This window comes from Nelumbo lutea, chromosome 2 (genome assembly GCF_056320005.1).
Source record: "Nelumbo lutea isolate HS-2025 chromosome 2, American lotus-T2T, whole genome shotgun sequence".
NCBI lineage: Eukaryota > Viridiplantae > Streptophyta > Magnoliopsida > Proteales > Nelumbonaceae > Nelumbo > Nelumbo lutea.
Genome location: NC_142685.1, coordinates 68,205,536 through 68,277,624, shown reverse-complemented (window position 1 = coordinate 68,277,624; position 72,089 = coordinate 68,205,536). Strand labels below are relative to the sequence as shown.

At 39.2% G+C, this 72,089-nt stretch overlaps 2 protein-coding genes across 3 annotated transcripts; one reads left to right on the top strand and one right to left on the bottom strand.

Moving 5' to 3' along the window:
• The first annotated feature begins 29,116 nt into the window (after positions 1 to 29,116).
• LOC148871365 (uncharacterized) lies at positions 29,117 to 60,748 on the top strand. Its single transcript, XM_088969050.1, has 11 exons — positions 29,117 to 29,406; positions 37,247 to 37,362; positions 37,484 to 37,554; positions 37,641 to 37,690; positions 58,869 to 58,942; positions 59,043 to 59,105; positions 59,470 to 59,557; positions 59,899 to 59,961; positions 60,034 to 60,113; positions 60,191 to 60,262; positions 60,363 to 60,748. Exons 2-11 carry the CDS (start codon positions 37,331 to 37,333, stop codon positions 60,442 to 60,444), a joined length of 675 nt encoding a protein of 224 aa, XP_088825176.1. The 5' UTR covers positions 29,117 to 29,406; positions 37,247 to 37,330; the 3' UTR covers positions 60,445 to 60,748.
• Positions 60,749 to 66,245: 5,497 nt separating this feature from the next.
• On the bottom strand, positions 66,246 to 69,044 carry LOC148871364 (uncharacterized). 2 transcript variants are annotated; one of them, XM_088969048.1, is made up of 6 exons: positions 68,921 to 69,044; positions 68,770 to 68,796; positions 68,579 to 68,641; positions 66,703 to 66,781; positions 66,569 to 66,614; positions 66,246 to 66,464 (listed from the first exon to the last, which is right to left on the bottom strand). In XM_088969048.1, exons 1-6 carry the CDS (start codon positions 68,960 to 68,962, stop codon positions 66,455 to 66,457), a joined length of 267 nt encoding a protein of 88 aa, XP_088825174.1. In that variant the 5' UTR covers positions 68,963 to 69,044; the 3' UTR covers positions 66,246 to 66,454. The 2 variants fall into 2 exon arrangements, with proteins under 2 accessions (XP_088825174.1, XP_088825175.1); XM_088969049.1 differs by lacking the exon at positions 66,246 to 66,464 and having other exon boundaries at positions 66,565 to 66,614.
• Between the last annotated feature and the right edge of the window lie 3,045 nt (positions 69,045 to 72,089).

Here is a 72,089-nt window from a genome sequence, read left to right as displayed (position 1 = left end):
CTTCAAGAAAGACCACATCTCTATTTCTAATTATTTTCTTTCCCACTGGATCCCATAGCCTGTAGCCAAACTTTTCATCTGCATATCCTAAAAAAACACACTGCTTGGTTTTGTCATCAAGCTTAGACCTCTCATTCTTGGGTATATGCACAAAGTCCCTACAACCAAATACCTTGAGATGATCATAGGAAATATCTTTCCCTATCCATACCCTTTTAGATACATCCATTTAAAGGAACTGCAGGAGACAAATTAATCAAATACACAGTTGTACGCATTGCTTCTCCCCAATAACATCTTGGCAACTTTGCTTGGGGCAGCATGCATCTAACTCTCTCTAGAATGGTGCAATTCATTCTCTCAGCTACACCATTTAGTTGTGGGGTCTTAGGGATTGATTGCTCATGTTGAATGCCATGGTTTTTACAATAATTTTGAAATGGACCTTCATACTCACCACCATTGTCAGTACGAATACACTTGAGATGTCTACTTGTCTCTCTTTCAACCATAGCATGAAAACTTTAAAGACATCTAGTACTTGATCTTTAGATTTCAAAGCGTAAGTCCATACTTTTCTATTAGTATCACCTACGTAAATATCACTCATCCCCACAATTTTGGAAATTCCACTATTTCTCATTCTCACAACACTAAAATCACATGTACTGTAAGATATGAAATATTCCTTATGAGGAATAGTAGCATGATAGGAAGCATCCATATCAACAATTCAATCTGTGTCATGGCATGCTAAATTAATGCATGACTCTTCACAGCCTGTGAGAACAATGATATCTCCTCTTGTGACTGCAGTCGTGTCATTTTTCTCATTTCTATCACTTTCTTTCCTATCTTTCTTGTTGTCCCTTTTCAGTTTTTGACACTCACTCTTGTAATGACCTTGTTTCTTGCAATGAAAGTATGTAATATCCTTCTTTGACTTGAACTTACCTCTAGACTTGTCATGCTTATGTGGACCTCTGCTTTGGCTTCTACCCTAGCTTTCTATAAGAAAAGCATCCGGTTTTGCATTCATTGATTTTCTCCTAATTTCTTCATTTAGCAAACTATTTCTTACTATGCTTGTTGTCACTATTCCATCGGGTGCAGAGTTGCTGAGAGATACTACAAGTGTTTCCCAACTTTTCGGCAATGAACTAAGTAATAATAGAGCTTGAAGCTCATCATCCAACACCATTTTCATTGAAGTTAATTGATTTACAATGTCTTGCATTTGATTCAAGTGTTCGGTGATGGACGTACCTTCCTTATACTTCAAATTTACAAGCTTTCTAATTAGGAAAGCCTTATTGTTGGTTGTTTTCCTCTCATACAATTCTTCTAACTTGTTCTAAAGTGGAACAATTGAGGTTTCATTTGCTACAAGGTGATAGACACTATCATCCAACCATTGTCTAATAAAAGCAACTACTTTCAAGTCTAGGAGTTTCCAATCCTCATTGGACATGTCCTTCGGCTTGGCATTTTCACCTCTCATAGGTGCATACAAATCTCCAGAAAGCAACAAATCCTTCATTTTTGGTTTCCGAAGAGACCAATTTCTTCCATATAGTAAAATCATTCTAACTGAACTTCCTTTCATAATTTACACAAGAACCAAATGCACTCTAATACCAGTTTGTTGGGAATAATCCCAATAATTTTTTCTTGTAAAAAATTAAAAAGATTTTCTGTCTCAAATATCAAGCATGCAACAATAATAATACAAATAACAAAAACATAGCAAGCAACAGTAGGCACCAAATTTTTATGTGAAAAACCCCTCAATGCAAGAGTAAAGACCACGGGACAGAAGTCCAAAACATCCACTATCAACAATAATAATGGGGGACAATGTTTTCATGTCTAGTTATAACTGGATGATGAACCTCAAGAAAACTCTTGGATACTAATAATAGAAATCATCATTAAACTAGACAGCAGACAAGAAATTTCTCACCAAAGGTGGAAACACAACAACGGAAGCAAGAGGAGATGCTGAAAACGGATTTCTTTTCTTCGTTTCAGCCCTTGTAACTCTTCTTCTTCTTCCAAAAAACCTTATTCTCTAAACCCATGTTCTGTTCTCTGATATTTCCTAAAGAGCTATTTTTGGAGTTGAGAGAGTAGAGAGAGTAAAGAGAGCTTTTTCCAACAACGGAAGGACGTATTGGCTTGTCTTGCAAGCCAATGCCAAAAAGTCTCTTGACTTTTCATTCCTTTTTTTTTTCTCTTCCTTTCTTTTTTTTTATAATTATTAGTGGGTCCCAACTCATAAGTAGGGAACCTCAACAATGAGTCGACCAAAAAGCCCATATATACATGTTGTTTACTTTGATTTATATAAGAATCATGAAGGGCTACAGGGGCTTAAAGAAAAAAGAAAGAAAATGAATCATGATGGCCTTTGGATCATGAAGGGCTAGAGTTTCTTGTTTTCTTTTTTATTTGAAATCTCTGAAGTGCCTATTAAAAAATGTTATTTGTTTATCAAAAGTTTCCATGAACCGAAATTTTAATTACTTGATTCAAATGATAAAAGTATAACCCGGTTTACAAGAAAAGTTGTCCAAAACATAACAGAGTTCAATTGAGCAGTTACTAGAAGAACGTTGTATCATGGTCTAGATGATAATTAAGTAGTTGGTAATTGTGATGGTCTCCCGTTTCCAACACTTTATGTATATGTAATGGTGTTTAACTCAAAAGGGAAATATTGAACAGTGGTGGCCTTCATCCAATGTTGTAAGTGAAATACAAAGTAACCAGAATGAGGGAAAAACTTGAGTGATTGTATTTTGAGTCCTCTATATTTATATTTGTATATTGGTGTATGTACACTTTGCTAATAACTATTTGTACAACACAAAGGATAAGAAAATAGAAAGATTACAGAAAGATAAATACAAGATTATGATAAGGAGATGATGGAGATGAAGTTGATCACAAATCTAAGTCTCCAAGTGCAATGGAATTCAAATCCTATCAGACTTATCTCTGTTATATATGAACGTTATCAATGCCCTGCAAGTTGATAGGGGTTACCACTGTCGACTTGGATTTCAGAGTAGAGAACCACAGGCCTATGCTATGAGAGAATTGGTAAAATTGCCAACCACTTGATCAACTGAGGAGATAAATTTGACAATAATGTTCTTTTGTGAGACTTGTTCTCATACGAAATGAAAGTCAAATTCAATGTTTAAATATAACGGCACTACAAAACAAAAAAAATGCACATTTCGCGATGTTCATTTTACAACGTTGTTGCAGAAAATCACATGAAAAATAACTGTTGCTAAAGGATGTTTTACGACGTTTACCACAAACGTCATTAAAGTCTTTCACGCAGTACATTTTCAAATTTCGATGACGTTTATAATAACGTCACAAAAAGCGTAACTTTTAATGACATTTAGTTTACATCTGTTGACATTTATGTTAAACGTCACCAAATGTCTACCATCTCTAAAATTATTATTGTTATTATATTACTTTATTATTATTATTATTTAACTTTAAAACTTTTATCAGTTATTTATAAGGTTAAGCTTTTGCTAATTTGAAAATAATTATACTTTATAAAATATTTATACTAATGAATATTTTAAATGATTACATATTTAAATTGTTTTTATGAACTCAAACTTTTAATTATTATTAGTTAACTAATTAATTAATCTTGAAGGACTACTATTGTAGCTAGGATGCCATTATAGGCCTAGTTCAGTGTGGGTTTTGCCTCAAGATTTATCCAACTATTTCCAATGTTTCCATGTAACCTGACTCAAGTCAACTCAATAACATGCATTTTTTAACCTTACCCAATTCAACATGGCTCAACCTAATTTTGACCTAATCCAATTCATAACCTTTTAATTTTATTTTTCTAACATATTTTGAAAACCTAAAAACCATTAATTTAGTCCAAACCCTAAATGTTCAAAATGAGTCATGGTGAGTGTTGAGTTGGGTTGAAGTTTGAGATAGAGTTAGAGTTAAAATTGAAAAGTATTAACATAACATAAGTTGAGGTTGGTTTAGGGCTAACATGGGAATTGGGTTCCCATTCTAGAATTTTTCTAAAAGAGTAAGGGTAAATTACAAAGACCCCTTGTATTATGGGGTCTATGACAAAGACCCCCTATACTTTGTTTTGCAACAAAGACTCCCCCTGTATTATGATCATGAGATAAAGACCCCTTTTCGTTAGCTTTCCGTTAAAATCCATCGTTGCAATATTTTTTAATCCCCATACTACCCTTGTAATAACTATTCGGACAATTGGGAGAAAAACATTGTTCATGTTCCCCAACCTCATAATACATGAACAGCAACACGGTAATCCCTTCTACCTTAGATTCCTTCACATTTCTCTCTCTGTCCCCCTTTGGGTAGAAGGCATGACCCACTAAACAACTCGTCTGGTGGGTTAATTGAAGAATTCCATCGTTTTGGACCTGAGCAACTCCGTTCAAGCTTATGTTGGTGCCAACTCCATTGAATCCACCATAGGATCTCATCGAGCTGGGAGAAAACTAGGTCCCATAAGAAGAAAATAAAAAAAAACTAGAGGCATCCAAGATGCATCGCCATTTAAATTAGAAAAACCTTAGAAGTTGAGATTTGGGGGTATCGGTGTGGCAGAGTGAAGAAGATGTGGGTTATGCACATAGAAAGAACTTTAGAGAAAGAGAAACAGATCATGACTGAAGAAAGAATGATTTCATTGGTTGAAATATCAAGGCAAAAGACAAAAACAGAAGCAAACATCTCATGGGACTAAGGGAGGGTGGTGTGATTCAGGCACATGTTCTTGTAGGTTTGGGCCATTTGGCTTGGAAACTTGGATGATGACTGATGAGATCGCAAGTTCGCAACTAATCCAATTCCAATTATCATCAAATTGATCATACTCACTAGAAAAACATGGCTGAAACTGGAAATAAAGGATGAATATGTATCCAGGCCGGATAATATTACATTTGTTGTTGATGCTACGTTCGCTGCCTCCACCACCTCTAGTTATAATGAGCACTAGAACTCTCGACTTGGAGTCACAGAATATGTCAAACCATGTTGGGAAAAGGCAATCCGTTGTAACTAATCTTGCCCACATGGCAAGCAAATTGACAAGTGGTCACACCACCGGCCTAATGTGTGTGTGTGTGTGTGTGTGTGTATATATATATATATATATATATATATATATATATATATATATATATATGTATGTATGTATATGAATTAGAAATCAGAAAAAGACACTTTCACTTTTTCATTCAAATCAGCGAGTTTACATCATTTTGTCATGGTATCAGAGTGGCGCGATCCTCACATCATCGCACTTCCGTGCCAAACGCGAGATGCTCACCTCATCGCACTTCCGCGTTGATTGATCCCTCATCGCACATCGTCTTGTCATTTTTTCTAGGAACTCATCACACGCTTCTTTCTTCAACAACTCATCATGCGTTTGATTTTCGTCTTGTCATTTTTTTCCAAGAACTTGTCGCGTGCTTCTTTCTTCAACAACTCATCACACACATGGTTTTCACTCCTCTATTTCATATTCTTGCTTGCTTTAATCTTGATCAAGATTGATCATCAAGATCCAAGTTCACCTTACTATTTGCATCCTTTAGACAACCCTGGGGCAATTTTGGTGTCCTGTCCATTAACGGGAGATAACTATTCTATATGGCAACGGGCCATGAGAAATGCCTTGAAGGCAAAGAACAAATACGGCTTCGTGGATGGATCACTCCAAAGACTTGTACCTGTCTCAGTTAAAGATCAATCATGGTCAAAATGCAATTCGATGGTTGTTTCTTGGATCTTTGACTCTCTTACTTGCAAATTACATCAGTGTGGCTTATACTAAACTAGCGAGAGAGATTTGACCCGACCTTCAAGAAAGATTCGCTCAGAACAATGCTCTGCGAATCTATGAGTTGAAAAGGAATCTTTCATTTCTCCACCAAGGAGAGGATTCAGTGGCATCTTACTTTACAAAGTTGAAGGGGCTTTGGGATGAGCTCACGACTCTAGCATCAATTCCCGATTGTACCTGTGATACTGCTAAGGAAATAATTGCAGACTGTGAAAGAGATAAGTTGAATCAATTCTTGATGGGTCTTAGTGACAATTTTAATAATGTTCGATTTGATATTCTTGCTTGTGATCCTTTGCCAAGCATAAATAGTGCATATGCCTTGGTGATTCAAGAAGAAAAACACCAAGCATTGCTCTCACAGAAGGGATCCATGATTCCCAATGTTGCTACCTTCCATACCTCATTGCAATGACCAAATACTCAAAGCAATTCCAAATCAGAATACAAATGTGACTACTACAAGAAACAGGGTCATACCAAAGAACATTGCTACGAGTTAATTGGCTATCCGGAAGGGTGGAATAAAGGCAAAGCGCCCAAGAACCAGTCTGCTGCAAATTGTGTGCAATCTAACCTTGTCACATGCACTGTGTCTACTTCAATAGTAGACCTCCTTCAGGAATAGTATGCTCAACTTTTAAGAATTCTCAATGGCTAATATGGCTTGTAAGAATTCGTCCCTCAATACGTGGATCTTGGATAATGGAGCATCCGATCGCATGACCTCCAAACAAGGATCTGCTATTAAATCCTAAACCACTAAATATGCAACCTTTAATACATTTACCTGATGGATCAATCTTGAATGCTACTCACAAAGGTTCTCTGCTCCTTCAACCTGGATTGACCATCATGGATGTTCTTTATGTGCCAAAATTCAAACACAATTTGTTATCTGTCAACAAATTAGCTTCTTAATTACATTGCACAATATCATTCTCTTCTAAATGTTGTGTGATACAAGACCTAGTCTCCCACAATGTAATGAGTAAGGGGAAACTGCACAATGGCATCTATTGCTTACAGATACCTCATCACAACTTTCCTACTACTGCCTTTTCTTCTTGTACTAGTGGAGACTATCAAACATGGCACAACCGCCTTGGGCATGCGTCAACTCAACAACTGAGCCATGTTCTTGACAAACACTCACCTGCAATAAGCAATGCTTGTGAGCAAGCCAAGCACGTATGTGTTTCATTTCCAATAAGCTCCTCCTGAGCATCTACACCATTCGATCTCATACACTATGACATATGGGGAGCATACAGCACACCATTCTTGTCTGGTGCTAGGTTCTTTCTCACCTTTGTTGATGATTTCAGTCGCTATACTTGGGTATTTCTCATGAAAAATAAATCTGAGACGTACCAAATACTTGTATCATTTTACAACATGGTGTCTACACAGTTCGACTACAAGATTAAGAAGGTTATATCAGACAATGGTAAAGAATTTTTCTCTGGTCCACTTCTCCAATTATTTTCTGCACATGGCATTATTCAAAATCATTCCTGTGTTGATTCTCCCTAATAAAATGGAATTGTAGAGAGAAAGCATTGCCATCTTTCAGAGGTGGCCCGGGATCTACATTTCCATGCTTCCCTACCCATTTCGTTTTGGGGTGAATGTGTGTTGACAGCCGCATACATCATTAATTAGCTACCATCCACACCATTGCATGGCAAAACTCCATTACTCTTTGGCAAGAAACCAACATATGATCATTTTTCAACATTTGGAAGCCTATGTTATGCCCAAGAACAACCTCTTTCTAGCGACAAATTTGCATCAAGAGCAATTAGGTGTCTCTTTGTTGTTTATCCACATGGTCAAAAGGGCTACCATGTATACAATTTGACCACAGGATGGGTATTTACCTTACGAGATGTCACTTTTTATGAGACTACATTCCCGTTTGCATCTTCTGATCTACCAAGATCAAACCAACCGGATGATTCAAATGACTTGGTCATACCCCTCCCACAAAATGATGATGGTATTGATGACATACATATTCAACAAGTTGCAATTGAACCTACTATTATAGTTGAAACAACCACAGACAAACTTAATATTAACTCTGCACATGATGACTCTAATACCATTGCTGCTCATGAGTCAAATGAATCTAGTTCGCCAACTCAGACTAGGCCAGCTTGAACTCAAAGGACACCATGCTATCTTCGAAATTACATCTGTCACGGCCCTACACAACAGTCTAATGGCACACAACTTTCTTCCATCACATAACCCACATCATACACCCAGACTTGTAAGGACCCAAATTGGTGTCAAGCCATGCAAGAAGAGATCGATGCTCTAGAACGTAATCAGACATGGTCTATTATTGACCTCCCTCCAGGTAAACACCCAATTGGCTCCAAATGGGTTTACAAGCTCAAAAACAAAGTTGATGGTAGCATTGAGTGCTACAAGGCATGCCTAGTTGCCAAAGGATATACTTAAATTGAAGGTTATGATTACCATGATACATATGCAACTGTAGTGAAGTCGATTACTCTCAGGTGCCTTCTAGCCATTTCAGCCACCAAAGGGTGGGAACTGCATCAACTTGATGTCAATAATGCCTTCTTACACGGTGACTTATCTGAAAAAATCTACATGAGCATTCCACCAGGGTTCCCCAAGCATGGTAAAAATAAAGTTTGCAAGCTCCATAAGTCATTATATGGGTTGAAACAGGCTTCTCGTTGCTGGTTTGAGAAATTTGCCTCCACCCTCAAAGGAATTGGTTTCACACAATCCATTTCGGACTTTTCCCTCTTTACATCAAACGAAGGGGGTTCCTTTGTAGCCATACTTGTGTATGTTGGTGATCTAGTCATCACCGGCAATGACACTTCTCAGATTCAAGCTATCAAATCCTATTTGCATGGATGCTTCCGCATCAAAGACATTGGATTCCTCCACTATTTCCTAGGCATGGAAATCATAAGGAATTCCTCGGGCATTTCAGTTTGCCAACACAAATATGCTATTGACATAATGACTGAAATGGTATGATCGACTGTAAACCCATCTCACATCCCATGGAACAACAACGATGATTCACTGATGAATCTAGTCCATTGCTTGAAGATCCAACTCAATACAGAAGATTGGCGGGGCCAACTAGTCTATCTAACCATTACTCGGCCAGAATTAAGCTACCCAATCCATGTCTTCACTCAACACCTCAGTGCTCCCCGGGAAGAACATATGCAAGCTGCCAAGTGTGTCATTCGATACATCAAGAATGCACCACATCAAGGAATATTTTTCCCCGCCTCAAATGATCTCTCACTCCAAGCCTTATGTGACTCAGACTGGATGTCTTGCCCCATCACTAGATGCTCAACCACAGGTTACATCACCATGTTAGGGCATTCACTTATCTCATGAAAAATAAAGAAGCAAGTCATAGTAACTCGATCTTCTGTAGAGGCCGAGTCTCGTGCCATGGCCCTCGCTACAAGCAAAGTCGTTTGGTTTATTTGTATCCTTTGAGATCTTGGAATTCAACATCCACAACCAGTTCAGCTATTCTGTGACAATCAAGCAACTATCCACATTGCCACTAATCCCGTATTCCATGAATGAACCAAACACATCAGCATCGACTGTCACTTAGTCCGGGAACATGTCCTCCACAAGACCCTTACTCTTTGCCACATCTCCACTGCTTCACAACCTGGTGACTTGTTAACAAAGGCATTAGTAGCAGATCAATTTCGATCTCTTTTAGGCAAGTTGGGCATCACCCATGCACCAACTTGAAGGGGGGTGTTAGGAAAAGGCAATCTGTAACTAAACTTGCCCACGTGGCAAGTAAATTGGCAAGAGGTTGCACCACCGACCTAATGTATATATATATATATATACATACATATATATATGAATTAGAAATTAGAAAAAGACACTTTTACTTTTTCATTCAAATCAGTGAGTTTACATCATTTTGTCAAACCAAGAAGTGTGATCAAAAGTACCACCAACAAAACCCCACCCGGAGAGAAGCCCCGAAGGATCCGGAACAGAGCTCTTGAACTGAAGAAGAACCGATTTATACAAATCAACGACAGCACCGTAAGCAAACGAGAAAACCTCTCTTTCTCTCTCCAAACAGAGAGAAATTCAAGTTGTAGAGCAGCGGAACAAATTTTAATTTTCTGAAACCTAACCGTAATCAGTGGTCTATGAGCACAGAAAATTTAAAAAATAAAGATTTAAAATTCCTCTGAGAAAACGCGTTTTCATCTTCAGTCCACTACTGCTTGTTTCCTCTGACAAAATGTGTTTTTATCTTCAGAAACACGGCAAGTCATTGCATATTGAGGGGCAGCTTAAAGTTGACAAAGATTAAAGGCCCGTCCTGCTGCTGCAGCAATGAATCATCGCATCTTCTTGCATGAAAGGGCTGTACTTGTCTCTTAATCGTCTGGGTGGGAAGAAGAAAGGGGAGAAGAGAAAGGGAAAGGGGAAGAAGAGAGATCAAGGGAGAGAGAGAGAGAAAAATGTGAAGGAATATGAGATAGAAGGGTAAACCATGCTGTTGTTCGTGTACGTGAGGTCGGGGAAGATGAGTCCAAATTCTGGGGTGGTTGCAGGACCAAAAATCTAGAGGTGCGATAGTAGGAAGTCAAGGTAGAAAGAGTCCAAATTCTGGAATTGGGTTTTGAGGGATCAAGGAGAACTCCCTCTAAATGAGTAGTGAAGTCAATAATTTGAGACTCTTCAAAGTGCCTAAAACGCCTCCTAAGACCCAAGTTCCAAGAAAGATCCAATCTAGAAAAGGTGGCACAATGGGAAATGGGTTTATTCTTGAACGAGAATAGGACATAGATAGTAGGTGAAAGATTTCTCAAAGGTTTTTCTCCTCATCCAAGGTCTTCCTAGAATTTCACTTTGTTGCCATTGAAAATGTCATAGTGAAGATGTTAAAGGAATGAAGGATACATCAAAGAGATGTCTTTCCATGGAGAAGCATGGGTTGCTCTATAGGTCACTGGTTGCCTTGGCATCCCAGCCACTAACAATTTGGACATGAATAGTGCCAGTTATAATACATAAAATAGACATTATTGAACTAAACTATTCAATTTAAGTAAAAGATAGGTTACAAAGTACCTATTTTTTCCATATACCATCTCCAACTGACCAAATACCAGAATGGCTTAACTAATCCATTCTAATCCAGTTTTATTGTTCTCATTTATTTGGTGTTGTTCTTTGATTTGGACTTTAGTAGCTCAAATATGTACTTTATGTTTCAAATATGTGTCTAAGACATTCAATATAATTATAGAGAAAATGACACGTCTTCCAATTTCAAATAGATTGCGAAAACGTGTTCGCAATACCCGAATTATGTGTTCCATGGTCATGTTATAGATTGTCTTGCTGGATATGTGGTATCATATTGTGTTAATGTATTTCACGATAAGAAGATATCGGTCAATATTATCTAATAAATGTGAGAGGATGATGAAACAGATTGAATATATAAGTAGGCTCACTATGGAGAGTGATGTGTACTGTGTGCGTGAGCTTATAATGGATAGACAAGGCATGATAATGGCTTGATGAAGATGTCTACCAATGTTGAGGTTACCCAGCCTGAGCGTGGTAGGGGGAAAAACAAACATAAATGGCTTGATGAAGAAGATAAGGCATTAATTGAAAGTTTGCATGAATTGAGTACTGATCTCATGTGGAAATGTGACGGTGATTTTAAAAATGGGTATATGATAAAGTTGCAAGATATGATTCGTTGAAGGATTCCCAATTGCAATTTGCAAGCAAATCCTCATATTGATTCTAGCTCAAATGGCTTAAGAAGAAATACTTTGCAATTGCTCAAATGTTAACAGAAAGTGATTGTAAGTGGGATGATACAAGGAAGATGATTCAATGTGAGAAAGATTGGTATGAGCGTTTATCCATCCATTTATCATCTTTTATAATTGCCCTTGATGTGCTTTGTTTGTTCTTTTATGTATTTATCTTTTGATATATATTGTATTGTTTATAGTGATAGACGTACAAGGACGCGAGTGGCTTGTACGGTGTGGAATTTAAATGGTTTTGAGAACTTGGAGAGATTTATGGCAAAGATATGGAAGTAGTTGACATAGAAAACTGTGAAACACATATTAGCAACGATGATGATTATTTGGGTGATGAAGGCCAATCAATTCATCAACCTAGCATTTCAACCTCTACAGGCACGAGCAGTTCAAAGAAGAAGAAGAAGAAGCAAACTAAAGAAAAGGAGGCAAATAAACAAAAATTAGTGCAGACACATATCAATTTGGAGGCACAATTTTCATTTGTTGCGGATAAATTTGGATCATTAGACCTGTTCATGGGCCGGGTAGCCCGATGGCCCAGCCTGGCCCGCACCCCGATCGGGCTTGGTCATATAATTAGGCCCGCGGGTCTGACCTCGGGCTTAACACAGTAAGCCTGACTGTGTTTCGAGCCGGGCTTGGGATTTGTCAAAATAGCCCAGCCCGAGCCCAGCCCGGCCCGACTTAGTATTATATATTTTATAAAATATATAATATGTATTTTATATATTATATAAAATATATAAATAATGTAATATTTATTAAAATATATATTTATAATTTAATATATATATATATATATATTTTATTCTTTTCTTTATAATTTCAATCTATCTCTCTCTATTCAGCTGCTTCAACATTAATAATAATAATAGTATAGGCTAAATTTTGGGCCAGGGCCCAAGCTTGGGCTTCAGGCTTTTTATGAGGGCCGGGCTCGGGCCCAAGTTGTAGGCCCGATGGTTGGGCTGGGCTTAGGCTCGGGCCTTAAAAAAATTTATTAATACACAGTAAAAGCCCAACCCGAGCCCGGCCCTGCCCAGCCCATGAACAGGTCTAATTTTAAGGCCATAGCTTCCATAATGGCTCAAGAGGATGAGCATGAGCAACAAGTAGCTGATAGGAGCAATAACAATATAACATTGTGGGTGAATTGATGAAGATTGAGGGATTAACTAGTGGTGACGTATTTAGAGTGGCTAATATTCTATCTACCGAGGCACCGAAGCTGAATGTGTTTTCATAGCTATCACAAGTAATGAAGAGACAATATGTGTTAGAGCTTCTCTATCCTAGCTATGGTGGATCTACATCTTACCACTAGGCAATATGCATAGGCTATGCATATTATCATTTCAGTTCGATATATGGTAGACTTTTTTGATAGATGATGGACTTGGACCTGGACTTAATTAACTTGGACTTAATTTTGTTTTTGCTTTTTATTGGACTTGGATTAGGCTAAATGGAATTGGACTTGGTGGACTTCTTTTGTGTTTTTATTGGACTTGCTTTTTTTGTTTATGTGTTTGTTTATTATAGGTTATATTCCTGAATGGTGAGTCAGTTAATGTTTAGCCATTTCACAACAAACTGAATTTGATGATGTAGGAGTAATAATTTGAAATTCACTGAATTCTTTTCCTTTGCCTTTGTTTGCACAGTGACCATTCTCAAACTCGAAGCCACATTCTCATTCTTGCTAGCCTGAGATTTTACCATTATGCCTAGTAATGGATTCTATATTAAATGCACTGATGCATCGTTCAAATTCTTAAGCCACATTCTCATCGTTCTGTTTGGAACTCATCTTCCTACTATGATTGGAAGTTCATGCACTTTTGTTGTTCCAACAATCTCAATCGCCTTGGCTAATGGATATCATACAATTGATAACCCTCGAGAGGTTTTGATGGAGGACGGTTTGACCCAATCTATGAAATAATGACACGTGGACACTGATTCAGCACGAGGACTTGGTGCAGTGCATGCGGGCCATGCAAGATCAAATGCAGCAGTCTCAATAGTTTCAACTCTATCAGCAACAGGTGCTACACCAGGTCTCCCAGTACCAGTATCAGCAGCAATTTCCCTAGTTGCCTCAACCTCAGCTTCAGTAGTCGCAGCTCCCTCCTCGGCACCCAACCGCACAACGAGCTAGGTCTTGCCATCAGGAGGAGCACCTTTCTTGCCGGGGAGAGGCCCCCCAGAACCCTCCTAGGAGCCAGGCCTCCTCCCGCGGCAGACAAGAAAGACCGGGCACTCCGGTCTCACCGCGAGCGGTCAGGTCGGGAGGACCTCAGCTTGCCGGGTCCGCATCGCCTCAGCCCTCCAAGCCCGATACCCCGTTCTTAGAGAACCAGTTCGAGATTCTTGCCATAGGCTCTAAGCAGGATCCCTCTGTCCGCAGTCATCACCAGCAGCCCAAGTTACTTCCTGCACACACCATCCCGGATAGCACAGAGGTAAGCAGTACAAACGCTGAGCCCGCCAAGAAGCAGAGATGTCGCCGCCGAGCTCGCTAGTCTACCACCCACGACCTGCCAGAGCTCAGAGGCAAAGAAGAAGTAAGCTCGGGAAAAGTCAAGGATCCCATCCTTTCAGTTCAATCCCCCTATCTCTCGAGCTCTTGGCAGTCCCAATGCCTAAAGATTTCAATCTCCCCCCTCTTGACAAGTACGACGGGTCGTTCAACCCAAATGATCACGTAGATTCTTTACAGTCGCAAATGCACCTGACAAGAGCCAGTGAGTCTTGCATGTGTGTGGACTTCTCCACCACCTTTAGGGGAGCAGCCCGCACATGGTACCGAAACCTGGTGCCCAGATCAGTAAGAAGTTAGGCGCAGTTCGCGCAAACTTTCACGTCCCACTTCGTTACCAGCAAGCGGTGTCCGCAAACTGAAGAAAGCCTCCTCAGCATAGTATAGAGAGGGAGATTCCATCCAGGGCTACATCAAGCAGTTCAACGATGCTTGTATGCAGATACCACGCCTGGACCCCACCGTACGCCTTGCAGCAGCCAAGAAAGGCGTGACGCACAAAGAGTTCAAATGGCACATGGTCGTCAACCAACCGGTGACCATAACCGAATTTCTTAAGCTCATGGACAGGTTTATAGCCACCGAGGAAGAGATCAACCAGAAGGGCGAAGGGGCACCCGAAAAGAGGAAATGGGAAGGAGAGCCTTCCGGTCAAGGGAACAGTCGAAAGAAAAAAGATGTAGCTCGGGGGGCAAAGTTGAGTCAGTCATTACGAACTCCAGTAGTGGACCAGACTGATTACACTCCACTGAACGCGAAGCGGGCCGAAATCCTGATGGCAATCAAGGACACCCCGTATGTGAAGTGGCCACCCCGTTTGAGGGGAAATCCCAATAAGAGAAATAAGAATTTGTACTGTAGTTTTCACAGAGATCATGGTCATAGCACCAAAAATTATAAAAACCTCCGCGACAAGATTGAGGAGCTCATCCATCACTGACATTTAAGGAACATTGTACAAAATAATAATACTAATAGTAATAAAATAGGTCGGTAAGGGGAGCACAGTAGGGATGCTCCCGAGTCCAGTAATAGGCCAGCCAAACAGTCGCAGAGGTAACCTTCGGAAGAGAGGTCGGTTCGGGGCACCATCCACATGTTAGTGGGAGGTTCGATCGGTGCAGGTTGTACCTCAGCAGCAACTCGAACATCAGTTTGTGAAGCCGCCCGGGAAGCACAGAATCCTCTGAAGCGACCGAGGATAGAAGAGATGATTTTCTTCACAGAAGATGATGCGCGAGGGGTCCACTACCCCCACGAGGATGCCCTCATGGTAAAGCTGAGAATCAACGACTTTGAGGTCAGGTGCGTACTCGTTGACTCGGGCAGTTCGGCCGACATCCTCTTCAAAACTATGTTCGACCAACTTCAGTTGCAGAGAAATGACTTGAATGCCACGAACACTCCTTTGGGAGGCTTCAGCGGAGAAGAAGTCCAGCCCCTTGGGAAAATAACAGTACATGTGGAAGTCGGCACATGGCCTTGCATAGCCAGATTCAACCACAACTTCTTGGTGGTCGCGACCCTCTCCCCATACAATGCCATAATAGGTCGGCCGATCACCCATGTCCTACGGGTGGTGGTCTCCACCTATTATTTGGCTATGAAGTTCCAAGCAGACTTCGATGTGGGGGTAGCGCGGGGCGACCAACTCGAGTCCCGCAAGTGCTATGTCCCTGCCCTAAAGGGAAAGACCAAGGTGGCTGACGACCTCGAACTGGAGTGGCCTACGGAGCAAGGCGAAGAATGAGCCATGCCCACGAAAGAAATAGTTGTTTCTTCAGGCTATAACCAAATCAAGATGGACCCGCTAGACGAAGAAAAGACTGCATTCATCACGGAGTTCAGTTTATACTATTACAAGGTCATGCCCTTCGAGTTAAAAAACGCAGGGGCAACCTTTCAAAGACTTGTAAATAAGTTGTTTGCGCCATTAATTGGCAAAAAAGTAGAATGCTATATAAACAATATGGTCATCAAAACTCAATTCTCACATGAATTAGTACAAGACTTGAAGTCTGTTTTTGAAATTTTGCGTAAGTTTAATATGAGATTGAACCCGAACAAGTGTGTATTCGGTGTGACCTCGGGCAAATTCCTAGGATACATCATTAACCGGCGTGGCATTGAAGCCAACCTAGATAAGATTAAGGCCATCTTAGAAATGAGACCACCCTAGAAGTTGAAGGGGGTTCAGAGGTTGAATGGCCACATAGCCGCCTTGAGCTGCTTCATGTCCAAATCAGCAGACCGCTGTCTGCCATTCTTTAAGGCAATCAAGAGCAAAGGGTTCGAATGGACCCAAGACTGTCAACCCGTGTTTGACGAGCTCAAGAAATACCTCGTTAGTGTGTCGATCTTAACCCGGCCCGAGGAGGGCGATATTTTAGAATTGTACCTCTCAACAAGCGATGAAGTGGTCAGTTCGGTACTAATAAAAGAAGTAGGTCGGGTTCAACGACCCATCTATTATGTTAGTAAAGTATTGTAGGGAGCAGAGACGAGATACCCAAAGATAGAAAAGCTAGCATTAGCACTGGTAATTGTAGCTCGGAAGCTCCGCCCGTACTTCTAGGCTCACACTAATATAATTCTTACCGACAAACCTCTGAGGCAAGTCTGTCTTAATCCCGAGTTCTATGGTTGGTTGGCAAAGTAGGTCATTGAGCTTAGCGAGTACGACCTCCAGTACAAGCCGTGAACTACCATTAAGGTCCAAGCCTTAGCAGATTTCATCGCCGAGTGCACATTCAGCTCTGAAGTCCCCAGGCCGATTGAGCACGAGGCTCCAAGCTCGGGTGAGCCCGAAGCTCCCAGGTCGGTCGAGTCCGAGCCCCGTGAGGTAGCAGCCAGTGTGACATCTCTCCTAGTTCGGCCAAGCGCGAGCTGGGATGAGGAGCTGTGGATCCTTCACGTAGATTGCTCCTCGAACCAACAGGGCAGCGGAGCTGGAATAGTTTTGCACGGCCCAAGTGGCACGAAACTGAAGTACGTGCTACACTTTGAGTTTGTGGCATCTAACAATGAAGCGGAGTACGAGGCATTGATAGTTGGACTAGCTCTAGCTAGAGAAGTAAAACCCAAGCACATCATTATCTACAGCGACTCCCAGCTCGTGGTCAACCATGTCACCGGTGAGTACGAAGCTCGCGAGCCAACCATGATCGCCTACTTAGCCAAAGTCAGAGAGGCCCTGCTCAACTTCCAGTCACACTTTATCAGGCAAATCCAAAGGTCGGAGAATGCTGAGGTCGATGCCCTATCCAGATTAGCCAGCACCAGCGACATCACCATGAGAACCGTGTACATAGAGGACTTGCCTCGGCCTAGCATTCTCGGGGGGGGGGGGGGGGCAGAGGAGGTCGCTCCCATCATTCAAGCAGAGCCGAGCTGGATTGACCCGCTCGTGAGCTTCTTGCTACACAGGACCCTCCTTGCAAATCTCAATGCAACCAGAAGGGTGCAATGCCAGGCAGCCAAAAATGTCATGATAGACGAACGGTTGTACCGGAGGTCTTACATGCTCCCCTACCTACATTGCTTGTGACCTACCAAAGCCGAGATCGTACTCCGCGACACTCATGAGGGATTATGCGGCGGACACTTGGGGGGTAGGGCCCTCACCTAGAAGGCACTTCGACAGGGGTATTATTGGCCAACAATGAAGACAGATGCTGTTGAGCTCGTTGGGAAATGTGACAAATGCTAGAGACATGCCAATATTCACCACCAACCCATTGCCGACCTCAAGTATCTCACTAGCCTATGGCCCTTTGCAATGGGGCATCGATCTACTCGGGCCATTCCCGCCAGCAATGGGTGGGAGGAAGTTCTTAGTAGTAGCAGTAGACTACTTCACCAAGTGGGTAGAAGTTGAACCCCTTGTAACGATCACAGCCCAGAATGTCCAAAACTTCTTTTGGAAGAACATCGCGTGCTACTTCAGATTACCTCGGGTATTGATTTCTAACAATGGCAAGCAGTTCGAGGACATCAAATTCCAAGACTGGTGCCAAGACATGGGAATCTGACAGAATTTTACTTCCATCGCACACCCTCAAGCAAATGGTCAGGCAAAAATCATGAATAGAGCCATCCTTCGTGGACTAAAGGCATGGCTGGACTTAGCTAAAGGATTGTGGCCAGATGAACTACCCAATGTTCTATGGGCCTACCGGACCACAGAGAAGACCGCCACGGGAGAAACACCCTTCAATCTCACCTACGGCACTGAAACAGTGATCCCCGCAGAGATTGAAGTACCTACGCTACGACTAGAAGCATACAGTGACTAGACAAACGAAGATGAGCTATGTACAAACCTCGATCTACTTGACGAAGTAAGGGACCTTGCGTACATCAATACTGCAGCCTACCAGTAGAGAGTAACTCGGTACTATAACGCCAGGGTCAAGAAGCGGAACCTCCGCGTTGGTGACCTGGTCCTTCGTAAAGTTATGGTACCTGAGCTCAGCGCTGGTAAGCCTAGGTCCTACTGGGAAGGTCCTTACCGAGTGAAATGAGTGCTTTGGGAAGGAATGTACGAGCTAGAGACCCTCGAAGGGAAATAAGTACATCGGGCATGGAATATTGTCAACTTAAGACTATACTATCTGTAAGAACTGGGTAGGCCACGTGCCACTCCCAAAGCCTAAGGGCCAGAAGACCGAGCTAACATGACCTCGGCACAAGAGGACCCAGTCGCCTCTATGGCATGGGCAGACTCTGAGAGTGGGCCACGAGCCACCCCTCCAACCTAAGGGCTAAAACGCCGAGCTAATGACAAGACCTCGACAGCATACAAGACTTAGTCGCCTCATCAGAATGAACCAAGTACTTGCAACACCCAAGGTGCAGGCAGTCCGAGCGTAAACCTGGTAATGAATAGCCCGCCCTGGCATGCAACAAGTTGAACCCATTAAGGACAACTGACGTCAACTTAACCCGAGTGCAGATAGGTCGGACATGTACCCTACTATGTCACTCACCTCGGTGTACATAAGGTTACCCCTACCAAGTATCAAAATACAGTACGGGACCACGACAGCCGAGAAGTCCTACTTCGGTTACATAGCTCTAATAGCTCGGGTGTTGAGATCACCTTAGCAAAGATGAAGAGTGCACACCATACTTAGGAGAAAAAGAAGAACTTTCATTACCACTTCAAAAAAAAAATAGAAAGAGAAAAACAACAATGCAACAACTGAGCTAAAACAGCTCGGGAAAGTTCCACAAACACAAGGCACAACCGCCCAACCAAAGACCTTTGAAAGGTCGGGTTTATGGCACCCAAAAGCCATCAGAAGTCCGGAAAGGACACCGCCTCAAGGATCTACCTCCTCATCCTCATCCTCCGAGGAGTTAGGCTCATCTTCCTCCACTTGATCTGCCGTCTCAGCAGACAGGCCCTTCATAGTGATGTTGTCGAGGTTGAGCCCGGAAAACTTCTTCCGCACCAACCACCAGCAGAGCTTGAACCCAGAGTAGTACGAACTCGAGTTGTACTCCACTTGGAGGTCATGGTATTCTTGGGAGTCTTTGAAGTCCCAGACCGCCTTCTCCCATTCAACTCCCACCAACTGGTCAAAGTTTCAAATTCGATCTAGAAGAGTGGACTCTAAGTCTCGTACCTGCTGTCGGAGAAGCTCCCTCTCCGCCGCCACCCTCGACAACTCCTCCCGGTAACGCGTGCTCCCTTCAAAAAGCCAGACAATTTGAGCCTCCTAGTCGCGGACGAGCAGCTCCTAAGACTCACTCCCCTTGCGAGTGTGATGGAGCTCACCCGGATCCTGTCGAGCTCACCCTGGAGCTTCTTATTAGTAGCCCGCTAGTCGAGGGCATCGACGCGGTGGACGCGCGTCTGAAGAGCCATGGCATGGATGGCGGTATTCACCTGCCAACAGAAAGGAAGATCAGAAAATGGTAAAAGGAAGTAAAATGGGAAAGGAAGAAAGGCAAGAATTACTTACCACCATGCAGTGGGAGGAAGCGAACGTGGCGAGGTCCCTAGGCTCCATATTCCCCTAGTGAGTGACCTAATCATTGTTGATCACCTCCCGACTCCTTCGGCGGGCCGCTTGGTAGTCGTTCACCCTCTCCCAGTTCCCTACCAGGAACAGAGGGTAAGGGTGAGGCTGGAGGGGGTTACTGGGACCTGCCCCCTACGGAGGGAGCTCGTCCCCCCGACACCAGCCCCACTAGTTCCCTCGGGCGAAGGGGCCGGGATCTCAGGCAGGGGGATGGTTAAAACCGACTTGGCGGAACCGAACTCAGTGCTCCCCGAAGGGGGAGTCCGGTCAGGGCGCGATCTCTTCACTTGGCACCTCTAGTTGCTTGAGAGAAGACGGCACAAGTCGATACTAAACATGATAGCTGCCAAGAAAAAATTAGTGTTAGTTCGGTAAGAATGAATTATATATGCATGTGAACACAAATGTCATGACAAAAACCATGTGACCTAAAAGGACAACCTACCTGGGCTCAGGCTGGCATGCACGAGCTTCCCCTTGGCCAAGTAGTCCGAACAGAGGAAGCCTACTGATACCCAGGACAACATCATTTTCCAAGTTCTGGGGTCCAGCTCGGCCCCAGGGTCCTAGATGGTGCCCCTCCAAGAAGTTGGGAAGGGCCACCCCTCAGGGTTACGAACTATAAAGTAATCTCGCTTTCAGGCGGGAATCTTATTCGGTAGCCCATGCAAGAGGTTATAGCCGCGGCGGGGGGAGAGGTAGTAAAAGCACCTCTCCGGTGGAACCCTGGGAGTGGAATTTTTTATACAAAGAATAGAAGCAAAAATATCAAGGTTCAAGGGAAGACAATACTCATGACACAAAGATATAGTCTCAACCATGTTTCGAATGGCGTTGGGATGAAGCTGGTCAATAGTGACATTGAAGTGGTTTAGCACCTCCACTATCAGGGGGTGTAGAGGGAGACGCAGACCAGCCTCGAGTTGTTCCTGGTAAATGACTATGTCATTGGGGCCATGCTCTCATGAAAAGTTACAAGTGGGGAGGCAGTAGAGGAGGTCCCTAGGGAGGTGGAAGTAGCTAATCAGAGCCCTAAGTCTCCCCTCTATCATGGAGGAAGGGCTGAAAGTATTGGGCTCTCTTCCCCATGAGGTGGAAGCTCCTTCTTCGGAGAACTCCCTAGCCCCCGGAACCTGCTCCCAAGCTCCCCCCGAGCTCGAGGGAGCATCATCATCTTGGTCACCGCCATGGTGATGGACATGGTACGAGTATCCCGACATGATTGACAATAAACAAGACTCACCGAAAGGAGACGGGATGAAATAAGTTGAGGAACTCGGGTAGGCTTGACAGGTGCGTGAACTTAGAATTCAAAGACAGCAAGTTGGAGTGGGGGGAAATGAGGCCCAGAAGGCCCCCCTATTTATATTCCCAGTGTCTCCGAAGCGACGACCCAGATCTAAGCAAATCCAATGGCTCCCAGGCGCGCTGACCACACACCTTCTAAAGACTGAAGGTGATTGGCGGTTCCCCGAAGCGATGGCCCAAATCTGAGCAGATTCAGTAGCTTGCAGGCGCATTGACCGCACGCCTTCTGAAAACCAAAGGCGATTGATGGCACGTCTTTCATGATTAAGGCAATGATGGCTGCACAACACTCGAAATTGAAAGCCACTTTTGCATGTTTTGGGAATCTGAAAAGTTAGAAAATCTCTTGATTCTCACGAACGCATTTAACGCGAGTTGTCAATCAAGTTTGAATTTTGGTCAAATCAGTCCATCACGCTTCATGAACTCCTTGCGCAAGGGCAATGCTCTCAGCAAAGCCCATATTTGATTAGCTACCATTAGTATTGGCTAAATATAAAGATTCCAAAAAAGGGGGCTAAGACAGAATTGCCAAGCGACTTTCTTGCCTTCCAAATCAACCATAACATAATAGCAGAATACTCAATAGCATGAGAATCAGATAATTTAAGAGCTACTTACTGGGATAGCCACCATGGCCACCATTCTACAAATGAAGAAAATGCATCTAGATTGCTAAAGGTTAGGCTAAGATTGCTTCCATACCAAGCTGCTCTTGTGTGATCACAACTAAATAAGGCATGCAAAATGTTTTTATTGGTCTTTTCACACAGAGGACAACTCTCATTTGAATCTATACCTCAACAATAAACGAAAAGATTCACTAACTATGCTTTTTAAACAATGCTTAAAAAAAAAACTCTTATTTTAGTAGGAAATTTGAGTGCCCATGTTTCTTTCCAATGGGACAAGGATAAGATGTTAGAATCTCTTTCATTTTCTTGGGGAAACTTCAGCTTATACACTACTTGGTATGCTGATTTTACAGAAAACCTTCCTTTTGCGTCAAGAGACCAAAATTACTTATCTTCACTATCCATTCTAGGTAGATCTAGCTCAATGATTCTCTGGGAAACTGAGGGTACAGATTGACTATTAATTAAGTTTTCATTCTAAGTATGGTAATGTTGATCTATCAGATCATTAACCCATTGGCATTGCCCTGACTCTAGTCTTGGACCAACCGACTTAAAATGAGAGTGACCCAACAACCATGGATCATCCTAGATGTTAATGTTTTCCCCATTTGCTACACTCCTGTAGGCCACAACTCTTAAAACTTCCCTACATGTTAGTAAACTTTTGAAACCCCAAGAACTAGAGGAAGGGGGGGAGACACTCCAAGAGGATTTACCTCTCAGATATCTACCTTCTAAAATCTTAACCCAAAGACTCACCTTATTAGTACAAAATCACCAAGGCAATTTTGCTAGGAGGGCTAGATTAAATACATGGGGATCTCTAAATCCTAGGCCCCCACTAAACTTACTCTTACAAATCCTATCCTAACTAGACTTGTTCATGGGTCGGGTCGGGTTTTCACTCTATATTAACAGATTTTTCTAAGGCTCGAGCCCGAGCCCGACCTGACCATCAGGCCTACAACTTAGGCTCGAGCCCAGCCCTCATAAAAAGCCCAAAGCCTGGGCTTGGGCCCGAGCCCGAAATTTGGCCCATGTTGTTACTACTGATGAAGCGGCTAAATAGAGAGAGAGAGAGAGAAATTATAAAGGAAAAAAATAAAAAAATGTATATATTAAATTATAAATATATTTCAATAAATGTATATATAAAATATTATATTATTTATGTATTTTATAAAATGTATAATGCTTAGTCGGGTCAAGCCGGGCCGGGCTCGGGCTAGGCTTTTTGACAAATCCCGAGCTTGGCCCGAAACACAGTTTGGCTTATTGTGTTAGGCCCGAGATCAGGCCCGCGGGCCTAATTACATGATCAAGCCCGACCGGGGTGTGAACCAGGTCGGGCTGGGCCATCGGGCTACCCAACCCATGAATAGGTCTAATCCTAACTTACCCAATTGATTTTCTTTTGAGAAATTGATTCCCCCCACAAAAAATCATCTCTAATCTTTAGCTAACTTTGAATAGATACCTTTAGGAATTAGAAAACAAGACACTACATATATCGGCATTGATGTTAGGATTGATTTGATCATTACCTCCTTTCTTGCCATTAAGAGAAAAGCAATTTTCCATTTGTTTGTTTTGGCATCCAATCTCACATAAATAGTTAAAAATACCTTTCTTGGATTTGCCAAAAGAGGATGGAAGTCCAAGATAGGATAAAGGATGTAAACACATTTGATACCCATAAATTTAGAGGTTATCTTTTTCAACTTTGTATGCATTTTTAGACTAGAGAAATGCTCAAATTTTGAAAGGTTCACCTTTTAGCCTGAAACTTCCTCATACTGCTTTAGGACTTCTAAAATCTTCCCACCTTTTGCAATGTTTGCTTTTAAGAAAATGTAGGAATCATCTACAAAAAACAAGTGATGGCAAGGCAATATTGGTTCAACTTAATACTAGAAATATCACTAGAAGAATGCAAATTACTATGGGCCAAAGACAAGACCTTTGAGCATATTAAAAACAAATAAGGAGAGAGAGTCCCCTTGCCTCAGTCCCCTAGAAGAGGTAAAGGGAGTACTCATGCTGCCATTCACTATAATTTGGTAGACACTAAAGATATGCATTCCACCACCCAGTAAACAAACAGGTTACCAAATCCCACTTTTTTTAAGACATTTTCAACAAAACCCCATTCAAGCCCATCATATGTCTTGTTGATATTCAACTTTAGAGCCATAAAATTCTGCCTTTTTTGAATTTTCATAATGTGCAGAATTTCATGAGAGATTAGGACATTATCAAAGATCATTCTTCGAGGAACAAAGGCATTCTGATTCAAGCTAATTATTTTAGGGAGAAGAGGCTTCATTCTATTGACTAGGATTTTGGAGATTATCTTGTATATGGAATTGCATAAGCTTATAGGCCGAAAATGATTTATATTCTCTAGGTTCTTGCATTTAGGAATTAAGGCTATAAAGGATTTATTTATCTCCTTTCATGATTCCATTCCTAAACAAATCCTTCACTGCCTTGACTATACTCTCACCCACAATTTTCAAATATTTTTGAAAGAAATAATTGGGGAAGCCATCAGGCCCTGGTCCTTTGTAGGGGTTCGTTTGAAAAAAAAAAACTTGTTTTATTTCATCATCCTTAACCTCACTTTTCAAACCCTGACTATCTTCATCAGTTATCTTTGGGAAAACCAACTCTAATAGTTTGTTTTCTTCCCTAGGATTGGATGATTTGAATGGCTTTTCAAAGTAACCCACTAAGAGTTTTAAGATTTGATTTTTGCCCGAAACCAAATTTCCCTTGTCATCTTGCAATACCACAATACGATTTATTGCTCTTCTTCTCATTGTTTCCTAATGGTAAATTTTAGTATTTTTATCTCTAAGGGTCAACCAAGTTTACCGAGATTTTTGGAACCACAACATTTCTTCTCTCTTTAATTATTTATTCAATTGCTTCTCTAAATCACTCACAGTGGATTTATTGAAGGAGCTTCCAAACTGATTTCTTTGTATACTCAGCTCTAATTGGACCGCTTTTATTTTGTCCTGGACCTTCCCAAAGACCTTGTTCCATTTCAACAATTCTGATTTCAAGATTCTGCAATTTCTAGTGATTATTGATTGGCTCATATTATCTACACTAGACATCCAAACCTCCTTTATTAACTTCCCACAATCCTCATGCATACTCGAAATATTCTCAAACCTAAAAGGCCTTTTTATCTTATCCACTTGAGGGGAGGTATCCAAGAGAATTAGAATGTGATAAGATCCTCCTGTTGATAAATTCATTGCCTCCTAGAAAAGCCCAAGTCACTCCCTATTAGCCATAAACAAATCAATTTTTTTCTTTAATATTCTTAATGCCTTCTCTTTTATTCTTCCAAGCAAACTTAAGACCATGACTAGTCACAATCTTCAGCCCCAAATTGCTTAATAATTGTTTATGTTTCCTCAATAACTCGGTAGAATGGTTTACCTCCACTTTTGTCTTCTCTTGTAAATACCATATTAAAATCTCCTATGCAAACCCATAGTCCATTCACCAACGCTGCAGTCTTCTACCACATATCTATAAATTCTTCATTTTTCTTTTTATTTGGTTCACTATAAACAAAAGAAACCACCCAAGGATCTTTTCCTTCTTTTAATTCTATTGTGATCAACCTCTCATTTGCCAATTTCACTTTTACCTCTAGATCCTGGTTCCAAAACACTATCAGACCCCCTGATAATCTAGCCGCATCAACTCCCCAACAGTCCTAATCACGAATCCATCCTAATTTCCCTTTGCGGGATAAGAGAGAACGTTTTGTATCCATTAAAAAAATTACATTTGGTTTGACCTCATTATAGACTCTTTTAAGGGTCCGAATTGTCAGGGGAAAGCCTAACACCTAATAGTTCCAACTAAGAATTAGCATTGATCCTTTGGGGGCTGAAAGAGGGCAACCACCTAGATAGGTATCTTTCTCTAGTTCCTCCCAACTCTATTTAGGCTTTTCCTTCCACCTTTATTATTTTCTTTCTTTTTTGTCTTTTTTTTAAATAGTATTCCTTCCTCTCTTTTTTTTTTTTTCTATTGTACTAGGACAATTTTCTATTTCTTTTTCTTCTCTCTATTTTGTTAACAATGTTCTTGTGACTTTTTTTCCTAAATATATATTTTCTGTGCCTCATTTGATGTCTTGCAAAATAGTCAATCTTTAGGCTTAATTTATTCTAATGCCAGGATTTATTCATAAATAATATATATTGAGTAAAAGACAAAATTTAGAAAGTTTAGCTCCCATGCTTCCATTTCTCAAAAAAAAAAAAAAAAAATTTCATTTCCAATTTGGGTAGGCTCGAACTGTTTTGCATCTATCTCCATGTTACTCTAATGTTCCAAATTTAATTACTTCTTCTGATGGCACACTTGTTCCTTTCCAGCCTTCACCCTTCAAAAGTTGTTCCTGTAATATTTGGACTTTCACCTTCTTCGCTTCTCGAACTCCAATAGGTGTTTGTGAATCTGAGACAACATCAATCTCATTCAAAACCGAAACACTTCTCTTTATTGTCTTTTTTGATTCAGTTGGACTTTCTAACCTACTTGAGCTCGAAGAGACCTGCTGAGATCTTTTGTGACTTTTTTTGTTTTTGACTTTGATATTGTTGCATACTCTACTACCCTATTAGGGTGAGTATTAAAATCTTTCTCTATGGATTTGCTTGTCACTTCAACTTCTTTTTCCTTTGTAAATTTTCTGATTTCCATCATCGAAACTCTCCCCTTCCACTCAATGAGTCTATCTTTTTCAAACCAGTTGCCATCCTCTCCTATTTCTTCAATCCTCTCATTTTGCCTTATTCCATGATTACTTTCTTCAATCATCGCTGTGAAAGTTTGAGTTTGCCTATTTGGTAAGTGTGCTTCAGTTTGCCATGTAGGCTTACCTGCCTATATCCCGACCTTTTGGTTCATTTGTTTGACTGGCAACATAACCACCTCAAATCTTGTGCCTACCTGCAACCCAGTTCTAATGGGGCTAGCCAATGCATATGTCTCCCTGGAAAAGAGTTGATGCCGAGCATAGCCCTTCTTTTCCAATCAAGATGTCACTTGCTTTTTGTAGTTGATCCCTTTGATTTTGCTTTGCTATTGAACTCTAGCCTACTGCTGCTATATGTGGATGTTGTTTCCTTGTTACTAATGAACTTTTTATCATTCCCTCCAATCTTTGCTTTAAACCAAGGGCCAAATCCTTTGAACGTCACTCTGATTTCTACTCTTTGGGAATTCAACAGACTAATTACTTGATTTACCAAATTGGTCCCCCAAAATTGTTCACAGTTTGCTTGCTGATAGTTGATTCTTCCACACTTGTAACAGAACATCGAAAGTCTCTCATATTGAATTAGATACCATCTATTTTCTCTAGTTGCAAGTCTTTGGCGAACAACACAAACTAACAACTTGAATATATCGACCTCCACCCACACCCTTAGAAATAATCTTGCAAAGTGGGTATTGTCTTTTACTCTGTGTCTACTAATACTTTTGATCACTTTTCCAACCTGTTCGCTCAGGTGTTCTTTGATGGCTCTCATCATTGATTCCACCAGTGGTTCAAATATCCTTATTCGGAACTTTATTTTGTTGGTTATCCATGTTGTGATGTCCATTCCTAGTTCCCATTCTTTCAAAAGTAGCGGATACTCCCTTACAAGCCATGATTCCTTCTTTAGGAACTCTTATATTCTTCATCTTTGAAAGTAACCAAAGAATCCCCCGACAACATTTTAACCCTATATCCCTGTTCCACTTTCATTAGGTTTTTTGCTCTCTCCAGCATTCCTTTGACATTAAGCTTCTTATCTGAAAGTACCTTGCCAAAAACACTATCCTTTCATTCGCCAAATCTTCAATTCCGTCTTAAAGTCATCCCCATCCTAGTCTTTCCCAACTCGCTTTTCTCCTCCTTTTTCCTAATCACCTGATGTCATTGACATCCCTCCGAGAAAAACCTGATTTGGTTCTCTTTTCTAGTCCTCCAACCTATTTTTACCTCCTTAATAGTTGAAAGCTCTCCTAGAGCACTCCTTCCATTAGATTTTGAAAGTTTATGGTACATTTAAGTAGTTTTGCAAATAGAGGGTATATATAAGTAATTAACCCATAACCTTAAGACAAAAATAATCGGCTCTTGAGAATTAATACCAAACAAACTCAAAGTCAAATTTAAAAAAATCGGCTTACATGGGAAAAATGATACCAAATAACAAAATTTACCAATTTTTGAAAAAAAAAACACTAATTTAAAAAAATCAATAAAGAAGAATCATCATCATGCCAAACATCACATAAGTCTTTTACCTAGACTTGTCAATTGGTTCGAATTAGGATGGGTTAGGATAAAGTTGGTTCAAAGGCATTTTTGGATCATTTCGAGTTGGGTTATGAAGGCTTAGAATGACTCAAAGAGTCATAGGTCAAAGTCAAATGATCGATGATTCAACTATTTGGATCAATTGGTCAACCAATGATTTTTTTTACCAAAAACATGAGTTAAACCCGAAAGTTGGTTCGAGTCTTTGTCGGATCTACTTTTACACTTATCTTTTTCGTTCACGTTAACCACGCGCACAAAGGAAGAATTGGATCTGCTGCTCCTCACTTTCATTGGAAACATCTCCGAAAAATAAAAATAAGTACGGAAGATGTCTCAGACGTGCGGCCAGGATAAGCTATGAAGTCGCTGTGAGGAATGGGGACCAGATCCGAACTCGCACGAGAAACGTGCGGTAGATGTGCATACAAGTGTCGAAACTGGAGTAACAGTAGACGATCAGACAACCTTAAGATCGCTTTTTGTCTTTTTCTTTCTTGTGGCCACACTTAACGACACATACACCAACCTGAGACCTCACCTATTTCCAAGCGTCAATTACGAACCAGTAGCCGTACTTTAGCGAATCTTTTCGAATCTTTTCGAATCTCCGGATTTTTTATTCCCCTAGCTTATCCATTTGCATAATTGCAGTGTTCTTTCTTTTCTGTTTATTCGTCGTTAGATTCGTTTCTGCTTGGGTTCTAGTGGCATTTCAAGCCCTTGAAAATTTCTGGTTCCGGCGGATGATCGAGGTTACATGGTTTGGAAAACAATTTGAAGATCAAGGTACAATTTCAAATCCAGCATTTTTGTCTCTTCTTTATGTTCTATCATTCATCTGGTTTGTTGAATCACATAGATGCTTTCTGATAAGACTTAAAAGCTTCTTTTGAAGATGATAAAGGATAATGCAAAAAATGCAAAATGTAATTCCAGAAATAGATTCTGATTTTTTCCCCATGGGAAGATAAGTTCCTTTAGGTTTGCAATGGTTTTGTCTTGCTAGTAGCTATGAACTGCATTATTCCTTTTAATTTTCTCCTTGCAAGTTTGAAAATAGCTTAGAAGAAAACTACTAAAAGGGCACCTTTCATCTAACAGCTCACTGCGATAACATTTGTACCGATATAACGAATAATATGTTAGAAATTAGTGCAATATGGGAGACTGGGATGAAGTGGGATACTCTTCTTGATATGGGGATTTCTTATGGTACACGTCTTTAGGGGGATTCTGAAACGGGAGATGAATCCGTAATACAGGTACATTCTTTGATCGGTAAAGAGCGTGGGTAAGTTTTAGAAAGATATATTATATGGAGTTTCATCTTATATCGTGCGGTTCTTGGACTTCAAAATGTTGCTTCCGTTAAAGAGTTTTGGATAATTGATTATTTTCTTACAAAAGAAGAAGATTATTTGGAAGTTATGGTGCATGACATTGTTGAGCTCCAAGATTAGTAGGAACCTTGATGATTGCGGATGTGGGGCTGCTTTTGAGTTGTTAGCATGTTTGGAGATGGTTAGAACTTATGAGGGAATGAACGTTGATAAAAAAAAAAGAAAAAAGAAAAAAGAGGGGATGGACAATTCAAGAGAAGGGAAAGAAGTGCTGTCTGAAACTTTTTCAATAAATGCTTTTGGAGGAGTCAACTCCCTATCGATATAACTTTCTTTCCCTTTTCTTTTCTTAATTGTTATTCAGCAAGAATCATTCTTTGAAGTATAAAAAAAAGCAAAATACTGATTATCGAATGTACATCTTTGATGGGTGAATTTAGATATGTGAGTGCCTGCCTTTTGGGGTTGGTATTCTTTCTATTTGAAGGTAATTTTTGATGTGTATAGGTTGGTTTAAATTCTGGTTATAAATAAACTGTGAACATCCAATTGAGGTCTCTTTTCCCCTGTATTCAATGAATTCATGTTCATGTTACTTTTCACGAAAAAAAACAATAAATAAGTTTATAAATAAAATAGATTATGATGTTTAGAGGCATAACATATCAATGTTTTGTTTATGAGATTACAGTCCAGAAAATGTTCTTGGTGTCCATGCTACATTTCTCAAGTTGCATGACTTGTATCATTTGAAGGCATATTGGACAAATGAACTAGAATCTGTTGCACAGTATTACTTTTGCATTTTACCATGCAACTATCTAAAATAAAATAGCATTTGGTTCCTCCTTTGCAGTGCCTTCCTCACTAAACATTTTACACTTGTGATAAAACTAATAGCATAATTTCAATTCAACCTTCATCCTCAAATATGATATATAAAAATTGGATGTATTTAAGGCTCAACTCATAATGCTTGCTTATATATGTCACTAGGTCTGTCAAGGGTTTGGGATTGAACCTCATATACCTAGATCAGGATTTGGTAGATTGTGCATGTAGAGTATCCAGATTTGAGTTTGGATCCTATTCATCGTGTTTGGATTGGACTTGGATTATATTTAGATTTTATAAATCCTCAACAAAATCAACTAAAAGAACCTTTAAGAGATTTAACTCAACCTTTCTATGTTCAAAAATTTTTATTGGTCTTTTCAGTTAAAAGTTTAGTATCTTAGCCAACAAGTATATGTTAACTATATCTAAATGTCTCTCTATGTAGAGTAATATTTTAGAGTTGGATCTTTATGGGATAGAATTGGGGTTGATCCTGAATTCAGCCTTATTAGGATTTATTTCTGGCTAATGAGATCATATTTTTAGAGCAACTCAGATCATGATCAGATCCATTAATGGCATAGTGTTTATTTAATCTCAAAACTAAATAGTCTTGAATGCAGGACCCACCCAAACACCAACTAATCAGCGGCTGAAGTGGGCTCTAAACAAGCTAGAAACAGGCCCACAAAGCCCTCGCCCCTCAGCATGTTAGATTGAAACTTAACCATGGCTTTCCCAACAAAGTAGGCTGGACAGTAGAACTTTGGATCATGATTTAGATGATAATTAAGTAAAAGGTTGTGATGCTCAGCTGTTATTTTTTTTTTTTTTTTTTTTGATACATTGATGCTCACCTGTTTTCAAGTTGATCTAATAACAAAACAAACAGAGGTTATATTCTAAATTATGTTCCATTTTTAAATAAAAATGATATATTTTCTTGTGTTCTTGATGCATAATGATAACTAGCTAGATTAAAGGCTATTACCAATGTTGGTCCCAACTATTTGGGGTCTTGGGAGGGATGGACTGGATATGGTTGGCTGCTCTCATACTTGAACCTGCATTTTGATGCTTGTTAGCTTGTCAGCCTGAGATTTTATCATTACAAAAAGCAATGGCCCCCAATGGACTAGCTAGATTCTTGTCTCAAAATTGATAAACAGGGTACTAGCCAATTGTGCTTTCAGTTTGTGGCTCATCTGGTTTTTGGCATGTCTAGTAAAACAAAACCTTCTTGGTGAATCTGTTTTAGCTAGATTTGTTTATTTGAACTTTTATAATAAAGCAATGAGTGTGTCGGTAGACTCTGGATCTGCTACAAACAAGACATGTACAATAGGCTACAATACCCATTGAGGAGCAAATAAATCAGTTGTTGGTACATCTGGTAACAACACTGACATGTTTACTCCTGATTGGGTTTCATAGCCTGATGTACAACTCTTATTTGTAGCAGATACATACCTTAACACTTTGTGAGGCTTTAGACAAGGTTGGAGGTTTAACACTTGAAGTCTCCAACTGTGCAACTGCAACATGCAATCAAGTTCATATATGGCTTGCAAGTTGCAAGGATGTGTTGCTTAAACTTCTTGTAATCATACTTAGACCTAGAAGAAAAACAACCTTTTGAAAAGAAAGGATTGTTTAAAAAGTTGTAGAAAATCAAAAGAAAGTAGTAGAAATCAGGTTTCAAGAAGAGAGAAGAAGAAGAAGGTGGCGACAACTAGGGTTCAAAGAGAGAGATTTTCGAACATAAGCTTCTCTCTTACACCCATAATTCCATTTCATTAAGTTAAACTTTAATAATTTACAAAGAGGCCCCTAGTTTGGCAGAAAATTTGAAAACATAACACAAGAAAGAATAAAGCCCAGATTAAGGCCCATTACAACAAATAGCATAGAAAATAAAGAAGGATAAACAGCCTATGGGCCATTCGGCCCATCTTCTCTACACTCCCTCTCAAGTTGAGCATAGATGTCAATCATGCCAAGCTTGCCAGTATCATGCTGAAGTTTAGCCTTGGGAATGCCCTTGGTGAGGAAATAAGCTAACTGTCATTCAGAAGTGATGAAAGGTAGACACACTTCTCTAGAAGCCACTCTTTCTCGAATGAAGTGTCTGTTAACTTCAATATGTTTAGTTCTGTCATGTTGCATTAGATTGTGAGTAATGTTGATGGTAGCCTAATTATCACAGTATAATATCATTAGCTTATCATGCTCAATACCCAGTTCCTCCATCAAGGATCTAAGCCACAGTAGTTCAGAAACTCTATGAGCCATGGCTCTGTATTCTGCTTTGGCTGAAGATCGGGCAACAATTGATTGTTTCTTGCTTCTCCAAGGGACGATATTACCTACCACCAAGCTACAGTACCTAGAGGTAGATCTTCTGTCATCAATGTTTCCTGCCCAATCAACATCTGTGTAGGCTTCAAGTTTCATATGGCCATGCTTAGCAAATAGAATTCCCTTTCCAGGGGAACCCTTTAAATAACACAGAACTCGCTCTGCTGTTGCCATGTGAGTATCCCTGGGAGCATGTATGAACTGACTAATGCAATTGACAGCATATGCAATGTCTGACCGAGTCATGCATAGATAGAGAAGTTTTCCAAGTAGTCTCTGGAAGACTCCCTTATCTTTCAACAATATTCCATCTGAAGCGGAGAGTTTATGACTCATATCAATAGGAATAGCAACTGGTTTAGCACCCATCTTCCTTGTTTCAGAGAACAAATCAAATACATACTTTCTCTAAGAGATAAGTATCCCATCCTTGGATCTAGCAACTTCTATGCCAAGAAAGTATCTCAATTCCCCCAAATATTTGATCTCAAACTCTGTACGAAGGAAATATTTGAGATCATTATTCCCTAATACATCATTACCAGTCACAACAATATCATCAACATACACAATCAGGTAAACGACCAAGGATCCTCTCCTCTTCACAAAGAGGGTATGATCAGACTGTGTCTGTACATAGCGAAAGTTAATAAGGGCAGCCCTAAACCTTTCAAACCATGTTCTAGGGGACTATTTAAGTCCATAAAGAGATTTTTTCAGCCTACAGACTTTCCCTTTCAAATCCGTTTCATACTTCCTTGGAGGAAGAGACATATAAACCTTCTAATGTAACTTTCCATTCAGAAATGCATTCTTTACATTCAACTGATAAAGTGGCCAGTTTGAGTGTGCAACAAGAGATAGCAGAACTCTCACAGAAGTCATCTTGGCAACAGGAGCAAAGGTCTCAAGATAATCAATCCCATATGTCTGTGTATAACCTTTTGCAACCAACCTAGCTTTGTACCTTTCAATGGTGCCATCAACATGATATTTGATAGTAAAGACCCACTTACAACCCATTGGATCATTCCTTTCAGGCAAATCAACCACTTCCCAAGTGTCATTCTTGTGCAGGACATCAATTTCTGTTCTCATAGCATCCCTCCATTCTAGAATAGTAAGAGCTTCTGACGCAGACCTGGGAATTGAGTTAGAAGCAACAGAAGAAATGTAATATGAAGGAAAGAGCAAACTATAAGAAATGTGTTTGGAAATGCAATGTGCAATACACTTCCTTTTTCCTTTCCTAATAGCAATGGGGATATCAAGGTCTGGGAAGGATGACTCCAAAGGAGCTGTATCAGTACCTATTGTCTCTTTTGTGATTGGAAGTGTAGGAGGCTCATGTGTAGTAGGATAAACAATCTGGTCATTTCTGGTTCTTTGTTGTTGGTACAACTTGGGATTAAAAAGAGGACGAGGAGGTAAAGGAGGAGGGATAAGAACACTGGAATGAGAATGAAATGATTGATCCTCCCTTGACTCGTAGAGTTGATCAGGCTATTGAAAAATTGATGGTTTCCAAATTACTATTGGTTATAAATTGATGATTGAGATTCTGTGAGGGGCTCTAGTTACAACATCCAGAATTAATGTCTAGAATAGTATAGTGGTTTGTGATGAAGAGGAGTAAGGTTGAGAGTACTAATGTAAGACATGACATCTGAAGGTTAAAGACTACTAATCATGGTCTTACTATTATCCTCAAGCTCTGTAGCATTTTTCTTTCCTTACCTACTCTCTCTCTGATTCTTTTGCTTCATGGAACTACACAATGTGGTATAATCCGTCCCCTACCCATAACCCCCCCCACCCCCGCCCCCCAGCCGGATTTGATTCCAAGTGTCTGAGTCTTCTACAACCAACTAGAGACCTTACCAACTGAGCCTATTGGCACCATCCCTTGCCCACTTTCTTCTGATAAAAGTGCTTTCTTGAAGACTTTTCTTCATCCGTTTTTTGGGTTCTGTTTGTTTGCAATTGCAAAGTTTGAATCAGAGTAAAATTTTGCACTTCGTTTGTCTGTAACTATGAACTCTATGATTTGCACTCTTACCTGATGCAAGTTTACATTTTGTCTCATTTGCATTCATTGGAAGTGCAAATTTTGCATCTAAAAAACTGATGCAAGATTTGCACCACATTCCTTCTACACCTTGATTCTCTCTCATATAAAGTGGGGGCATCTTCTCCTACCTTGTATGAAGATTTTGTCATTTTTGTCCTGACAATATCTTGTATTTCCTTTCCACTTTTACAACTATGTTTAGGAGAAATTAAAATAAATGAAGGAAAGTGGACCGGCAGTTGGCACATAGTATATGTAAAATCAGAATTTTAAAGGTCTTTCCTTAAAATCCAATTCAAGATTTGAATAAACAAGAGCTGATCATATCCATCCCACTCTTTAAAGTTTTAAGAATCACCATGAGGCCATAAAAGAGCTAAGTCCTTCAAGTCTAAATCTTAATTCATTGCTTAATATGAACATGGTTTAAAATTGACATGTCTTGCAATATTTTCACCTTAAAATTCCTGAAATGTTGTTAATTTATTTGATGGTAGGGCATTTTATGTTGAATTTTTTGGTAGTAAATGAAACAGAAAATTCATTGAGAAGATAAAAGGAATGCATCAAGAGTTGGGGTGGACAAGAATCAAACTTTTCATGAGCTATTCGAGCTCAGCTCGTGAAAAGCTCAATTCTGCCCAGTCTAAACTAAGCTTCAAGTCAAGTTCAAGCCCAATATATAGACTCATTGCTAATCGCTCTAGCCTAATGAAGTTTGGCTCGTGAGATTCGTGAGCCTAATCGAGCTTATATATATAATATTTTTATTTTTTATATGTGTGATAATAAATAATTTTTATAATTCATAATTTTTTGTATGTAAAATAAAAAATAATTTTTTTATAAGAAGCTTGTGTCACAGTCGAGCTCGAGCCGAGCCAAGCTCAAAAGTATGAGCTTTTGAGTTGATCTGAATTTGAGATCAAGTCCCTAGCTCGTATTGAGCTTGAGCCTCTTTTTTTTTTTTTTTTTTTGTGAACCAAGCTTGAATAACCAGATATTTGACTCAGCTTGGCTCCAATCCACCCCTAATCAAGAGTACAAAAGGTGATGAGAAATTACCCAAAAGAAAGAGAAGAAAACAAGCTAAATCCAACTTTTTCAAACTTTTACATCAGTACAAACTTATCTGTTAGACCCTTGAAATTCAAGTGTTTCCCAAAACTTTTCTTCAAGAAAATTTCTTGAAACATCTCTGAAATCTGATAAGATAAGCATCCAATCCATAATTTTTTATCCAATCATTGAGCACGTCTTCATTTCATTGCATGCTTTTCCTTCAAAGGTCCTTCTATTCCTTTCTTTCCATACTTCCCAGCAGACAGCAAACAGAATGGAGCTCCAAAAATTTTAACTGTTTTGCTTCCCTGTAGAATAGACAGAGCATTTTATATTGATGCTTTTACCAAACTACAGTAGTAGTCTTTCAGCATTTGTGAGACCCTCCTAATATCCTTTCATTTTTTCCTTCTTTTTTTGTGTTGGGTGGGGAGGAGGAGTTTGTTTTATTTATTTATTTTATGAACTTCAACAATCATACACAATTGTTACTTGTAAGGAAAAGAAAATAATAATAACTATAATGATAATGATAATTAGGATGAGGATGCTAAGCAACAATAACTATGAAGATAACAACATAAAATCTCATCTTCTTGAATGTCTTTATTGGGCATCTATTTGCATGGTGGCTCCTACCCCAAAACAGGTTTCAAAACCCACCTTAAACTCTCTAGAAATTTTACAACTGACCATCTTGACCACTAATGGTTAACACTAGTAATAAAATTATAACTACTATTTATTGCATCGAATATATGTGGATTTTTATATTTATCTGTGAAAAAAAATGTGGAAGCAAACACATTTTGGTAACTTGGGGAATTCAATTGCTTACTCAAATTTGAATAAATATGCCCACTTCCATATTTGATTGGAACCTTCAGCATATGAGCTTCAGGTATTGCAAGTTTGCAACTTTTCAGTGTTCATGACTGTTCTTTTCTTTTCCTTGTAGGATTTCTAAAAGAGCACTTTTTATAAAAGAGGAAATAGATTCAGAATTCAGATAAGTCTAGCAATTTGAACTTTCTAGTCAAACATGAAGTTCTTGGAATACACTCCTCTAGACAGGTATTTCTCAAGTGAAAGTGTGCTTAAGACTTCACTGCTGTTGGCATAGCAACGTCATGTGTTTTCTGTTTCTTTTGCTATTAGGTTCGATAATAAGTGATCTATTTTTTTTTTCTTTCAGCATAAATGATTTCCTAAGTCATGTAAATCTTGGGGAATGTACCATCAAAGGGAAGCTTGAAGCTTACTCATGTAAGTAGAAATAATGGCTTTAAGTTGAACTTTTTATGTTGCAAGATTTGAAGAACATGAATCATTAGCATACTTCTTGTTTGTAGGTAAACACATAGGGGTAGATAGGAAGCTGTCTTTCAGTTTGGAGCAGGAGGTAATTAATATGTATAAATTTTTAATGACTCTTGTCTTGTGGTTTTAATTGCTGATTTAAGTGCTACTATATTTGAAGGAAGCTGCAAGTGCTTGGAAAACCTTAGTCTTTGTCCATAGCTACTAACTATTTTTCCTTTTTACACTAGCTTAGATTTCCTGTTTGTTGAAAGTGCATATTTTAGAAAACTTGGTCTTTTATCTGTTCATAAATCTTTATTATTTTTTTTGAAAAAGTTTTTAAATAAAAGTTGAGTAAATAACCTTCATATGAGGTAGCCATCTTTCATCTTGATAAATCTTGAGGTCACTTTAGGAGATGTTTGCAGAACCTGAGGTGAGGTTGCAACATAGGTATGCATGCAGACTAGTTACAGAAGTGGCAATACTTGCAATAGCTGGATACAGCTCCAATGGTGGTTTTACAGAAATGGCAAGAAAATCAAGATTGGAGAAAAGTTGTCTCTTCTCTGTTAAGTGTGCTAGCTGAGAACAGTTCACTGTTCTCCCAACTCTACCTAGGGGTGATCATAGGGCAGGCTGGACCAGACCTGGCTTATGACCTTAAATGTAAAATATTAAATATAAATAATGTAAAACATTATAATTTAGCAAAAAAGATAATATATATTGTTGGGCCCAGGCCCAGCACAGAAATTTCTTTTTTTTTTTTTTGAGAGAAAGGTAACTGATTTCATTAATAAAAACTTCATGAGCAAGCTTTTTGACAGGGATATATGCTCCTAGCTGGGCTACAAATTATCATTTCTAAGTCCACTGTCTACAATCGAAGGAAATCTATGCTCCTGGCTATCAGTGTACAACAAATTCAGAGACTTGGATTATAGCAAACTTTTTGACAGGGATATATTATTTTCCTGTTAATTGCTTTCTAACAGAAATACTGTAATTCCCAAAACACCCTGGGTGTACATGGTCTATAGTTGTATCCTCACATCTTACTTTTTTATAATACAATACTTTACCTTTTAAAAAACAATGAAGTAGTAGAGAAAATGAAGAAGCAAAAGAAATGGCTAGTCTCCCTACCAAACCACCTTGGAAATGGCATCTCACTAAATCTAGGATGGTAGTGGTACAGTGGAATCTCACCAACAGAAAGGCGAACCTTGCTTCTTCAAGCACAAGTTGCAAGCAAAAATCGGGAATAGGGATGACAAAGAAGGAGCCTCAACCTAAATCTAAATCCAACCGGAAGAACAAGCACAGTCCCATTTTCAAAATGTGTTTAGATTGAGCAAAGGCCCAGTTCACTTTAAAAGCCCAATTAGAAATGGGCTGCTTTGAAGTTGCAGCTTTAGATGATGGCAATGAAAAAGAGAGCTCTTGTTGTGGAGCAGGGGAGATGGTGACAAGTGTAGCAATAGCCATGAGGATGAAGGACAAAAACCAGAATTTCAGGTCCAAGCAGTGCTTCTAAAGGAGATGAAGGAAGGAGATGGTCCCAGCGAAGAACTATCCAAGCTATAGTTCCAATTGACATGGAACCAGAGGTGTCTTCTCAGGATTGTGGCCCAAAAAGCTTATGATAGGAGAACTAAGGCTAGGAGAAGCTAGTGAACGGTCAGCTAAGTTGTTAGCAATTCTGTTTACCAAGGAGAGAAGTGACATCTCCCGAATGTCGGCTGATGACACTCAGATGGTAAAATTGAGGTATGTAGGAGATAACAAGATCTCATCTTGGGTCGTGTTTAAGCTCCTAAGCTTTGGGGAGTTTCTATGTATGTCCTTTAAAGGATTGGAGGAATTGAAGGTATTGGTGGAGATTGAGAATAGGGTGTTGATGGAGAAGGGTAAGAAGAACAAAGAGGCAATCCAAAGAGCTACTATGGTTGGATTGGGACATAAATGATGGGGTTGGTATTGCCAACCGAAGTGACAAAACTCCCTGAAGATAATAAACAGGGAAGAGAAAAATGGATAAAATAAGGTTGAACTCTTAGATGTGGTTACCAGTGTTTTAAAAGTGCAAGGCACAGGGGCCAATTTACGCTTGAGGCGCAAGGCGAGACTCGCACCTTTTTGAAGCAAGGCACAAAAATAATATATATATATATATCTATATATATATATATATATTAAAAACCTATTATCTAAACAAATATTAACTTAAATTTTAAAATAAATGATTTTAAAAACCTAGTATCTAAAATTAAAATACATATACATAACACATAAAGCGTAGTTAAATAAAAATTTAAAAATAAAGTCAAACAGATAAAACATTTTCAAGCATGTAAAATCCACAATCTCTTTTTCTCCTCAATTACATTACTTCAAGTAGCTAGTGTGATGTAAAACATATTACATTCCCGATTCTACGAGCCACCTTTGTGCCACGCCCCTTGGGCCATGTTTGGGCTTGCCCCGAGGGGCATGGTACAGGAATCTAGGGGCGGAGCCCCTAACCTAGCCGCTAGGTTCAAAAAAAGCAAAAAAGCATGAAATTTTCAAAAGGCACATGCCTGGGCTGAGGCGCAAGGCGTATTAGGCGCATGCCTAGGCACACCAGGCATGTGCCTTTTGAAAGGGCTGCGCCTCGGACCTAGGCGAGGCGCATACCCTAAAATGCGCCTCGCCTGTGCACCTAGGCACGCCTTTTAAATCGCTGGTGGTTACTGACCTTAGACAACATTCTTATTCAAGATCATATTAAAGGAAGAGGAATAGTTGGCAAGGAGATGTACCTTTGCCTAGAAGAAGAGGAAAGTATGATGCATTTGTTTATTGATTGTTGTTATTCAGAGTATGTTGTAGGTGTTACGTCAGCCTTTCAGCCTTGACTTTTGGAGACCAACGTTGCCTCAAGAAATTTTTGGTAGATGGCCTCTGTTGAGGGGAATAGAAAGGCAAAGATGGTTTGGAGTTGTATCCCTTTTTCTATTTGTTAGGAGATTTGGAAGGAAAGAAAGAGAAGAATTTTTTATAGCCAGTCGAAACATAGAGATCAAGTTGTCTTGCTACGTGGAAAGAGGTTCAGGGATTGGGTTTTGCTTCTTCCAGAATTTGAGGGAATCACAAATGAAGATTTTGATTGTAATCTTTTTTCTTCTTTAGATCCTATCTTAGGAGATGAAAGTCTAGTACTTTTTTCTTTTCTTTTCTTTTGGGATGATCCCTCATCATCTTTTTTTATTTATTATCGAAAAAAAGTTGATAACATGGAAGTGATGGAACATGACAACCTAAATGGTCACGTGGGTCGGGCTAATGAGAAGAGCTTTGGACGGATGATAGACATGAGCTTGGGTCTATCATCGTCCCAAATGGTGAGGGGCACTGAGAATAGCCTACAACAGCGACAAATGCACAAGCAAAGGAACCTCTAGTGGGTCCCGCATCGCACCGGTGAGGAACGGAGCCTAGGGCGACGCTTCTCAGAGAAGCCAAACCTAAGGTATGCATGGGAGAGAATGGAGAGAAGGAGGAGGCGGATGAAGGTTGGGTAATGTGTAGTGTAGATGAAGAAGAAGACTTAGATGACAGTACATATGTTAGTATCAGTATCGGCAGCGTGTATGATAAAGGCGGCTATGTTGCAACTGACATGGAAGGATGGAACATTGCAAGGTTGTTTCAGAGTGAGTTAGAGAAGAAAGGGGGGCATGATTTGGGAGGCCAGGAAGTTCAACTAGAGGAAGAAAGAAGCCCGGGACTCCACCAGTTAGATGAGAATGAAGTCAGTACACAGAAAAGCTCATTCTCAAGACTTCAGATTTGGCAAGCAACACAAGAAAGGGTATATCAGGAAAACCTGAAGCAAAGCAGGAACACACCAATCAGGTGAATCAGGGGTACAGAGGACATGTCGTCATGTTGACCAAAGGACAGATGGACTTCCCAATCAACTCAGGGAGATAGAATTTTACCAACCTCTGGATCAAGAAAGGGAATCTGGGAACAACTCTAGTCCAACCCCTCTATCAAATCCAGGTAACCAAGTTAATTTAGTTTATGCTACTAATGTGTCTTCTGTGTCCTGTGTTCCAGATTCCGCTCCCGATCCATGTCCTGCAGACCATGTATGTGCAGCCGGTCAAGGTGGTGAGATTTCTACAGTTTTGGGAAGGGGATTGGAAACTAGTGAAGAGGAGCGGGAAGGGAGGTTAAGAAATGAGAAAGCATGGGAGATTATTGAGAAAGTATTTAATGAGGTGGAAGGAAATATAATATGGAGAGAGGGTTGAGAGGATAGAAGAGAGGAGGGATCAGGGGAGGGGAGGGAAGGAAAGGAGGGTTGGGCTGCAAAGGAAATTATGGAGTGCACAAAGGAGGTGGGAGGTAACATCACAGGAAGGAAGGAGGGAGAGGAGAGAAGAGGGGAGGGACCTAAGGAGAGGAGGGAAGGAGAGGAGGATAGGGTTGAAGGGGAGTTTGTAAGAAGGGTTGGGGGGGGAATCTAAGCAAGAGGATTTGATAGCAGATTTTGTGGGGAAGTTGGGATGCAGATTGGAAGATCTGAATGTGCTGAAAGATGGTCTACAAAAGAGGAAGAAGGAGGGAAGAGCAAAGAATAGAAAATTGAGTGAAGTGGAGAGATTTAGAAGAGACAAGAAGTTTGGGGCAAAATGAGAAAGAAGGAAAGGGGGAAAGTAGTGGTGAAGGGCAGAAGGGAATTAAGAAAGAAGTAAGAATGAAGATACTAAGTTGGATTGTGAGGGGGTTAGGAAGTGCGAGGAAAAGAGTGACAATAAAAGAGGTTCGACCCAAACATAGTACTATTACAGGAATCTAAGAGAATGGAGTTTAATAATAGCTGGGCACGGAGTGTATGGAAAGCTAGGGGAATCAGTTGGGTGGCTGCTCCATCTTGGGGTGCTTCAGGGGGGATAGTGACAATGTGGAAGAGGGATGTGGTTGAAGGCTTGGAGGAACTGATTGGAAGATACTCAGTTTCCATGAAGTTCAAACAACAGGAGGATGGATTTGTGTGGGTGCTTACAAATGTCTATGGGCCAAATGACTACAGAGGGAAAGGATTTGTGGGAGGAATTGGCTGACATAAGAGGGCTGTGGGAGAGGTCATGGTGTGTGGGTGGAGATTTCAATGTAATCAGATACCTAGAGGAAACTAATAAGACCAATAAGAGGGTAACAACAAGTATGAGGAAGTTTAACAGGTTTGTTGATGCCTTTGAGCTTAAGGAGATTCCATTAGCCCAGAAGACATTTACTTGGTCAAATCTCCAAGATAGACCCATATGCTCTAAGTTGGATAGATTCCTATTTTCTGTGGATTGGGAAGATCACTGGGGGAACTTGACATCTAGAGCTCTACCTAGGGTGACCTCAGACCATTGGCCCATAGTGTTATGCAAGGAAGAGAGGAGTGGAGGACTTGCCCCCTTTAGATTTGAAAATATGTGGTTACTCCATCCAGGGTTTACTAGTAGAGTAAGGGAGTGGTGGAATGAGTGTAACCCCTTGGTGGAATGCGAGGGGATGAGATTTTATAAGAAATTACAATTCCTGAAAACAAAGATTAAGGAGTGGAATATTTTGGTGTTTGGGAGGATAGAAGAAAGAAAGAGAGATTTGATGGACCAACTTGAAAGCCTCGACTCTAAAGAAGAAAGGGGAGAATTTGGAGAGGAAGACAATGAATTAAGGAGGGGCTTGAGAAGCCAGTTAGAGGATTGCCTTCATAAGGAGGAGATAAGTTGGAGGCAAAAATCTAGGTGTAAATGGTTGCAAGAGGGAGACAGGAATACTAGGTACTTTCATTCTCTAGCAGATGGAGGAAAAAGGAGAAATTTCATTTCCAAATTGGTGGTGGATGGAATTGAGTTAACTCAACAAGAGGAGATAGCTGGGGCATGTGTGGAACATTTTAAATCCATTCTAAGAAGGCCTGTAAATGGAAGGGTGTGGGTTGAAGGTATGGACTAGGCAGATGTAGGGGGATAATAGGAGGAGTTTGGAAAGGAACTTTAACTTGGAGGAGATTAAGGAGGCTATGTTTTCTATGGATAGAACAAAAGCTCCAGGGCCGGATGGGTTCACAATGGCTTTTTATCAGGACTGTTGGGACATTTTGAAAGATGACCTTCTCATGATTTTTGAGGAATTTCATAGGAGAGGAATTGTTAATCCGGGGGTGAATTCCACTTTTATAGCTTTGATTCTAAAAGGAAAGAAACTTTGCATCCAAGAGATTTGGTAAACCGTCTGTACAAGATGTTGGAGGGTTGGAAGGGAGGACATCCCACTCACTCACTTATAGTTTGCTGATGATACGATCCTGTTTTGTGAAGGAGGTAATGTGAGCTTCATCAGGAACCTGAAACTGGTGATTCAACTATTTGAGCAGATGTCAAATTTGAAGGTGAACTTTGGGAAGAGTTGTGTAGTGGGGGTGAATTTGGAGGAGAGAGAAATAAGGGAGAGTGCAGAGGTACTAGGGTGTGAAGTATCAGGGTGGCCTTTGAACTATCTAGGGTTGCCCCTAGGTGATAATCCTAAGAGAGAGAGAGTTTCTAGAACCTAGTGGTGGAAAGATTTGAAACAAGACTTGTCTCTTGGAAAAAGAATTCTCTCTGGGTGGTAGGATTACAGTGATTAAGGCTATGTTAGCAAACTTACCCATTTATTTTCTTTTAGTGTATAAGATTCCAGGGAAGGTTGATGAGAGATTTCCTTTGGGAGCCAGGAGAGGAGAAGAGGGACCACATGGTTAGCTGGAAGGTGGTGATAAGAAGTAAAAACTATGGGGGTTTGGGGCTTGGGAACATTGGGATAAGTAATTCGGTCCTTCTAGGGAAATGGTTGTGGAGGTTCCCTCTGGAGCAGGAGAAGCTATTGGTTAGAATAGTGGGAATCATACATGGGATGGAGCAAGATGGATGGGAAGCTGGAATCAGAGCAAGGACCACAAGCACTTCACCTTGGAAAGCCATTCATGATTTGCTTCCAGTCTTCTCCCCTCATGTCAGGTATGATTTGAATTTAGGTAATTCCATAAAATTCTAGGAACATATTTGGGTGGGGAATGTTCATCTTAAGGAACAATTTCCTTCTTTGTATGCTCTTTCTGAATTTAAAAATGAGCCAGTTTCTTCTTTCATTACCCCTTCTTCAAATTTGGGGTTTGGGTAGAACCTGGGTCTGAGGAGGGCTGTGAAGGATTTAGACCTTGATAGTATTTCAAGCCTCTTTGAACTTCTTGATAGTGTTTTCTTGGACCCTTCTAAGGTGGACTCTAGAATTTGGACCCCTACCCCCACAGGCTCTTTTTCTTGCGCTTCCTTCTTCAAAGTCCTTTACCAATCCACTGGTCCTGCAACCTCCCCTTTCTCGGTTAGTGAGGTTTGGTGTAGACCGATTCTTCCTAGGGTTGGTAGTTTTTGTTGGGAAGCCTATTTGGAAAGATTCAACACTGGGGATTTGTTCCAAAAGAAGAGACTCAATACTTGTTTGTCACCTCATTGGTGTGTTCTTTGCAAAGCGGACGGGGAGACTGGTTTTCACTTACTGGTGTCTTGCCAATTTGCAAAGTCAATTTGGGAGTGGGCTTTTTCTCTCTTTGGGTGTAGGTTGTTGTGGATGCTTTTACAGCCGCAAACAACAATAGTAATGGACAACAACAGTAATGGTTGATTAATTCAGTGTTTAATGGACAACAACAGTAATGGGCGATTAACTTAGTGTTCCTATCTTATCTCTTAGCCAAATTCAGTGTTCCTATCTTATCTCTTAGCTAGATTCAGTGTTATCTTATCTCTTAGCTAGATTCAATGTTCCTATCTTATTTCTAGGCTAAATTTAGTGTTCCTATTAATTAGGCAGTAGCATTATCATTTAGAGATAAATGTTGTCAGGATGTCTTTCTAAAGAAGGACTCTTATCTTCTTGTAATCTCCTATTTAAAGGAGCAGATATTATTCAATGAAATCATCGAAATTTTCAGTCAAGAAAGAGCAGAGGAGAGTTGGTGATCTCTTTAACAAATCACCATTAAGGCGCCAAAGATAGGACCTCGAGGAAAGGGAGAAATAAGGGAAAACAAGAGGTTTTCCCCATTAACCGGCCTGTGATGAGATCCTATTCGCGGGCCCATAACAATTTGGTATCAGAGCGGATCATGGGTGACTTTGAGCAATTGAAGACTAGGGTTCATGATCTGGAGCACAAACTCGTGGAAAACAGCAAGGAGGTGCGCGAGATCAAGAACGATGTCCGAGAATTGAGGCGCTTGATGGAGTTATATTCTTCCAGCAAGGAAAAGAGTACAGAAGGGGTTGTAACCACAGACGGCCGCCGACCAGACATGGCAGAATCGTCTGGCGAGCAGTAGGTCGTTGCCCAAGGAACTGCGGTTGTTCCCAAATACAGTAGGCTGGAATTTCCTTCCTAAATGGAACTGGAGATCCTTTGGGATGGCTGTACAGATGTGAGCAGTTCTTCTGCAACCAACGGATAGAGGACAGGGACAAGGTAGGCTTAGCCGCATTCCACATGACAGAGGAGACATAGCTCTAGTTTTATAAATTGGAGCAGGAGGAACCTGGGCTCAGTTGGACCCAATTCAAATCCTACTGCCTTCTCAGATTCGGGCCCCCATTAACAAGCAATCCATGAGGCGAACTAATCAACCTCAAATAGACTAGAACTGTGGCTGAGTATCAGCACCAGTTTCAAACCCTCCTTACAAGAGCATCTATGGTATGACCAGACCAACAGGTTGACATGTTCACCGCGGGGTTAACGGAAACTTTGAGGGTGGATGTGGAGATGCAAAATCCCCCCAATCTGGTTACTGCTATGAATTTGGCTCGCGCTTTTGAATGCAAATTGCAACTCAACTGTGGAAGTATTAGTATAGGGCGGCCTCAAACAGCATGGGCAGCCCCGAAACCCCTCGGAATGGCTCCATCTTCAGCAGCCAGCCAAGAACAGGAACCACAGACGAGCAACAATTCCAGATCGGCATCCAATGTGGGAAGCAACGTTGTTGCACCCCCTATTAAGCACTTGTCCAGGGATGAGATGGTGGAACACAGGGCGAGGGGACAATGTTTTAATTGTGATGAACTTTACTCAGTAGGGCACAAGTGCAAGAGACTTTTCTGCCTCCTGGCGGAACAAGAGGAAGATGAGGATGAACCCTCTTCATTGGAACCCGATCCCGGAGGGCAAAATCATTCCACCTATCCTAAATTCCTTTGACTGTGTTTCAAGACACCTATCCTGAATTCGAGCTTGAGGACAAGCTCTTAGTCCAGGAGGGGAGTAATGTTGTGGATGCTTTTACAGCCGCAAACAGTAACAGTAATGGACAACAGCAGTAATGGGCGATTAACTCAGTGTTCCTGTCTTATATCTTAGCCAAATTCAGTGTTCCTATCTTATCTCTTAGCTAGATTCAGTGTTATCTTATCTCTTAGCTAGATTCAGTGTTCCTATCTTATCTCTTAGCTAGATTCAGTGTTCCTATCCTATCTCTAGGCTAAATTCAGTGTTCCTATTAATTAGGCAGTAGCATTATCATTTAGAGATAAATGTTGTTAGGATGTCTTCCTAAAGGACTCTTATCTTCTTGTAATCTCCTATTTAAAGGAGCAGATATTATTCAATGAAATCATCGAAATTTTCAGTCAAGAAAGAGCAGAGGAGAGTTGGTGACCTCTTTAACAAATCACCATTAAGGCGCCGAAGATAGGTACCTCGAGGAAAGGGAGAAATAAGGGAAGATAAGAGGTTTTCCCCGTTAACCGACCTGTGACGAGATCCTATTCACGGGCCCATAACATAGGTGGAACCCTCCATCAAACTTGTAGAGCCTATTTTCCCCTTCCTTTTTCAGGTGGCACATGAAAAGGGGAAGGACTATGCAGAGAGGTCTGAGGGCTGCAGTATGCTGGACATTATGGGAAGAAAGAAATACTAGGATCTTCTTAGAAAATGAGAGAGGGGCTGAAGAATTGAGGGCTGTGATCCACATAAGGGCAGTACAGTGGCTGAAATCACTAGAACTATTTACAGATTACACAGTGGAAGACATGTTGAGAAAGTGGGGCGAGATTGCAAACTGCACTCAGGTCAAACCAATAATAAGGGTGTCCTGGACTCCCCCACCTACTGGCTTCTTAAAGTTAAAATTTTGATGGGAGTTGTAGGGGGAATCTGGAACAATCAGGGATTGGAGGTGTTTTTAGGGAAGAGAACGGGGTCATTTATGCCCTGTTCTCAGGCCCAATTGGTGTGGGGGATTCCCTTAGAGCTGAGATCTTGGCAGTTAATGAAGGAGTTCAGAAATCCAAGGAGATGAATGTCAGGAAACTCATAATTGAAGGGGACTCGGAGGTGGTGATAGGGGGGCTGATTAAAGATGACTGCGATTTATGGAACTACAGAAATGAGAAGAGGAAGTTCAGGTGGCTGGTGCGGGAGATGGAAATGAGGATGAGTTGGGTTAAGAGATCAGCTAACTCTTTAGCTGATGGATTAGCTAAACAAGGGATAGAAAGGGAAGCAATGTTTTGGGCTAAGCTGTAACTTAATTGTTTCTTTTGTTTCTTTTTCTCTTTTTCTCTCTTTGGAGGGTTTAAGTTGTATTCGGAAGATAAGAGTTCTTGTCTTCCTTGCTGTAAATATTTTGATATTTCAATGAATTGAATGAATCTGTTATTGATCAAAAAAAAAAAAAACATGGAAATGATGGAATATATGAGATGAGGCCTTGCCTCGGGTAGGAGAGTGGTAGCTGAGGTTTTTTGAAAGAGCAAAAGCCTAATATTTTGATACTGCAAAAAACAAAATTGTAGACTTTCAATTTTAGGGTGGTGAGGAGCATACGGAATTTTTGCCCATGTGACTGGGTAACCATTCCAGCCATTAGCACACTGTTTCTAGCTGCTTTGTCTTGTTACAATAATCACATACATTGTCCTCTTTCTCATCTGAACTAATAGCCTTAGAAAGCTTAATTTAGCAATAATCATAGCCAAATGATCCAAGGGAGGTGTCTGAAGCATGGCACTCCTACTCTCTTAACTGTGAACTGAGTAGGTCTGGGGCAATCACTTTGTGTGATGATATGCTGTCTGGTAATGACATACTATTGATTCAGCCCAGCTAAGAATTCAAATATTTTATTCCTCCCTACAAACTTCCTGTGAGTTTCTATATTCTCCTCAAACTTCCATTCTTGGGTTTCTAGTTCATCCATCTCCTCCCAGAAAGACTTTATTGTAGAAAAATTCATGGTCAAAGGCATCTCCCTACTTCAATGTATTAACCTGCATCCTCAATTAGTATATTCTAGCCATACTTTTCAAGGCACCAAGGCAAGGCTAGGCAATAGGGGGCACCTTGTCGCCTAGTCGCCTGCCTAGGCGATGGATTTTCTTAAGTTAAACCATATATCCTAGGGTAGTTCCCTAGGTTCCAAAATCATCTTTCCTTAATAATTATCCATAATTTTCACAAGAGAAGTATAAATTTCATGTTTAAGTCTAGAAAAATCAACATTTTATGAGAAGAAAAAGAAGAAAGGAAAGAAAATTCAGAAAACATAGGGTCTGAACCCCTACTTTTGTTATAGGAAAAGAAGAAAAGAAAAGGTGGAAGAAGAAAATGTGTTGAATAAACAAAATTTTAAGTTCTTGCCTTGCTTATTGGCTTATTGGTTCAGGCTTCGAAATCTGAGGGTTCAATCAAGGACCAAAATTTCGATATGATACGCCCTGTATCGAGCATATTGTATCGTATCTTTGGGGTCCCGATACACCTATTTATAGGTGTTTTTGGGAACATATTTTTTTAAATAATATATATGTATATATATATATATATAATTATATTTGTTGAAAGTGTTAAAATAATTGATTTTATATTTGTTAGGGTCTGTTTGGCTGATTAAAGCCTTTTTTATTTTAATCTATTATTGTACTATCACTTAGTAGGGGCACAATGGTCATTTCCCTTCTTATTTTTTAGCCCTATATATTATAATGAAGCTGGCGCCGCCAGCATTGTTCCATTGCCTCAACACTTCTTCTCTTCTCTTCTCTCTTCTCTTCTCTTCTCTTCTCTTTGCTGTAACCTTCAATCAGATTTACTGTCAAGATGGTATCAGAGCGTGGCCATTGAATCTGGGCGATCAAGTGTCTTCTCCAAGCTATTGAATCTGGGCGGAACAGAGGAGTACATTTGGGTTGTTCGAATCAGACCTGCAATTGGTACCGTCCCATTTTTCTTTTCTTTTCTTTTCTTCTCTTCCCTTGGTCATGTACCAAGAGGAAAACGAATGGACCTGAACCACTGAATGTTGACACACCCTTGTGAGGTTTTTCCTCTGTTTGTTTTGGATCGTGTGATCCTGTACCTGTGAAAGGCTGTTGTAGGTCACGTATGACTTGTTTTCTTTACTTGTTGGCTTGATGCCTTGTGTGTAAGGATCTCCCCTTGTGATTATTGCTTGTAGACCTGCTGAGAAAACTAGTAGGCTGGGACTGCTACTCCGTACAGGTCTGAAAATCAGATTTGTCATCTTGTTTATTTTGGAAATTGGTGCTGGTCTTGTGCTCAAATTAAGTCCAAAAAACTGCAGTGTGAGTGGACTAATCACTTGTTGTGTGTGGAGTTTTTTGTTCTGATATAAGGAGGGATCCTAAGTTGAAGTTTTTTGATAAAAAAAATTCTGTGTTGACCATGTCTTCTGAGATTTCTGCTACTTCAGGGATTTTTGGAAATCAAAATGGGGTAGGTGGGGGAATGGATATGAGTTTCCCCATGGCTGTCATTCCCTTTGATGGTCTGAATTACCTTGAATGGTCTAGGGGAATAAAACTCTACATCACTGCTAGGGTAAAAATAGGATACATCAATGGGAAAGTGAAGGAACCAAAGAGTGGAAGTGCTGAATATGATAGATGGAACCAAGAAAATAGTATGGTGATGTCTTGGCTCTTGGTTTCCATGCTGCCATAGGTGAGAAAAACTTTTATGTGGGCTGAAACTACTTGTGAAATATGGGAACAAGCAAAGTCCACCTATTCAGAGCAGAGACACTTTGCCAAGATATACCAACTGCAAGCTGAATCGTCCACTTGTAAGCAGCGAGAAAGGAGTCTCTCGGTGTACTATTCGGATCTAACATCGATATGGAAAGAACTTGAGCACTATCAGAATGTTTACTATAAGTGTGATGAGGCTGCAAAGGCATACAAATCACTTGTATCTCAGCAATAGGTATTTGCCTTCTTCTTGGGGCTGAATCCTTCATATTAGTCCACCAGGGTGCAGGTCTTGGGAAGTAAAGACTTGCCATCGGTTCAGGAGGTTTATGCCTTGGATCAGTCAGAAGAAAGTAGAAGAAATGTGATGAATTGTACAAATTGGGAGCTAGTTGCTCTAGTTGTCCGGGGAAGTTCAGATACTAATGTTGGAGGTGGTTCTAAGAAGGGTGACTCTCAGAAGAGAACAGATGATAAGAGTAAGCTTTGGTGCATTCACTGCCAGAAGGCAAGACACACCAGAATACCTACTGGAATCTCCATGGAAAACTTAAATGGGCACAAAATTTGGGTAAGTAGTCAACAACTGATCAGGGCAAGAAACCAAGTCAGTAGAATCAGAAAAGGTATAACTCAGCTAATATGGCATCTCAAGAGACTGGTCCCATGGTAACTCAGGAAAGGCATCCCTATTCTGACCTTAAGGAAGAGATCATCAACTCCTTCCGTGACCATTTGGAGTTATATGGTAGGACTCTTTGCCAGATGGATACTGGTCCTACTCCTTCTACCTCTTTTGCATCTGCTTCAGGTAACACTACCACTGCCTTCCATGTGTCATCTCGTACCTCTGATTCATCTTGGGTAATTGACTCCGGAGCCTCAAAGCACATGATTGGTAAGTCAAATTTATTTCAGGCATACAATCTTCTCTCTAGGAGAGATAAGGTGAGACTAGTTGATGGCTCTTTCTCCACCATAGTCGGCCAAGGAACCATATCTCTCCCACTCGGCCTTACCCTTTCTAATGTATTACATGTTCCTAAATTACCTATGAATCTGCTTTCTATTAGTTGTATTACTCACTCCTTGAATTGTTCAGTTACTTTCTATCCGTCTTCATGTGTGTTTCAGGATTTGGCCTCGGGGAAGACAATTGGTAGAGGAAGCATGGTGGATGGTCTCTATATGTTGGAGAATAAAGCTGGTCTTGTGGCTATAGAGTCTTTGAGTTCGTCCAGTGAGAGTCAACCCTATTTATGGCATAGTCGTCTTGGTCATCTTTTTTTTGAGTCGTTAAAAGTTATGTTTCCAAAGTTGTTTGAGTCTTTGTCAGTGAACTAGTTGCAGTGTCAGACATGTCAATCGAGTAAACATTGTAGAAGCTCTTTTCCTTTGAGAAATAAAAGATTTGAATTTCTATTTCATCTTGTTTATTTTGATGTTTGGGGCCCTGTTACTCTACCTACTGAGGCTGGATATAAGTACTTCATTACCTTGATCAATGATTACTCTGGATACACCTGGGTTTACCCTATGCGATTTAGAGAGGAAGTGCCTAAAATTGTGAAAGACTTTCAACGCATGGTGTTCACTCAGTTCCAAACTGAAATCCATATTTTATAGTCGGACAATGCAAAGGAATACTTCCATAGTGATCTCACAGAATTCTTTGCTTCGAGTGGATCACTTCAACGAAGCTCTTGTGCTAAGACACCTCAACAAAACAATGTTGCTGAAAGAAAAAACTGTCATCTTCTTGAAATAGCTTGTGGCTTGTTAATTCATATGAATGTTCTGAAGCGCTTTTGGATGGATGTTGTTCTGTGTGCTACGTACATCATCAACTGTATGCCCTCTCGATTACTAGAGTATAAGGCCCCACATCAGATTTTGTTTCCTACAGCTCAGTTGTTCCCCATTCCAATGCGTGTTTTTGGTTGTCGTTGCTTTGTTCATAACTTGTCACCTACTCGGGGTAAACTTGATCCTCGTGCTATTCCTTGTGTCTTCCTTGGTTACCCTCTATCTCAAAAGGGGTACCGTCGCTATGATCCTGTCTCTCGTAAGTACTATGTCTCAATAGATGTGTCCTTTGAGAATCAACATTTCTTCTCGGTTTCTCCTCAGGGGGAGAGTAGGGTTGAGGAGAAACAAGCTCAGACTCAACTACCTCCTTTACCTGACCCTCCTCCATTACGTGTCTTTCTTTGCCGCCACAAAAGCCAACAGAGTTCAGGGCCTTGGAACCTGACACTATGCAACCGACATCATTGGCTTCACCGGAGGTTGATCCTTTCCATCAGCCAAGTACACTTGCTTCTATTGATATGCTTGCTCCTTTCAATGTTGATTCCCCTGTCATTAATGATCTTGATGTTTCTATTGCTAAGAGAAAGGGTGTTAGATCTTGATGTTTCTATTCCCCTGTCATTAATGATCTTACTTTGTGTCCTATGATCATATTACATCTCCATATCGTGCATTCCTCTCCTCTATTGACAGTATCCCCGTTCCTAAGAATGTGGCAGAAGCTTTATCCAAACTTGAATGGACAGATGCAATGAAGGAAGAGATTGATGCATTACACAAAAATGGCACTTGGGAGTTGGTGGATCTTCTTGAAGGGAAGAACTAGTGGGGTGCAAGTGGGTGTTCACAATGAAACACAAGGCTGATGGAACTGTTGAAAGGTACAATGTCAGATTGGTGGCAAAAGGTTTTACACAAGCATATGGAGTGGACTATGCAGAGACTTTTGCCCCAGTAGCCAAGATGAACTCTATCAGAATTCTCCTTTCATTGGCGGAAAATCTTGACTGGGAATTCCACCAATTGGACATCAAAAATGCTTTTTTGAATGGTGACTTAGAAGAGGAAGTGTACATGACCCAACCTCCAGGTTTTTGTGCTAAAGGCAGTGAACAAAAAGTGTGCAAGTTAAAAAAAATCTTTATATGGGCTGAAACAATCTCCTCGGGCCTGGTTTAGTAAGTTCCACTCAGCAGTTCAGCAGATAGGGTTCAAACAATGCCAGTCAGATCACACTTTTTGTAAAGAAAGGTGAAGGGGAAATTGCAGCTCTAATTGTGTATGTGGATGACATAGTGATCACAGGAGATTGGGAGGCTGAAATACAAAGACTAAAAAAGCTCTTAGCCACTCAATTTGAGGTGAAAGATCTAGGCCCCTTACATTATGTCTTTGGAATTGAAGTTGCCTGCTCTCATAAGGGAATCTTTATTTCCCAACGGAAATATGTACTAGATCTACTAGAAGATACAGACAAAGTGGGGGTGAGACTAATTGACTCACCAATTGAACCTAACCACCATTTGGGAGACAGTCAGGGAGAGTTCTTGAAAGATGTGAAGAAGTTTCAGAGACTTGTAGGGAGACTCTTGTATTTGTATATGACCAGGCCTGATATTGCTTATGCAGTGGGTGCTCTTAGTCAGTTCATGCACAATCCTAAGACAACTCACCTTGAAGCTGCAGAGAGGATCCTCAGATACCTCAAGAAGTTTCCTGGAGCTGGTTTGCTGTTCCAGAAACATGGACATTTAAAGGTGGAGGTATATACTGATGCTGATTGGGCAGGGGCAGTTGATGACCGAAAGTTTACCAGTGGATATTGTGCCTTTGTAGGAGAAACCTAGTCACATGGAGAAGTAAGAAGCAAAGTGTGGTGGCTAGGTCTGGTGCTGAAGCAGAATGCAGAGTTATGTCTCATGGAGTTGCTGAAATCATGTGGATAAGAAATTTGTTAGGAGAACTGGGTTTTACAATTAGCAACCCTATGTCACTCTATTGCGACAATAAGGCTGCTATCAACATTGTAGCTAATCTAGTCCTCCATGATTGGATGAAACACATTGAAGTGGACAAGCATTTTATTAGAGAGAAATTTGTAAGTGGAGAAGTGTGCACCCCATATGTCAGCTCAGAAGAACAACTTGCAGACATCTCCACCAAAGGCCTTCATCATGTGCGGCATAATGATTTGTGTGACAAGTTGGGCATGATTGACATCTATGCTCCAACTTGAGGGGGAGTGTTGAAAGTGTTAAAATAATTGATTTTATGTTTGTTAGGGTCTGTTTGGCTGATTAAACCCTTTTCTATTTTAATCTATTATTGTACTATCACTTAGTAGGGGCACAAGGGTCATTTCCCTTCTTATTTTTTTGCCCTATATATTATAATGAAGCTGGCGCTGCCAGCACTGTTCCATTGCCTCAACACTTCTTCCTTCTCTTCTCTCCTCTTCTCTTCTCTTTGCTGTAACCTTCAATCAGATTTACTGTCAAGAATATTTAAAAATGAAATTGAAAACCAAATAAATAAAAAACTGGGGGATATCATTATAAGTACCGATACACCTCTACCGATACACAGAGGTCTATCAATACTTTGAACATACAGCAGTTAACAATGTTTGTGGTGATTAAAAACCCTAACAAATAAGAAAATAATAAAAAGAAATTATTATATAAACACATAAAATGAATATTCTAGTTTGATAATGTCTATTTTATAATTATAACGTCAAAAAATTAAAAATATAAAAGTATTTTATAATGCAGTACACAACTGCTTGGTGATTGGGCGAGGCGAGCTTCCAAGGAGCCTTGTCGCCTGCATTGCCTTGACAACTATGATTCAAGCTACATCAAAGGCTTTGAGTATGTCTCTATACCATCCCAGACATCCTTGGCAATCTTCCCCAACATATAATTCCTATTAATGTGTGTCTGTATAGAATTAAGCAACCATGACATGACAGTGTGGTTTTCCTATGTCCAGTGAGGGTAACTAAGGTCCTTGGAATCAGGCTGCACTGAACTCCCAGTGGTATAACTCAGTTTACCTCGTCCACTATAATGTTAAAAGTGCTTGGCTTGATGTGTTCCAGCAGTTTTAAGGCTTTTGGCGTATTGGCCAAGCACTTCAACTTTTAGGACTGTAATATCCACCAATACCAATCTTCATAGACTAAGCCCATTCTAAGTAGTTGGAACCATCCAGTTTCACTGCAGTAATTAATCCCACATTCTGGAGATCTCCAATTCCTCCTGAAACCATCCTAGAATCACTGTTAGACTTCTGATCATTCACGCCAGCCTCCATCCACCAATATCAATCTTCAAAGACTGAGCCTTGGAACCATCCAATTTCACTGTAGTAATTAATCCCACATTCTGGAGATCTCCAATTCCTCCTGAAACCATCTCAGGATCACTGTTAGACTTCGGTCATTCACACCAGTCTCCATGCCTTTTTGAACAATTAATCCCACATTCTGGAGATCTCTAATTCCTCCTGAAACCATCCCAGGATCACTGTTAGACTTCGATCATTCACACCAGCCTCCATGCCTTTTTAAACAATTTCAAATACCAAAATCATGAAAGATATGCACCTTTGGGTTGAATCAATCTATATTCTAAGCAACAAGGATTGTCCCAGGGGAAAAAACCATTAACCCGGGAGCCCCCGAGAGGGAGAGAGCTTCTTCAATTGATCTCTCCAAAAGCATAGAAAAGTTCCCAACCTCAATCACAAGGCCAAATAGACCTAACCAATTCAAATCACCAATACAAAAGTGCTCTGAGAACATTGAAACCCTCAGCCCAGGAGGGAAAAACTGAGATCGATCTCTCTAGAGATTCTTAAACCTGATCCAATAGCACTTGCTCTTCTATAGGAAGGGGACAGCACCTAAAAACACCAATTTCAAGTCCAAAAGATAAGTTTTCTATCAGTCTTTCTTGTTTCTGGTCAAATCTCCCAGTTTCATGCCATGGGAAACAACCACAACTCCAAAAACCTAAGAATCAGGCGACATAGAGATGATCAATCAAGTCTTCTTCACTCTTCCATGCAGTTGGTTGATCCTAAATTGGCATGGAAATTACTCCAAGGAAGACTGAACTTGGCTCTGGCACCAAGTAGGCTGATCTTACACTCAAAATAGATAAAAAAATAAAGGTGAAAATAAGGAGAAAGAGAGAACTGAAATTAGAGAAGAATAGAAGAGAAGAAGAGAGAAGAGAAAGATGGCACATACAGTTCGTGGGGTTCTTAGATCCCCCACTCCCTTTATATTCAAAGAATAAAAGGAGAGAAAATTATTACACTTATGCCCTTAATGAGGCACAGAAAATTAACCAAACAAAAAATAGATAATAGCCCATGGGTGCAACACCACAATCAGCCCATAAATAACAAATAAATAATAAAGAATAAGGAAAGCCTGGCCTGTGAACACATAACATCTATTCTTTATACACATGTCAATAAAATTCTTATCCATAAAAAATATTGGCACATGAATCTTGATTAATTTAAGCTTCTTTATGCTCAGCAAAATAAAATAAAATAAGCGCTGCCTATGTATCAGAAAAGAAGGAAAAACAGCAGAGCCTCTGTTGATCACAAAATAAAAAAAGGGCAGAGCCTCTCTTTTTGTTGAAGTAGAACATCCTTGAGTTAAGAACCTCTCCTCTATCCTTGATCATCTTCATTGTTGAACACATTCAATCCACAAGAAAATTTAACATATAAAAAGATCACCTTTGAAGGAAGAGATATAATCAAAAGAAAGCTCAATACATCCATCCACAAGAAAATAACCTAGAAAAATCAAAACCCCCAGATGATTCTTCAAGCAACCAAATTGTAACTGCAGAAAGATCCATAACAGAAAATAGCAACTATGATAATCTCAGCTCAGTACCTTTGTATTTGTTTGAATAACTTCATCAAGTTGATAACTACCACCAACATCTCCCTCTTTATTACTTCTCTGATCCCTTGAATTCTCTTCAACATCAACCTCTCTTCTTGCCTTCTTGGTCCTTAGAAACTGGTCTAGCCCTATGCCTTCTATTCTGATCAGCATAACCCATATATGGACTCTAACTAAAATCTTCATCATTCAATTGGTTTTCTTTATCAGAGGACATTGTCAACAGATTCTTACTAGACCCACTGCAAACATCACCTACCTCATGATACGAATCCTGTTTATCTTCTATTTCCTAACCAAGACTGAAGCTTAACACATAACACCTCTAGGAATTGTTCTGGCATTCAGCTAACCATGATTAGGTCACCTTCCTTGAAAGATTGAACTCAATAAAACATCATTGAAGATTGACTTTAGGTTTACAACAATCAGTTTTGATGGAGATGTTGATAGACTTTAGCACAATCTTCAGCTTCTGCAGATGGGTTATTGGGAACAGGTAGTCGAACCAAATTAATTGGTTGTTTTGGCATGGGCCCTAAAACAAACTCAAAGGGAAACCATGTAGTGGCCTGTTAATTGAGCTATTGAAGGATAATTCTTCTTGGGGAAGACTTAGTTCCTATGTGGTGGGATTTTTACCAAGTAAACATCTTTGAAGATTGCCTAGGCTTCAATTAATTATTTCCATCTAAATGTTAGCTTGTGGGTGTTAAGTGTTGGAATACTTCAACTTTGTCACCAGAATTGCCAAGAGAACCTTCCATAGTAGCCAATAAATTTGATATCCAGATAGGAAACTATGGTTTTCAACATGCCATGTAGTTGAAAAATATCTCTGAAGAATAAAGTAGCAACTTAAATAAGCATCAAAGGTAGGATGATCAGGTGCAGGCTTGATGCATGTCTGTACCAGGCAAAACCATTCCATTAGTATCTCCTAGGTACTGCTTTAGCAAACACTTGGATACTTGTGTAGATACTGTGATTTAGCAGATCTGTTAATGCACCATAAAAGACCATTTTCTAACAAGTTATTCTGGAAGAAAATGCTAAATTTACCTTTGGATTCTGTGATATTTTTCCAATACTTCTGCTTGGCTTTTCTATAATTGTTTTTCATGGAAAGTGGGATTTTAAAGGCTCGTAATTTAGCAATGGATATGGCACCGAATGGAATGAAATGGTGGAACAGGATTCATGTAGTCAATCCCATATAGTCATATAGTTAGGACAAAGCTTAGTTGAGTTGTGTTGAGTTGAGTTGAGGATTGTAAGATTCTTAAAATGCATAATTCCACATCTTATTTATTCTGTAAGTTAACTGACCCCATATAGTTGGGACAAGGCTTAGACGTGTTGAGATTTATCTTGTTATTACTGTATACCTTTGTCTTAATTTTTTGCTTAAACTTGGGAATTGAATCCTTTTCTTTCTTTGCTTAACCCAGATTCTAGATTATCTTGGAAAATCTTCAGACAGCGACTCCCCTTCTTCTGTTGAATTTTTGTCTAGTAGATCAAGGTAGTGGATAATACCTAGATGGGTTTAGAAAGCTCAGTTTATCATTATTTGTTGCCTTAATTATGAATCTTTCTTTTTGTTTTTTCTTTTCTCATTCCAGCCGAAAGACAATGATATATCTGATTCTTACACTCAGTCACATGTATCCAGATTATGATTTCAGGTATCTTTGTTTCTTGTTATATGGATTAATATTTAATAAGGATCTGGAAAAGGAGGGTAAGGGTAATGTCACTGTCAGCTTGTTGGGCGGCATGGCAACCCACCATTATATCCTCTCTTACCAATATTGGGAGTGTTGTCAAATGGTTTGACAGACGGTTCGAATCACCGTTGCTCTAGGAGCTGAGAGTTCAAGCCTCTCCATTTCCCAGATTAATAATAATAAAGATTCTTTTATTCATGCTATTGAGTGTATATTTTAACGTCACAATTGTAAAGTCATTTTCTATGCTACTGATGCATGTATTGGTGTGCTGTAATTTATTATTTATTACAATATTGGTCAACACATTATCGTTTATCAGTGCGGTGCATGCTCATCAATTCTTTCGAGAGGAAAGATGGGACAGTTTCAGGCTGATATTTGACACCTACATGTTTGAAGCAGCAAAGGTATGCTACATCTATGTTATATTTATGATGTGAAGCGAGTTTTGTAGCCAAGCTTTATGGATGTGCATTTCATGGTCAATCTCATTCCTAGACATGATTAAAAAGGAAAATATATGCACTTCAGTTTTCATGCACCATGAGACAATAGAAAGAGTCCAGAGTCCAGACCAACCGGATTTGTTTGCCTTGTCTATTATCTTAGTGACACAGGCAATGCAGGTTAATGGGCATAGATTATATTATCTCATCTAAATGCTGAATTTTGTCAACATATTGCCCTGAATTCCATATGGTACATTACTAAACAAACCATGTAGTTTTTGATAGCTTTTCTTTTGCAGGAATGGACAGAGGTTAATGGGGGCAGTCCCCTATTGGAGAGTTTATACAAAGCTATCGATGAGGTGAAGTCAAAACATAAATGTGTTTGGGCAGTTCTTGTACTTGAGGCAATTTTATAATATCTGATGATGCAGGTCGTAAAGTTAGCAGAATGTGAGATTTACAGTTACAACCCAGACTCTGATGGAGACCCTTTCTTAGAGAGAGGAGCCATGTAAGACAATCTCTTCATATCATTAACCTTTGTATTCTTTGGCTCAAGTTTGATGTCTGTATCCATGTGTTTTGCAGATGGTCATTCAATTTCTTCTTTTATAATAGAAAGCTGAAGCGTGTAGTGAGTTTCCGTTGCTGCTGCTTAAGGTCTGCATTTTTATCATATCATTTGTCAGTGACAATTGCAAAAATGATGCCTGGGTTTGATACCCTTTTTTGCTTCACTTTAATTGATGTTTATTGACAGCAAGCTGGCAGCAGAAGGTTTTCTCACAGATGAGTTATGCGATGAGGAAGATGGTGATATATTTGATGACATGGACATCTGATAGATCTTTGCACAGATGTATATAAACTGATGTCCTTACATCTTGCTGTTGTGTAAATAGTTAAGATACGCTCTGGGTTGACTAAAGACTGGTAGGTCACACTTCTCAATCTTACCTCCAGATTGAGATGATACAATTGGTGCCTTGAACGGGGCATGTATTGTTTTCACGCTGACCCATAGTAGTAGTTTAGGTTTAAGCCCTTTGGGGTGTGCCATATTCTTTTTTTTCGTCTGATATTGTATGGAGAACCTCGAGGTTGTGTTTGTTTAGAATATTTCTGCTGAAAGCTGGAATTAACCCACCTAGTATGTGTTTGTTCCAACGTAAAATGAATGCAAAAGTTCTTCTGGTTGAAATATCTTTTACTTCTTTCACAGAGAACTTTATTTTTTTCCTTTCTAATCAGTTTCGATGTAGGGTGTGTTCCACAATATGGTTGGTTTTGTTTTTGAAAACAAAAAACAAATGCCACATCAGCATACTGTTGTTGCTGAGTGCTGATGTTGCATTTCAGCCATGTTGTCGAACACCCCGTAGATGTAAAGGAAAGCAAAGTTTTCTTCGTGAACGGGGTAAAAGATGTCACCATCTTGTGAACCTTGTCCCAGCCATGTTGTTGGCTACTACATTATACTGCTTTTCTTCTGTTAGTTATATCCATTATTAAATTATGGGAGCTTAAATCATTTTTTATTATTTTTATCTAAGTTAATTATGAGAGTTTTAATAATTTTTATGACTTTTCTTAAAGGTTTAAAATATTGATACACCGAATACAGGGTTTATCATATTGGTATTTGCAGGCATGAACAGGTCGCACAGGTGGAATGGCATGGTGCCATTGAAGACTTATGCTAAAAGTAAAAAAATAATAAAAAAATAAATTTTTATATGTTCAACCATAATATGGATCTGTCAATCATCTAATAAACTTGTTGATCTTTGTGTCCAATAAATCATTGAGCTAATAATAAATAATTTATATCAAAAATGAAATTCTTAGTTTTTTACAAAAAGAAACCAAGTTGAGAAGAATAATTTGATTTTCACGGTAAGATAAAAGTATAAGATTGACCTATATATCAATAATCCTTCAAATTCATTGATTCTACAACACTGTGATATACATTGTAATGAATTTTAAGTAGATTAGAAGCTCAAATATTGTTTGATGTATTATTAGTAGAGTTATTGTATGACATCTACATGTTCAAAACTCCTAGTATTGTTGAGTGTAATGTCTTTTTATATAAACTATGAGAATACACCTCTTATGTGTAATCTTATTTATAGCTCTCTCTTCGAATTTAGCATTATTGTATTTATGGGATTTATAAGAGTTTCTTTGATATATCATGTATCCATGTGCACTGCATTCATGCATATTCAAAAGTATCCATATCCAATAATACTGATATTTTAAATTTTACTTACACTCAAGTCCCTTTTTTATTTTTCCAAGATATAAAGTATCGATATCAATAGATTAAATATTAGAAATTAAGACATTATCCACTTTTGAAGAGTAATGCCCTTTCTCTCTCTGTCCTGGGCCTCTTGGCTCAATTCTTACTATTGCCCCTTCGATCTACACGATACACAATTTGTTGTCACATGATACTTCAACGCATGTATGCCTAAGCCATTTCATCTACTCCTACTTGTAGTACACTTTTCAAGTTGTTGCACAAAGTTGTGGTTTTATACTCCTTACCAAGAACATAATCATAGCTTTATTGCTTGAAAGGACCTGCAAATCCAAAAATTCCGTGCACTGGGCAAGATTTAAAGAGGCAGATATGTAATGGTTTTCGCTTTTGAGTGCAATTGGCATGGGTGGAGTGGTTCAAAATCTTCCATTCTAACAAAATATCCAAGAACTCGGATTTCATCCTCACAATAATCCATTCTCACACCATCTTTACAGCCCTTGCAACCGTGCATTGGGAATATCCCTCCATAAATAAAAACATACAAGTACTTGTATGAAGATGTATGTTCCCAATGCATGGCTACATGGGCTGTGAGGACAGATTTTGTAAGAATGAATTCCGAATTCAATATCCAATATTTTGGGTTTTATAGAAACATGCAGTGATACAGTTGATTTTTTTTTTCTTTAATTCTATTCAAATTAATTGCTATCATCTCATTTCACTCCATTAAGATAAGAAAGCATCTTTACAGCCCTTGCAACCGTGCATTGGGAATATCCTTCCATCTCTAGTGTACGTTTTCTCCATTGTTTTTTCTCATGGCTGCTGAAGATATTCTCAGTGATCTTTCGAAAATTGTTGTTGCCTGCATCCACCATTGAGAGTGATGGCACCCTTCCTAGTGAGGAATCACATCGTAGTATGTTCTCCATGTTTACTGACCATCCGATTAAAGTTGTAGGGTTAAAGGAAATGATTTCCAAATCCTGGTGAATTGAATAACAGAGTATTTTGGAGTTTGCAGAAAATACTTTTCTTACCGAATTTCTGTCTAGTTATGAAAGGGATCAGACTTGGGATAGAGATCCATGGTTGTTTGAAGACGACCTGATGGTCATGCATAAGGAGGATCCAAATAAGAAGCCAGAGGACTATATCCTTACTCGTTCAGATCTCTGGATCTATTTATTGGGACTTCCTTTGGCCTATATTAATGCTAAAGCCGCTAGACATGTTGCTGAAGCAATTGTTAAACCATAAAAGCCTAATCCAAGAGATATCAAATGGAGTCAATTTGCAAGGGTCAAGGCGAATTTGGACATCACAGAACCACTTCGACAAATCATTCCTCATTGGTTGTTAAACAATGATGCTATTCATGGAGAAATGTTCCAGACAGCTGAAATGTGTTGTGAAATCGGTGTGAGGGGCACTTTTGTAAGAAGCAGATCCGTTTGGAGAATGAATTCACAGCCTATCCATTGTAGCATCATCTCAACATTGTCATCACGGATTGTACAAATGAAGAAACTATCAGGGGTGAGCTTGCAATCGCCCCCCATGGAGCCATGACCTGCTTAATACTGAACCCCAACCCATTTGACCCACCCACCCATACTCACCCATTTTATTAGTGGGTCAATATGTGTCGAGCAACCCATTAGGGTCAGTGAAAAAGGGTTAGGGTGGGTTGGGTCGAAGTACCCATTAGGGTCAGAATAGGTTGGGTCGAGGGAGTCAAGTGTTGGGTCAACAATTTCGCCAAGCCTCACAATGAAAAATGTGTTTGAAGAGACTCAAACTCAAGTTCATGTAGCGCATTAATGTTCTTCCACTTTAAGCCACCAAACCAAATGCAATTTTGTAATTAAAAGTGATATATAAATGTTTTTATAGCTTTTGTGTTCATATGCAATTTAAACAAAAAACAAATATTTATATTTAACAACTCTAACTAAAAATTAAAAAAATAATTTAAAAAGTATTATTTTATAAACTAATAGAATAAATAATCTATAAAATCTACATTTGTATAAAATGATGATTTTTAATATCAAAAAATTTATACAAATAGAATATTAATAATATTATAAAAATTTTAATACTTAAAATTTATAAATTCGCACATGATATAAATCTTAATTTTTTTATATATTTTTATAAATTATTAACTAATATTTTAATTTACATTAATAAGTAATAAAAAAAATATTTATTATTTACAGAAAATAAAAATATTATAAACAAAAGTATTTGAAGAATATAATATTAAATTGAATCTATCAAATGCACTAATCTACATTTATTTCAGAAAATGATTATTATTTCATAAAACTTATAGAAATAAAAATATTAATAATGGACTAATAATTTTAGTAATTAAAAACTATGAATTTGTATATGATATGTATCATAGAAATACTAAAAAAATTGATACACTCTAAGTTAAGATTATATTTTTATAATTTTTTAATTCATATTTTAATTTGAGTTGATTCTTTGTTAATTTAAAAAATTAAAATGATAAAATAAAATAATAATTGATATAATAATTAAAATATAATAGGTGCCACATATTTAGTGTCTTGGACTCTTGATTGATCCATTATAAATAAAATTATATGATAGTTACACATCCCAGTATACTAGTTGAGTAATTGTAATATATTTCTTCTTATATATCATTAAAATTTATATTTTTCATGTATTTATATACTATTTTGTGATTATTTTGATATTAAATTTAGTGTTACTAATGTATTTATAAAATTTTTATGTATTTCCATAGCATATCCATACGTTTCCGTATTTTTTATCTGTATCCATGCATTTCCAAATGTATTTGTATCCATGTTATCCGATATAATACCCGATACTCGATACCATTACTTTAATCATTAGCTTTAGTAATTTAAAAGTCTCTATTCAGGTGGAAGGTTTGTGAGTAAAGGTTGAGCCTTCCTCCTACCATTTTTTGCCATGTTTTTATGGTATGTTTTTTGGTGTTTTCATGCATTTTCTATATATATATATATTTGCATTTTTTATAATTTTTGGTATTTTTCTGCATTTTATTTTGTAAATTTCTAGTATTTTGCTATTTTATGTTATTTTCTGGTATTTTTCTGAAACCTTATTGTATTTTCTGCATTGTTTTTTTTTGTAATTTTCTGGTAATTTTCTACATTTTCTGCAATTTTCTAGTTTTTTTGGTATTTCCTGCAATTTTTTGTATTTTCACAATTTTCTTCTGCATTGTTTGTAATTTTCTGGTATAATAATTTATGCAGTTTCTGGTGTTTTCATGCATTTTCTAGTATTTTCTGCATTTTTTTGCAATTTTCTGCAAAAGTTATGTATTTTTGCACTTTCTGCAATTTTTGGTATTTGTTGCAGTTTTTTCTGTTATTTTTCTATATATTTTTTTTGAATTTCATTCAACTTTTCTACATAATTTCTGCAGAAGTATTCTGCATTTTTTGTACAAAAGTTTTGCAATTTCTGGTATTTTTTCTATACTTTTGCAAAATTTTCTGGTATTTTCGGTATTTTTTTCTAAATTTTCTGCAATATTTTTTGCAATTTTTCTACAAAGCATTTTGTATTTTTCTACATAATTTTTGCACTTTCGGGCATACAGGTCGACTTGATCCATTTTTGTCATATTGGTAGAGGTTATTCTCTCAAAAATATTATTTTCGAGTATACAGGTTGGCCGACTCATTTCTATCACACGGTGGCCTTGAGAGATGATTGTCTCAAAAATGTTATTTTCGGGTGTACAAATCGACCTGACCTATTTATTACACGTGGTAGTCTTGAGAGAGATTATTCTCTCAAAAGTTGTTTTTGGATATATAGATGGACTCGACCTGTTTCTGTATTTATAGGTGAGGGTGGATAAAAGTCAATATGAGTGGGTCAAGTGAGTCAATATGGGTGGGTAAGGGTGACCCAGAGCTAGGGTGGGTATGACCCTTTAAGAAGCATTGATAATGGGTCATGGTGGGTTGGTATTCGACCCTTACCCAACCCACCCATTTGCCACCCCTACTCGACAGCTACCTTCAAGAAGGTCCTCTTGCCAAAACCAACCAAAGCTATTCTTCTTGTTTTAAACAAAAAGCACAGAGAGAGATTGAACATCTGCTCCAATTTTGTTCTGGTTATAATTTTGTAATTGCTTCAAACGGTAGGTGTAGTGGGCGATAAAAATGATTTTTGCGTAAAAGTAAAATGGAGTTGGATTGGGCACGGTGACTGGTTACTGATTACTCCTAGTGGCTGACCTGACGTTGTATATATTTATGCTTAGTTACCAATAAAAAGAGAAGATGCATGCATGTGAACAAGGGTAGAACATACTGAAAAACAGATAGCTCAGTTACTCTAAAGGTCCAATAAACCATAGAAATACATATGACCATATCTATTTGGGCATGTAAGGTGTTTTCATGGGCAAACTAGTATCTGAGTTAAACTGAACGAGATACAGGAAATAGAAAAACATGGCTGCCATGGACTCTGGAACATGCAAGACGAGCACATGAAGAATTCCATTGTCTACTCGATCATTTGCCCCTATGATATAAAAGGAAGGGTTAGAAACATGTACAGAGAGAGAGAGAGAGAGAGAGAGAGAGAGATGAGAAATGAGAATCCAGAATTATGCAAGCTTCACTTACGTATTCTGCATTAGTGTGATATTGTCTCCTTTCAAAAGAATCCTCCCTGAACAAATGAAAGAAATATTTTCACGCATTATCAAAGCAGGAGAAACTCAAACTGAGAAAGGCATACGAAATATTACTTTACTTACCTAATGGCTTTCTGGTCTTTTTCTTAATGTTAACTTCCTCAGCATCATCAAGCACCAAATTCATGTACTCATCAAACCCCTGGGCAATTCCAACAATAGATCCAGAAAGTCAGATTCATTTGTTGATTTGAAAACTATGGAAAAAGTACTCTAGATATAACTTTAGCATTGCAAGTGCACAGACAGAAAAGGTAGACAAGGTAGACATGCACTCTGTGTCTGGATTAATGGATCTCTCTGCATAAACAGATGCATGACACCACAAAACTAAAGAAAAGCATAGAATCTATATTTTTGTTATGCATTTTATGTTATATCTATCAGCATATGATAGAATTGTACAGGTGAAAAAAAAAAGAGGTATATTCAAAATTCAGAAACAAAAGTTTGGAAACAGCCTCTGTAGGGGAGGGGGGGGGGGGGGGTAAGGTTTCGTACAATTGCCCCTCCCCAGACCCCACATTGGCAGGAGCCTTGTGCACCGGGCTGCCCTGATTCAAAATTCAAAAAAGTGGGTAAACTCTTTAGCTGGGCATTGCAGAAAACATTATACATGTTACATGCAATCAGAGTGCAGATCACAAATGTAATGTATCCCATCCAAATTCCATTTCTTTCATTATGTTTTGTTTTATTTTGATTTGCTACTTTTTCCACCCTGGAACATGTGATTAGCTCATTAGCAGATCCCTCTTTATTAGCTTAAGGGAAAATAAGAAGATCCCAGCACTCTTCTACACCATTCAAAACAAAGACCTTGTAAGTTGTAGCCATATATTCTCAAAATGGATATAGCGTTCTTCCTTGAGGAATCTCCCTCTCTTCAACAAAGCAAGCATATCTTTCAAAAGCCACATTAAAGGCTTCTTAAAATCACCTTTGAACAATGATCTTCCCAGTCTGTTTACAATAGAAATCTACCCAACCTTCTAAAGTCTGGGGATCTTGGTTATTACCAGAAATAAATTTACCAACCGCCAAGTGGTAAATTGTCATATACTAAATATAAAATTTCCAGAATTCCACGGCCAATGTAGAGCTATGAAACGCCAACTATGAGTAGTCAACTGATTAGTCAGTTGAAGAGAGTAGAGATGCTACCTTAACTAGTCAGCTCACACCTGTGATGTGGTCAACTGGAACTAGATCAACCAACAAACAAACTAGTTGATCACTGATTTGTTTCTCTTAGCAACTCAAAATGGTGTTTCTGTGTGCGAATAACATGTTCGACTCAAGTGTATATATAAGCCTCTCTCTATCCCTCCTTCCTTTGGCGACCACGTTGATGAAGATTAAGAAAATGCTACAATGTCCACCCAGTCACAGGAGGCGAAAGTTGCTAGTAATCACCTTGACACATTCACAGTTTCAGGCTCGAACAACATTGTTCTATTGATTTTCCACCACTCCACCATCCAAAAGAACCACAAAGCAGTCTCTCCTACATTCTGGGATTCTTCCAAACTATAATAAGAACCCTCTAACTAATCTCACAGGATTTAGTCCATCGACATTCCATAAGACCCATTAGATAGAACCCATCATCTCTATTTATGTATGAAACATAAATAAAGAAATTACCCACAAATTCACAATCACATCTTCTTTAAGAAACATTATCGGATTCCTGACATGAGCAAATCCCAGTAAGACCAGTCCCTAGCAATTCGACTATATTCCACCAGATTATAGCCCCAAATCTAGTTTCAACACTAGCGCACTTTTTCCATCTTTGATTTTTTTTCACCAGTAAAAGAAAGGGGAGAAAACACTACTTCAAGGAATACCATAGCCATAAATATGAAACAATAAGCATAAACAAATAAAAAGAAGGCATTTACTCCCCAAAAAGCATAATATACTTGAAACTTACAATTATACGCCCTTCAATCCTCAGATCCTTCTGCTCAAACAGCCAAATCTGAATACGGGATTTCTGCGTCAAAAAATAGTCACCTAAGAACCACAATAAGAGGAAAAAAAAAACCCAAAAGCTGGCACAAACTTCAGCTACACAAATGAAAAATAAGATAACGAACAGAAAGGATTATCGTTATAACTCACACTTTGAAGAAACCTGAAAATGAGATTCTGGAGCCACAAACAATCCCAACACAAAAAGGAAAATTAGTAAAAAAACGCAAAATAAACATATAATTGCTATTTTTCATAAAAAAAAAAAGTGGACAGAGAGAGAGAATTTCTCTAAACGTACAATAGGTTGAGTCATAATCCTCTGAACCCTGGTTGTCGCCATGGCTGCGAGTTGTGTTGTGTGCCCCAAACAGCAAGTCTGTGAGAGAGGGAAGAATCAGTAGATACGCTTTCGAGTTCGACTCAAAAATACTGGGGCTCGGCGCGCCCTTTTAAAAATAGGGTTACGATCACGCGGAGTAAACTGTCAGAGCCCTACCGTGTTCGAGTGGTACTCAGTGAAGGGGTGAAATGACCCTATAGGTTAAACGTTGATATATTTTATTTTTGTTTTGTTTGAATTTTGAAAAAAAAATTGATTATTTATGATAAAAAATAAAAAATAAAATCAATACAAATATAATATAATGGTACAATATTTAATTTAATTTTGTATAACTTTAAATATATATTGACAAAAAAATCAATTTTGCATAAAAAAATAAGCGATTTAAATATATATTTTGATTTTTCATAAAAAATTAAAAAAAAATAAACTTAAATATAAATAGATATTTAGAAATAGATATTTAGTTTAACATATATATAAAAACCGACTAAACCGACCCTTCATGTTTGGGTTGGTTTTGCTTCAGGGTCAGTCGGTTTCGGTTTAATCAATAAGTAAACCAATTGGGTTGAATCAATTGAAGAAAATGACTCAAACAACCTAACTCAACCCATAAACACCCCTACTTACTTGTCATTCATTGCGGGTTGTGATAGGGTCGGGTTCGAATACACCCGAGTATGATCAGACTACCAAAAACAAGAGTCCATCTTTGACGATTGGTTTTTTTATTTAATCCGAGTTCATTTTATCCAAAAATAAATAGATTGTTCCAAATAAATTAATCACTCTATTGACTTAAGTAAATAACAAACTTATATGAATATACCATAATGCATTATATGAAAAAATTTTCATATTTGTTATATATTATTTATGTTTATGTAAATAAACATAATTATATATTTATATATAATATACATGCATAATATATAAACTTAATCCATCTTGTCATAGTGCAAGTTTTCCCTCCCTCTCGTTTCACACTTGTTGTTTCATGTTTTTTCTCTGTTAATAGCCAACGACGATTTACTTAAGGATCTTTCATCTCTCTTACTGCCACACCCAAATACTGCATTGGAAGCTGAACAGTTAGATACTCTTCCACTTGACTCTTGGCAACGTAATCTTGTTTGTAAGGTTCTTACTGACCGATCGATTAATGTGGGTGGATTTCGTGAAATGCTTGTGAAATCTTGGAAAGTTCCTACTTCAGAAATTTTTAATTTTACAAAAGACTCTTTCCTAATCAAATTCCCAAGTAGCTTTGAGTGGGATTCTATTGTTGATTGTGGACCGTATCTTTTCGAGGATGACCTTATCATTCTTCAAAAGGCAGAAGCAACTACAAGACCAGATATGTACTCTCTCTCATGCGGACTTTTGGGTGCATCTTCTTGGTCTCCCATTAGCTTACCTGAATGCTAATGTTGCTTGTCATATTGGAAGTAAACTAGGAAAGCCTTATCGTCCATTCGAGGGTGACATTTCAAAATGGAGTTAGTTTGCACGTCTACGGATCCATATGGATATTACTCAACCTCTCCTATAGGAGGTTCCATATACTTTGTTAATAGGTGAAACTATCAGAGTCCGAGTGCAATATAAAAGGCTTCCTCGGTATTGCTCTTTCTGTGGCAGGGTTGGTCTTGTTTTACAAGGATGTCGACCCCATCATCGACTCCATTTCGCCATTGATGCTTCTACTTTAGAAGTTATTTGTTCTCGACTAGAGGAGTTCAACGTTGAATGTATCTTCCTCTCAATACGGACACCATCCTCTCAACGGATGTTGCCATCTCATCGAATAAATTTTGTGGATAAACATTCATCAACTCCGCCACCGGACCTAGTTGCTCCTGCCACAACCCAGTTATAGGAACAATTCTCTGCCCCAGAAATGGTTGTTGCGACGGTTATCAATAAAACGATCACAGCTCATATTCTTGCTATGGAAGGCGGAACTACATCCAATACACATGGATATGATTTCACCAAACCAGGCGAGTGTAAGAAAATCATTTAATGTAGTTACATCAGTTACTACAAAATTTGGTGAATTTTCTAATTCCAACGTGTCTGTTCCTATTTTGAATGTAATGGTTTGTTCTCCTCACATGAATATGGATGTTGAGCCGCCGAGTTTGGATGTTACCTAGCACGTGCATCCCCCAAGAACCTCAACTCCACATGCTCATACTTTGCCTCATACGGAGGTGCAACCAATTGAAAATGTTATTGGCCAAACTCTACCGGATGACAGGATTACTACTACTTTTTATGGTGGTATTCCCGCCAAATCAGGCATGTGTTCCATTCCCTCTCTTGTTGTCTCTTTCTTTACTATCACTTCCGTTATTGATAATGCCAATGTTTGTGCTATGGAGATTACTAAGGGAGTCCCCCCTCGTAGCTTGAAACGCAAAGCACCTCCTTTGGAAGACAATGTTGTTGCTGCTAACTTTCATTCCAATCTGGTCTTCGTTGATAGTGTTGTGTTATCTCACCTTAAACTCAAGAAGCAAGCTCGTTTAAAGGCTGAATTGAATGCATCTTCCTCAAAGAATTCTCCATGTTCTTTAGTAGCTATGGTGGCAAGCCATCAATTGCCACCACACTCACCATGATATGTTTCTCTTGGAACTGTCAAGGTGGAGGAGGTAGATCGGTAGTTCGACATTTCAACTATCTCCTCAAGAAGATTAATCCTACCATCTTCTTCATTTCTGAAACTCGTTGTGATTTGGTGAAATCTCAAAGAATTTTATCAAGTTGCTGCAATATGATTTTTTTGTCATTCTCTCTCAAGGTCGGTCCGGGGGTTTACGGTTTGGCTGGTTGAAGTCACTTGAGTTGTGTATTCTTCATTTTAATGAACATTTAATTCATGCTTCCATCAATAAACACCCTCCCTCAGTGGTATGGGACTTTGTTGGTGTTTATGGTCATCCAAATTGACCACAGCGATAGAAGGTTTAGGATGAGGTTATTTTTGTTGGCTCTAGTATCTCTGGACCATGGGTTTTAATGGGAGACTTGAATGCCATTTCCAATGCTGATGAGAAAATTGACGGTTGTGTTGCGGACACACATCATGTTCAAATGTTTAATCAAATGGCTG

Bases quoted from the DNA above. Each gene is read 5' to 3' on its own strand.
- LOC148871364 (XM_088969048.1), bottom strand. From the start codon at position 68,962: ATGGCGACAACCAGGGTTCAGAGGATTATGACTCAACCTATT. The intron at 68,642-68,769 runs GTGAGTTATAAC...TTTTTGACGCAG, and splicing joins TTTTCAGGTTTCTTCAAAGT to AAATCCCGTATTCAGATTTG. The intron at 66,782-68,578 runs GTAAGTTTCAAG...GGAATTGCCCAG, and splicing joins GGATTGAAGGGCGTATAATT to GGGTTTGATGAGTACATGAA.
- LOC148871365 (XM_088969050.1), top strand. From the start codon at position 37,331: ATGAAGTTCTTGGAATACACTCCTCTAGACAG. The intron at 37,555-37,640 runs GTAAGTAGAAAT...TCTTGTTTGTAG, and splicing joins GAAGCTTGAAGCTTACTCAT to GTAAACACATAGGGGTAGAT. The intron at 59,558-59,898 runs GTATGCTACATC...TTTCTTTTGCAG, and splicing joins ACATGTTTGAAGCAGCAAAG to GAATGGACAGAGGTTAATGG.